General features: G+C 43.2%; 2 protein-coding genes across 2 annotated transcripts; both read left to right on the top strand.

Annotated features, from left to right (window-relative positions):
* The first annotated feature begins 5822 nt into the window (after positions 1-5822).
* Positions 5823-10887, top strand: LOC120990659 (zinc finger protein OZF-like). The gene is made up of 3 exons (XM_040419572.1): positions 5823-6102; positions 9368-10633; positions 10693-10887. The coding sequence occupies exons 1-2, from the start codon at positions 5823-5825 to the stop codon at positions 10585-10587; spliced, it is 1500 nt and encodes a 499-aa protein (XP_040275506.1). The 3' UTR covers positions 10588-10633; positions 10693-10887.
* A 32771-nt stretch (positions 10888-43658) lies between these two features.
* On the top strand, positions 43659-54083 carry LOC120991161 (gastrula zinc finger protein XlCGF17.1-like). Its single transcript, XM_040420072.1, has 2 exons — positions 43659-43773; positions 51195-54083. Exons 1-2 carry the CDS (start codon positions 43710-43712, stop codon positions 52115-52117), a joined length of 987 nt encoding a protein of 328 aa, XP_040276006.1. The 5' UTR covers positions 43659-43709; the 3' UTR covers positions 52118-54083.
* Positions 54084-72089: the final 18006 nt, after the last annotated feature.

Below are 72089 nucleotides of genomic sequence, written 5' to 3' on the forward strand. Positions count from 1 at the left end.
AGTATGTACCGTTAATACCACCCTCTGTTTTCTATCATTGAGCCAGTTACTTACCCACTTACAGACGTTTTCTCCGAGTCCGAGCATTCTCATTTTATATACTAACCTTTTATGTGGTACAGTGTCAAATGCTGTGGAGAAGTCCAGATACACGACATCCATTGATCGCCGCTGTCAAGTCTAGTACTTACCTCCTCATAGAAACTGATTAAATTAGTTTGACATGACCGATCCCTCAGGAAGCCATGCTGATAGGGCGTTATTTGCTTATTTCCCATAAGATGCTCTAACATAGCATCTCTCAGAAAACCTTCAAACAGTTTACCCACAACAGATGTTAAACTTACCGGCCTATAGTTTCCAGGCTCTGTTTTTGGACCCTTTTTGAATATTGGCACCACATTTGCCATGCGCCAATCCTGTGGGACATTCCCTGTCAGTACAGAGTCCGCAAATATCAGAAATAAGGGTCTGGCTATGACATTACTTAATTCCCTTAGGATACGGGGGTGTATGCCATCCGGTCCTGGCGATTTGTCTATTTTGATTTTTTTAAGTCGCTGTTGTACTTCTTCCTGGGTCAGACAGGACACTTTTAATGGGGAATTTATTTCAGCATTCAGCATTTCATCTGACAGTTTATTTTCCTCAGTGAATACATTGGAGAAAAAAATATTTAACAGCTTTGCTTTCTCCTCGTCGCTCTCTGCGACTCCCCCCTCATTACTCTTTAAAGGGCCAACACCTTTAGATTTATACTTTTTAACATTTATATAATTGAAGAACATTTTAGGGTTAGTTTTACTCTGTTTGGCAATTAATCTCTCGGTCTCTAGTTTGGCCGCTTTTATTTGTTTTTTACATGTTCTGTTTTTTTCCTTATAGTTTTTCAGTGCTTCCGTGCTACCCTCCTGTTTAGGGTTTTATATGCTTTCTTTTTGTCATTTATTGCTTTCTTTACAGTTCTGTTTATCCACATTGGTTTCTTTTTGTTCCTTAACCTTTTATTCCCATACGGTATGTACCTCTCACAATGAGATTTTAGGATGTTTTTAAAGATATCCCATTTTTTGGCTGTATTTTTATTTTTGAGGACTTTGTCCCAGTTAGTTAGGCCTATGGCCTCTCTTAGTTGGCTAAATTTAGCTTTTTTGAAGTTTGGTATTTTTGTTTCTCCCTGTAGAAACGCTCTTTTGAATGATAATTGGAAGGTTATTACTTTATGGTCACTATTTCCCAGGTGTCCCCCAACCTGCACGTCTGTTGTTCTGTCAGGTCTATTGGTTAATATTAAGTCCAGTATGGCCATCCCTCTAGTCGGGTCCTGAACCAGTTGGGAGAGATAATGGTCTTTGGTTATTGCCAAGAATCTGTTTCCTTTATGAGATATACAAGTTTCAGTTTCGCAGTCTATATCTGGGTAGTTGAAGTCCCCCATAATAACCACCTCATTATGATTTGCCGCCTTGTCTATCTCGTTTAGTAGTAGATTTTCTGTGGACTCTGGTATATTAGGTGGTTTATAGTAGACTCCTATTAGTAATTTATTGTTGTTTTTAGCTCCATGTATCTCTACCCACAGTGACTCCACATGTTCATGTCCATCACTTAGTATTGGACCTATCACAGTTTAGGGCAGATGTAAATGTATTTTCCGCCTCTGATCGGGTCACCTCTGTCAGACAAACAATCAGAGACAAGCTACTATTGATAAAGAGACAACTTACATAATTAACCCACTCACTGCCCACATCACAAATGTTTACTTCTGACAGAACATTATTTAACCAATCCTAATAATCTATCATAGAACCAGTCCTGATAACAGGTCAATACTGGGCTCTAGTAGTCACACTTAAAACCCTCTTATATAGCTACATAGAAGACCGGTCACTGATATATTGACCAATTGTAATAAGACAAAAAAATCAACAAATACTAAAAACAAAATGTCAAATTGGCGATCTATATACATTTCTTGTATTTATATTAATAAAGTTTCACATCCATAATATCTGATCAGTGGGTCTCATTAGTTTTCAAAATACAAACTGCATGTAGTAAATGTATGGTGTAGACCTGATGAGGCCTTTGTACTTACTTTCAAATTCCATGTCTGAATGGAGCATTTTATGACTCCAGCTAGAGAGTGAGAGTGCTTATAAGTGTAGTATTTATGAACTATACTTCTTCTCGGCCCACCTGTAGCTCAGGTGACAAGCTCCTTTCAGTGCACCTCCTCCTCTGCTGCTGCTATCTCACACATGTTCAGGACAAGCTATAGTAAAAATAAAGCAGCAGATAGAATTAGAAGCTGTAATTCCACAGTAACCCTGCTGCTGGAAGAAGGAGGATCTCTCACTAAATAGTTGGGGCTTTTGGAAGTTAAAAAGGACAAAATGGAAATGCAAAAACAAAGATATACCTAACAATGTAGGATTGGCACACTCAAAACATGCGGAGCCCCACGGAGTTGAAACAATTTATTATAACTACGTTTGATAAAATATGATAAAATACAATAAAATACATAAAATAAATTAAACAATGGTAGTAGTTTTGTAATATTCAAATCAACTTATTGCAGACAAAGTATCCTGGATGTTCTCAATAGTGGATGGGTCTGCAATGACACACAATAGATGCTTAACTGCAGATCCTAACAAGAGGGTGTTGTCTTGCAAATAAAACGCACTCTAGGTCACTACAGTCCATATGTATACAAGTCACAAAATATTCAGAAGGACTGTTTGAATTCCAGGAGGTTGCGTCAAACCTCCGGTTATATTCATATGCAAGAAAAACGCACTGAGAGACTCTACATGCAGAAAAGCGCATACAGTGATTTCCTATGCAGGCACTATATTCCTATCTCTGTATATCTACAGTTTCTGCAATCCATGCATTCCAAGGTTGTTATAGGAGTTTTTCATAAGAATTTTCTGCATGCATTTATATTGTATTTTTCTCAAGAATTCTATTCAGAGGATCCTCAAAGAAGTTATTCCACACAAAGTCCCGATTGCAATATTCACATATGAACGCTATATTGTTGTTTCGTATAAATGTAAGTTTGTAACGATAACCCACATTTGTGGCTTACCTGGCCTTTTTATTCAGCTGTTTTTTTCTGGGTGATTGTCGCTTCCGACTTTAGGCCGGCGTCCCGGTCTTTGCTGTGTCAGCGGCTTAGTATTCCCCAGTGATGACTTTCAGCTGGTTGCAGGCAGGTTATATAGAGCGTCTTGTTTGAATCCTAGATATCCTCTGGTTTTTAACTGTGCACTGTTATTTCGGGGTTCAAATCCTTCAGGGGTGAAACTCTCGCCAGACGCGTTTCGGGGACACTCTCCCTTCCTCAGTGGCATCACCCCTATAAAGTGAATGGTGGGTTTTTATATCCCTCATGGTCTTGTGTGGAAAGGATCATGGGAAAAGAAAGGGATCATGGGAAAATGGTATTCTGGAAAGAAGGAGTATGGATTCTCCCAACATAAGTCTTCCACCATACCATATTATTTTTCAATCTTTTCAATCTTATTCATCCATGATCATTCAAGGATTAATAAATGATATGATTTTCATAATTTTCAAAATATTTTTATGCATGCGTTTTTGCATGCGTTTTTTTGCATGCGTTTTTTGCATGCGTTTTTTTGTATGCGTTTTTTGCATGCGTGTTTTTTTTTTTTTTTTTTTTTTTTTTTTTTTTTAATATTTGTTTACATTCTTTACTCTTGAATCTGCTGTAAACCATATTTTCTCAGAATAACATTCATAGATAGTTCAAAGTTCATAAGTCATACGATATTGTTGCTTTTCATACATGCGGTTTTTGGTTACGGTTATTGTGCCGTTTTTTTAAGATTGCGTTTTTTCACCATTTGTTGCATTTTTTGAGCCATTTGTTGCGTTTTTTGAAAATTGTTGTGTTTTTACTTCGAAATGTACTATACCCCATGTTGCATTAAAATAACATTGATATTTAAAATTGTAGGGCAATTTTTGCAGCTTAAAAATGACCTCGAATTGGGTCGGATGGCGATACATCCGACACGTTCAGGGAAGAGTTAGGGGGCGCAGACGCAGACGATCACAATCACCAGATCACGAAAAACAAACACCAATACCTTACAGACCACCATACAATCTGAGGCACAGAACTCCACCATTGGAACAGAAGAAATCGACATACCAGAGGACACATGCAGAGAAACAGGACTCACGCTCACACAATGTTCAAGACAATTATTTAACAGACAGTCAGAGACACTATCACAGGGAATATCCCATAAAATTAAGAAAACACGACGAGGTAAGAGGAAAACCAGAGCACAAGAGACACTACTAAATACAGACCAGAGTAATATTGTTAATCTGAGTCAAATAATTCTCACACCTGCACAAATCACCTTATTAAATAAGGGATTAAAATTTGCCCCCACAAAAAAACTAAACAAATTTGATACCTACATAGGTATTCAAAAATTTATCCGGAAATTGTGTTTGAAAAAATATTTTTTGAAGAATCCAATTAGCACAGACACGGAGAAGGTAGATCCCTTCACACACACTCACTTAAAGATCAAATCAAAAAAGTTTCCGAGAGCAGAGATCAGTCCAGAGATATCTGCCTTTCAAAAAAACATTGAAATAGGTCTGAATAAGATCAAACCAAAAAGATCTGATAGGAACAATCTAACCAACGCCGAGATTAAGGCCATAAGAGAATTGCAGGAAGAACAGAACATTGTAATTCGCCCGGCCGATAAGGGGGGCGCTATTGTTATTTGGGGTAAAGACAAATATAATGAAGAATGCCTGTCTCAGCTGTCTGACCAATCCACTTATAAAAAAATAAAGAAGGATCCAACAAGCGAATTCAAGTTGGTTTTGACCAATTATTGTGATAAAGGTTTTCAACAAAACATTCTGACTGCACAGGAATATAATTACATTACGGGAACATTAGGTAGACTTCCAATTTTCTACTGCCTGCCGAAGATCCATAAGGATATTGAAAACCCTCCGGGGCGCCCAATTATATCAGGGATAGGGTCCTTAACAGCGAATCTATCGCAATATATCGACATCCTGCTGCAGCCATTGGTAAAAACTACCAAGTCCTATATCAAGGACACAACCCAAATTATTGGGATATTGGAGGGACTGGATGTCCAACCGGAGTGGATTATTAACACACTGGACATACAGTCCCTCTACACGATAATAGACCATACACAGGGGGTTTTGGCCCTAAAGGAACAACTGAATTCCAATGGGACTATGCAGCGGGAACAGATAGATTTATAATAGAGGGTGTGGATCATATCCTTCACCATAATTATTTTTTCTTCAACGATGAATATTATTTACAGTTGAGGGGCACCGCCATGGGTACCAGGTTCGCCCCCAGCTACGCTAATTTATTTTTGGCCCAGTGGGAACATGAGTTTATAGACCCCAAGCTTGGGGGCGACCTGGTCCTATGGCGGCGCTACATCGACGATGTCGTTTTCATTTGGAGAAATGGTGAGGATGGACTACAACAGTTTATGCAAGACTTAAATAAGAATATATACAACTTACGTTTTACGGCAGGCATGAACAAAGAAAAGGTAGACTTCCTAGACATACAAATAGCAAAAAAAGATAATAAATACCTGTGTAACACTTATCACAAATCAACATCTAAAAATGGGTTTATTCTTTTCTCTAGCTGCCATTTGCCAAGATGGCTCACAAATGTCCCCCTCGGGCAGTTCCGCCGTATTAGACGTAACTGTACTGAAAATAAAATTTTTGAGGAAGAAGCCATAACAATGAATTTGCAGTTTAGAGAAAGGAATTACCCGGCTAAAATACTTGAAGAAGCTTTGGGAAAGGTAAGACAGCTGAACAGAGAGTCCTTCTTTGAGACCAAATCCCCACAGAACTTTGATAAAAGTTCTGAGTTCAGAATAATCCTGCCTTACAATGCTCAATCGAAACAAATCTCACAACTGATCAAACAACATTGGCACCATGTGCTATATGATAAAATAATTGGCCCTATTTTACCAGCTCAACCACTCATTACCTATACTAAAGCTCCTAACTTGGGTATACAAATAGCCCCCTCAATAAAAGACAAAAAGAAGAAAACAAACACATCAGGCTGGCTGAATGCTAAAGGTTTCTTTAGATGTGGAACATGCATAGGATGTAGAAAAACTAAATTTCCCAAAAAAATGACAGAAATTTCCTCAACCCAAAATGCCTTCTCGATGACAGTGAAACAACCTCTGACATGCAATTCCTCCAGTGTGGTCTACCTAATCCAGTGCCCTTGTCCCAAACAGTATATTGGCCGCACTAAAAGACAGCTGAAAGTGAGAATATCGGAACATCTCAACAATATCACAAAAGGATGCGAAAATAATCCACTATCTAAACACTTTAAAGAGACACATAACAAAAGCTGTACAGGCCTGACATTTATGGCGCTGGAGAAGATAGACACACACTGGAGGGGGGGCAATCACATAGAGAAAATGTCGAGAGCGGAATCGAGACGTATTTACGACTTTGGGAGCATGATGCCAAGGGGACTAAACTCAGAGCTTGAAATATTTGGCTTTTTATAAGACGGAGGGTCGCCCGCCCGTGAGTCCACAGAGAGTCGCATGTTTGGCTGTTTATCAGCACTGTGACTCTCTCTGGGCCACAGGCGTGCGCCCCCTAACTCTTCCCTGAACGTGTCGGATGTATCGCCATCCGACCCAATTCGAGGTCATTTTTAAGCTGCAAAAATTGCCCTACAATTTTAAATATCAATGTTATTTTAATGCAACATGGGGTATAGTACATTTCGAAGTAAAAACACAACAAATTTTCAAAAAACGCAACAAATGGCTCAAAAAATGCAACAAATGGTGAAAAAACGCAATCTTAAAAAAACGCACAATAACCGTAACCAAAAACCGCATGTATGAAAAGCAACAATATCGTATGACTTATGAACTTTGAACTATCTATGAATGTTATTCTGAGAAAATATGGTTTACAGCAGATTCAAGAGTAAAGAATGTAAACAAATATTAAAAAAAAAAAAAAAAAAAAAAAAAAAAAAAAAAACGCATGCAAAAAACGCATACAAAAAAACGCATGCAAAAAAACGCATGCAAAAACGCATGCATAAAAATATTTTGAAAATTATGAAAATCATATCATTTATTAATCCTTGAATGATCATGGATGAATAAGATTGAAAAAGATTGAAAAATAAATATGGTAGGGGAAGACTTATGTTGGGAGAATCCATACTCCTTCTTTTCCAGAATACCATTTTCCCATGATCCCTTTCTTTTCCCATGATCCTTTTCCACACAAGACCATGAGGGATATAAAAACCCACCATTCACTTATAGGGGTGATGCCACTGAGGAAGGGGAGAGTGTCCCCGAAACGCGTCTGGCGAGAGTTTCACCCCTGAAGGATTTGAACCCCGAAATAACAGTGCACTGTTAAAAACCAGAGGATATCTAGGATTCAAACAAGACGCTCTATATTAACCTGCCTGCAACCAGCTGAAAGTCATCACTGGGGAATACTAAGCCGCTGACACAGCAAAGACCGGGACGCCGGCCTAAAGTCGGAAGCGACAATCACCCAGAAAAAAACAGCTGAATAAAAAGGCCAGGTAAGCCCACAAATGTGGGTTATCGTTACAAACTTACATTTATAACGAAACAACAATATAGCGTTCATATGTGAATATTGCAATCGGGACTTTGTGTGGAATAACTTCTTTGAGGATCCTCTTGAATAGAATTCTTGAGAAAAATACAAATATAAATGCATGCAGAAAATTCTTATGAAAAACTCCTATAACAACCTTGGAATGCATGGATTGCAGAAACTGTAGATATACAGAGATAGGAATATAGTGCCTGCATAGGAAATCACTGTATGCGCTTTTCTGCATGTAGAGTCTCTCAGTGCGTTTTTCTTGCATATGAATATAACCGGAGTTTGATGCAACCTCCTGGAATTCAAACAGTCCTTCTGAATATTTTGTGACTTGTATACATATGGACTGTAGTGACCTAGAGTGCGTTTTATTTGCAAGACAACACCCTCTTGTTAGGATCTGCAGTTAAGCATCTATTGTGTGTCATTGCAGACCCATCCACTATTGAGAACATCCAGGATACTTTGTCTGCAATAAGTTGATTTGAATATTACAAAACTACTACCATTGTTTAATTTATTTTATGTATTTTATTGTATTTTATCATATTTTATCAAACGTAGTTATAATAAATTGTTTCAACTCCGTGGGGCTCCGCATGTTTTGAGTGTGCCAATCCTACATTGACAGTTATACAATTTGAAGGGTGAATTCATCAGATTGTGCACCTCTTATGGTTGTGGGACTAGTGAGCTATTTCCAATATATTTACTAAAAGATATACCTAATCCTCAAGGGGTTAATAATAAATGCAGTTTGTGTTGAGGAATGTGGTGATGGATCCTTTTAAAGGGGTTGTCCGGGTTCAGAGCTGAACCTGGACATACCCATAATATCACCCAGGCAGCCCCCTTCCCCCGACATGAGCATCAGAGCAGTTCATGCTCTGCCTTGCCCTGCCCAGGATCGCGCAGGGCAAGGGCTCTTTTATTTACTATAACACACTGCCAGGCAGAGGCTTCCACAGTGTGTTCAGTGACGTCACCAGCTCTGATGGGCGGGCTTTAGCTCTGCCCTGGCCGTTTTACAGGCGCTAAAGCCCGCTCATCAGTGCCGGTGATGTCACCAGGCTCACTGCTGGGCAGAAGTCTCAGTCTAGCAGCCCGAAGAAGAACCCGGTTCATCACCGGAACTACACAAAATGCAGTAAATAAAAGAGCAGGGCAAGGGAGAGCATCGGAGCATGAACTGCTCCAATGCTCTTGTCAGGGGGGCTGCCTGGGTGAAAATATGGGTATGTCCGGGTTCAGCTCTGAACCCGGACAACCCTTTTAAGTAAACTTGTGTTAAAGTGATGTCCATTTGGTGTTCAAAGGCAAAATGTGTTGACAGAATGCAAGGCTGGTTGGCAGACATAGTCAGGATTTTCACATTTTTGAGTGTTTTACTACTAACCCTATGTAATAAAAGTCATGAGTGGACGTAAATCAGAATTGTACTCTTTGTCAGGAAGTTATTGAATGCGTTATAAGGCTGGACTTAAGTGTGCAGTTTGTTTAGCTTAAGCCAGGAGTGGATTCAGAGTGAAAGGCTTATACTTCTCCTTCCTCCTGGATCCACTTTTAGCCTAATATAGGATTGTCTGCGCTGCAGTTTGGAAAAATAAATCACACATTTCATTTTTTATCCTAACAGAAAATCCCATTAAGAATTCTGAGGAAAACTTCATCTTATCACTGAATTATAAAGGAGGAGAAGAAGATATCCTGCAGCACTCTTCTGGAGAATACCCAATTACTCTTAATGTACATCCAAGACTACACAGTACAGATCTATCATATACTCCCCCTAATCATGACCAATCACAGATTACCACATGTACAGATGAGAAAAGGGGTGAAAGATTTCAGTATGGTAAACAGTTAAAAAAACGATCAAGACTTCCTACACAAAGAAGAATTTGCAAAGAGGAGAAGCCACACTCCTGTCCAGAATGTGGGAAGTGCTTTAGAAATAAATCACATCTTGTTAGGCATAAGAGCATTCACAAAGTAGAGAAGCCGTATTCATGTTCAGAATGTAAGAAGGGCTTTAAACTGAAATCATATCTTGTTATACATGAGAGAATTCACACAGGGGAGAAGCCGTATTCATGTTCAGAATGTGGGAAATGTTTTACACGGAAATCATCTGTTGTTACACATCAGAGATTTCACACAGGAGAGAAGCCGTATTCATGTTCAGAATGTGGGAAATGTTTTAAACGGAAATCAAATCTTGTTACACATCTAAGATGTCACACAGGAGAGAAACCATATTCATGTTCAGACTGTGGGAAATGTTTTGCAGATAAATCAACTTATTTTCAACATGAGCGACGTCACAGAGGAGAGAAGCCATATTCATGTTCAGAATGTGGGAAATGTTTTATACGGAAATCATATCTTGTTACACATCAGAGAAGTCACACAGGAGAAAAACCATATTCATGTTCAGACTGTGGGAAATGTTTTGCAGATAAATCAACTTATTTTAAACATGAACAAAGTCACAGAGGAGAGAAGCAATATTCATGTTCAGAATGTGGGAAATGTTTTAAACTGAAATCATATCTTGTTACACATCAGATATGTCACACAGGAGAGAAGCCATATTCATGTTCAGAATGTGGGAAATGTTTTATACGGAAATCAAATCTTGTTACACATCAGAGATTTCACACAGGAGAGAAGCCGTATTTATGTTCAGAATGTGGGAAATGTTTTATACGGAAATCATATCTTGTTACACATCAGAGATGTCACACAGGAGAGAAGCCATATTCATGTTCAAAATGTGGGAAATGCTTTTCAAATAAAACAAGTCTTCTTTTACATAATAGACGTCACTTGGAAGAGAAAACATTTGGATATTAATTTATTAATGGTTCTTAAAGCTAATACGTTTTATTTTTTGGTTGAAATTGTCCTCGATCTCTCTAACATGCAAACTATATTTCTTTGAGGTCAACTGTGACCGAGATCCACAGAGGAAAAGTATTGTGGATATAAGGAAGAGAAGAAGAGCATTGTTTACTTCCAGAGCAGTGAAGATGAATTGTCCCCATGAACCTTGCTTCTTATCACTGTATTCACACCTCCCCCACACTGCGGGTGAATCCAGAGTGACATCGGGGAGAAATAACTACGCTCCATGTAATAGTTTTAGAATGTATGTGGACATTAGTATTTCATTTTTATTGATATTTAATAGTATGGGCATTTTCTGTAAGACAATAAAACAACTTTGTTTTTTATTGTTGTTTTTAATACGGGGAATGGGGCTGATTTTAATTTTTTGTATTTTTTAAATAGTTTTAAAGCTTTTTTTACTTATTTTAACATAACATGTGATTGTCTGATTGCTTCTCCCTTAGACTGCAATGATTTATATGAGATTCTGTGTTCTTGTAAAGCCCTGCCACAGGCAGGCTTCAAAGTCTTCCAAAGGCCATAGCAACTGAACGTCTCCCTCGATCTCGACATGGGGGATCCATTTGGGCCCTGGAAGCGCATGGCTCCAGGAGAAAGATGCCTCAGATGCTGTGTTTGCAATGGATTGAGCGCTTTGGAGTTTAAGGTAAAATTAAACTTTTATTTACATGATGAAAAGAACTCCATGGTGTCCTCGGGGGCACCATGGAGTTCTTTTAATCATGTAAATAAAAGTTACGTTTTAGCCTAAATTCCAAGACGCTCGATCCATTGACAATTTGTCACTGAAGCCTCTCATGACCCCAGATGCAGGGGATTCATCCGGGCTGCCTTTTCCTTCAAATTACAGGAGTGTCTGGATTAAGCAAATTTAGGGAGAGCTGTGCAAACCTTTTTTTTTTTTTTTTTAAATGTCTGTGATTTACGTAATTGCAGAAGGCAAACAATGCCTCTGGGTGTCTGCTATGTAAAGCAACAGTCACCCAGCGGCTATGGTGCCCGGTCAGCTTCTGAGTGGTCGTCATTTTTAAAGTCTGTACATGTTTTAAGACTGTACATATATGGCGAGGTCAGGAAGGCGTTAATATAAAAGATTTCCCCATATAACTATGGCCTTTGCATTGTAATAGTGCTTGAGAACACCCCTGTGTATCTAAAATATGTATTCAGTTTTTTATTCAAATTGTCACTGCCGGGTCTTAAACTCAGGACCTTCTGTTAGGCAGAAACCTTATAAGCTGAGCCACAGGCTTCACTGTGATGAATGAGAGGAATTTCTCTAAGTCCTTTCCTATTTCTTTTGAATCCATTTCTGACTTTCAACAAAAATCCTGCAGACAGGTCTGCCTCAAAATGTTGTCCAAAAAACTGTGTAGCTGTACCTTAACAGTGTTTGAGGATACCCCCTGGGATAAGGCTACTTTCACACAAGCGTTTTTGCTGGATCTGGCAGGGTTCTGCAAAAACGCTTCTGTTACTGATAATACAACCGTCTGCATCGTTATGAACGGATTATCTTTAATATACCGAAAACGGATACATCATGAACTCCATTGACAGACAATGGAGGATGGATCCATTTTCTATTATGTCAGAGAAAACAGATCTGGTTGTATTATCTCTAACATTGCCAAGACAGAGCCGTCATGAACTCCATTGAAAGTCAATGGGCGATGGATCCATTTTCTATTATGTTAGAAAAAACTGATCCGTCCCCATCGACTTGCATTGTGGGTCATGATCCGTTTTGCTCCGCATCCCAGGACGGAAAGCAAACTGCAGCATGCAGCATATGGTATGAGAACGGAACGGAATGCATTTTGGAGCACTCCGTTCTGTTCAGTTACGTTTTGTCCCCATTGACGATGATTGGGGACAAAACTGAAGCATTTTTTTCCCGGTATTGAGAGCCTATAAAAGTTCTCAATACCAGAAAATGTTAATGCTGGTGTGAAAGTAGCCTAACTCTGTACAGTGGTCTCTCAAGTAACAATATTAATTGGTTCTGGGACAACCATTGTACATTGAGTCCATAAGCTATGGAAAACCAGCAATTAGTTCAAATGTTTTTAAGATGTCATCTTAAAATAAGAAAAGTGAGTTTTTTTTAGAAGAATAGGCAGATAGCCATGATATATAAAGCAAGTCTCTACGTAAAACAGGCAAGAATAGATGTTTGAAGCTGTAAATCACTTTCTGTGGGGAAGGCAGGAGCTTCTTCAGGGTCTTGTATTGTACGTGCATGTACCGGAAAATAAAATGAAGCCGCTTCTCGTCTGGTGTCTAAAGGAGCAGTGCACCCTGGCACAGACAGGGGGCAGTACAGAATATTTAATACCGCAGAGGAGAGACTAGACAACCAGTAAAGGTGTTTTACCAATAAAATGGCCGTATTGACTGCCTGGATTTGAGCCTGAGGCATTGTATGTTGAGTCTAGTTTCAACTTACAATGGCCCAGAACAGACCATAGTATGTTGAAAATATTGTATCCTGAGGCCATTGTATCTTGTGGGATCCCTGTATATGGAAATAACCATGGGACTCTCAGAGCAGTGAAAAACACAGGAAGGACTATAAAAGGAGACGACACATTAAGTATATAAAATGTATAAGAACCTTTATTAGACACCACACCCAAGTTAAAATACTGTATACAATAAAGATCCTATGAGAGATCCAAATCCATCCCTACATAACAATGTGCGTCCTAATTCCAAATGGGGAAACTCACATGTGCCCAGACAGTGAAGTGAGAACATAGCAGGGGCAATGGAAATCTATAAAGCATAAAATGTACAGCATATAAAGACAATACACATGGTGTCGGGGTTTAGGATGCACACAGAACCTGCCGCCAGCACTACGTGCATTGTCTTTATGTGCTGTATTGTCTGCTTTATAGCAGGGGTGCATTTCAAGTGGCCAGAAAAAATATCGATCTGTGCTCCTTTACATCGGCCTTCTACAAAAGACAATGCAAAGTGAATGACGAGCAATGATCGCTCCCACAGTCATTCCTCACTCAGTTCTGTTGATTATCGGCAGCACACCCCTGATTACACAGAGAGATGAGCTGCCAATAATCGTACATCATTCATCCTGATAAAATATGCAAATTGCCTTGTCTAATAGAGGAAGAGGCGTGGTGTCTTCTAGGGCTGAAACGATTAATCGATGTGATCGAGGCAAAAAAATCCTCGATGCAGTTTCCCCTTTCGTTTAAATCGCATGAGCTCGGAGCATGAGTGAAGAGAAGCCTCCCGACTCGGCACCGCAATGCACTGAACAGCGGGTCCTATAACTACTTCAGAGGCCGCTGAGGTAAACCAAAATGGCCGCCGCTGTCCCGCCAAACCTGACTGAACAGCAGACTATGGGTAGAGCCAGTGCGTCACATGACCCTTACGAGTCGCCATGGAGCCCAGCTCATACACTTACGGTAGTTCCTATAGAAATCAGTAACGCTTTTTCTGGTTTCCGGTCCAGAGCCTGGTGGAGAGGTGAGTGACGGTTTCATCCTGCGGGACCGGAACTCAGCATGGCCACTATGTGCTAGGCACCACATGTACTTCTGTCCCAGCGTCCTCTGCCACTTACTGTATGGGCTCCATATGGTGGTCTGACCTAATACCCCACCCATGTCTCTGATATAGGTATCAGAGCTCTCCACTCTAATGGGGTCTCCCTCTCTGTGACATCCATGTCTTCTTATGGACAGAGGCTGATCTGAGAGGAGGACCCCTTTAATAGGGGTTTCTGGTAAGAAGTTATTCCCTATCCACAGGACAGGGCAATACTATGAGATCAGAGTGGGTCTGACTGCTGGGGACCCCACTGATCACAAGAATGGGGGCCCCCATACCCTAGAATGAATGGAGGGCTGGTCAAGCAAGCACACCGTCACGCCATTCATTTTCTATGGGACTGTCAGAGATTGCTGAGTACCGCGACCGGCCTATATCCGATACATCTGTCACATAAAGATGAATGGAGCTGCAGTGTGCATGCTTGACCAGCCCTATATTCATTTTGGGGGTATGGACCCCCCATTCTTGTGATCAGAGGAGCTGAAGGGGCTGCAACAATGATTCATACTGCACCCTTCACAGTGTTTCCCTGCATAGTGGTGCCCCAGCCATCCGCCATGCAGGGAACTGCAGCACATCTCCATTTAAGTGAACGGGGCAGGCTGCAATACGTGGCAGTGTTGCTGGGCAGTGGAACACTGTCAGGGTATATTCACACGGGATTCATACTTACCTGCAGTCTTATGCGCTGCCTCCATTTTCTGGTCCCTGCACTGTTTACACCGGGCTGTGCATGGACTTGGTCAAAAATGAAATTAGTCATAAATGAGTCCTTATCAGACTGGAATGGATTACATGGAGTCCAGGAGAAATGGGACTACTTAAAAGGTGCATTATTGAAGGCAACAGAAAATTGCATTAGACTTGTCAGTAAAAGCAAAAAAAGGAGGAGACCAATGTGGTACTCAGCAGAAGTGGCCCAAATCATTAAAAATAAAAAGCTAGCATTTTGTAATTATAAAAAAAACCAGAGCAATGAAGATAAGGAAATCTACAAGATTAGGCAGAGAGAGGCCAAGCAAGTTATAAGAACTTCTAAAGCGCAGGCAGAAGAAAAACTAGCTCAGTCTATGAAAAAAGGGGATAAGACATTCTTCAGATATATAAATGAAAAAAGGAAATTAAAACAAGGAATAACTAAATTAAAAACAAAGGACGGAAGGTATGTAGAAGAGAATAAAGGGCTAGCCGACTGCCTTAATGAATACTTCTGTTCCGTTTTTACAAAAGAAAAAGGAGAAGGACCTCCACTAGAAAGAATGACTATTAAATCGTTTGATGCATGTATCTTTACAGAGGAAGATGTTCTAAGTTTGCTGTCTAAGGTGAAGACAGATAAGTCACAGGGGCCTGATGAGATACACCCAAAATTATTAAAAGAGCTTAGTGGTGAGCTGGCAAAACCGTTAACAGATTTATTTAACCAATCATTAGTAACAGGAGTCGCCCCGGAAGATTGGAAATTGGCAAATGTCGTGCCCATTCACAAGAAAGGTAGTAGGGAGGAATCGAGCAACTATAGACCAGTGAGTCTGACATCAATAGTAGGCAAATTAATGGAAACCCTATTAAAGGATAGGATTGTGGAACATCTAAAATCCCATGGATTGCAAGATGAAAAACAACATGGGTTTACTTCAGGGAGATCATGTCAAACAAATCTTATAGATTTTTTTGACTGGGTGAATAAAATAATAGACGGTGGAGGTGCAGTAGACATCGCATATCTAGATTTTAGTAAGGCTTTTGACACTGTCCCACATAGAAGACTTATCAATAAACTGCAGTCATTGAGCATGGACTCCCATATTGTTGAGTGGATTAGGCAGTGGCTGAGTGACAGACAACAGAGGGTTGTAGTCAATGGAGAACATTCAAAACAAGGTCATGTTACCAGTGGGGTTCCACAGGGATCTGTACTGGGACCGATTTTGTTTAATATCTTCATAAGTGATATTGCAAAAGGCCTCGCTGGTAAGGTTTGTCTTTTTGCTGATGACACAAAGATATGTAACAGGGTTGATGTTCCTGGAGGGAAACGCCAAATGGAAAAGGATTTAGGAAAACTAGAAGAATGGTCAGAACTCTGGAAACTGAAATATAATGTGGATAAGTGCAAGATAATGCACCTGGGGCGTAAAAACCCAAGGGCAGAATATAGAATATTTGACACAGTCCTGACCTCAGTATCTGAGGAAAGGGATTTAGGAGTAATTATTTCAGAAGACTTAAAGGTGGGAAGACAATGTAATAGAGCAGCACGAAATGCCAGCAGAATGCTTGGATGTATAGGGAGAGGTATAAGCAGTAGAAAGAGTGAAGTGCTTATGCCGCTGTACAGAACACTGGTGAGACCTCACTTGGAGTATTGTGCGCAGTACTGGAGGCCATATCTCCAGAAGGATATAGATACTCTAGAGAGAGTTCAGAGAAGAGCTACTAAACTAGTACATGGATTGCAGGATAAAACTTACCAGGAAAGGTTAAAGGACCTTAATATGTATAGCTTGGAAGAAAGAAGAGACAGAGGGGATATGATAGAAACTTTTAAATACATAAAGGGAATCAACTCGGTAAAGGAAGAGAGAATATTTAAAAGAAGAAAAACTACCACAAGAGGACACAGTTTTAAATTAGAGGGGCAAAGGTTTAAAAGTAATATAAGGAAGTATTACTTTACTGAGAGAGTAGTGGATGCATGGAATAGCCTTCCTGCAGAAGTGGTAGCTGCAAATACAGTGAAGGGGTTTAAGCATGCATGGGATAGGCATAAGGCCATCCTTCATATAAGATAGGGCCGGGGGCTATCCATAGTATTCAGTATATTGGGCAGACTAGATGGGCCAAATGGTTCTTATCTGCCGACACATTCTATGTTTCTATGTTTCTATGCAGTGACTGGCTTCCGCGGTGATGTGGTGTCACTACCAGAGCTTTGGGACGTTCTCACAGCTCTGTTTCTCCACCCCTGTGATGATGTCACTACTAGAGCTGGGAGGAGTTCTCACTACTCTGTTTACTTTTGGTTTCTTTCACCACAGCTGTTCTTCATGTGTTTGATTTCCCTCCCTTTATATCACCCCTCCTCCTATGATAGGATGTGGATTATAGTTCTCACTTCAGTTGTAGCTCTTGCTTTAGTTTCTTCACTTGTAGCTATCAGTTCACTGGACCTGTGTTCTGCTGCAGCTAGCACTCCGGATATTGCCAGCCTGTCCTTGGATCCGTCTTCTCTGCGGCTGCAACACCTTCAGCTAAGTGTGCAGACATTGTTGTGTTCCTGTTTATTTTCTGACTGGATCTGAGGTGGCCACGGTTCCCTCCATATACTGAGTAGGGCACTGGTCGCCGTGCCCCTTCCACTATTGTAGGGGTTACAGTGGTCATTAGTCTTAGGCACGTGGGCATGCCTCGTTCCGCCATTTGGATCCGGGCATGTTATTTAGCAGAATAGGGAGAGCGTTGAGGGTCGGACAGGGGTCACCCTTTATCCTCCCTAGTTCTGGGTCCAGTCAGTAGCTCTGTACTGTGTATTACTATTGTTGCTCACATACAGCCGTGACATTATAATCCACCAAAACCGTCCTTTTTTGACATGGATCCGCTTTCTGACCTGGTTGACCGCATGCAGGGTCTTTCTTTGGAAGTAGCGGATCTCCGTCAATCTATGACCCAGCTTCAAGCATTGGGCCCTGCTCCGGCTCATGGAGTCTGTTGCGAGCCAAAGGTCTCACTTCCGGAGACGTTCTCCGGGGGCAGTGAGAATTTTGTTCGTTTCAGAGAGGCATGCAAACTCCATTTTTGCTTGCGTTCTCACTCTTCTGGTAATCAGGAGCAGAGGGTGAGGATTGTCATCTCCCTGCTCAGGGGTAATGCTCAGACTTGGGCTTTTTCGCTGCCATCAGGGGATCCCTCCCTTCGATCCGTGGAGGGATTTTTTGTGGCCCTGGGGCAGATTTATGATGACCCGGATCGTGTTACTCTGGCCGAATCTAACCTACGTGTTTTATGCCAGAACAAACGGTCTGCGGAGCTTTATTGTTCTGAATTTCGGAGATGGGCAGCTGATTCGGGTTGGAATGATGCTGCACTCCGGAGTCAGTTCTGTCATGGTCTCTCGGAGAGATTAAAAGATGCGTTTGCTTTCCATGAGAGACCAACGTCCTTAGAGTCTGCCATGTCATTGGCGGTATGCCTTGACAGGCGTCTAAGAGAAAGAAACGAGACCTCTCTGTCCAGCCATTGTCAGTCTAGGGGCAGTGGTGCGGACTCATTCAGTGTGCAGGGGCCTCATCCTGTCTCGCTCCCCTCTGAGGAGGAGCCCATGCAGCTAGCTCGACTTGCCCCTGATAAAAGAGGATTTAGTCCTCAGAGTATGGTCTGTTTTTGTTGTGGGGGCATAGGTCATTTGGCAAATGTTTGTCCGTCTAGGAGATTCTTGAACCGTACTAAGAGCGATAATAAGAGAAAAATCTCAAAAGGTAAATCATCAGGTTCTGCTTCATCTGCTACTTTGGGCAAAGTTGATGTAGGATTTGATGCTTTTCCTCTGACCTGCAGTTCCCGTTTTCTCCTGTCTGCCAGGGTGGCGCTAGAGAGCAAAGTCATTTCTTGTGAGATTTTTGTCGATAGTGGAGCGGCCGTCAATCTTATTGACACTCAATTTGTAGCCATGCATGGTTTTCAGGTTTGCACATTAGATAAAGATATACCTGTTTTTGCTATTGACTCTGCTCCACTCTCACAGAGATCTCTGAAGGGCATTGTTCACAATATCCAGCTAGCTGTAGGTGACACTCATGTGAAGGATATATCTTGTTTTGTCCTTAACGGATTGCCCTCTCCTCTAGTTTTGGGGTTACCCTGGCTCACTAGACATAACCCCACTATTGATTGGCAAGGAAGGCAAATAAATGAGTGGAGTGATTTTTGTAGAGAGAATTGTCTCACAGCGACTTTTGCAGAGGTGTCTACTAAAACGGTGCCATCATTTCTCTCTGATTTCTCGGACGTGTTTTCCGAGAGCGGTGTTCAGGAGCTACCTCCTCACCGGGAGTTTGACTGTCCCATTAACCTCATTCCCGGCGCCAAGCTGCCAAAAGCACGCCTCTTCAATCTCTCACAACCGGAAAGAATCGCTAAGCGAACTTACATCTCCGAGAGTCTCGAAAAGGGGCATATTCGTCCCTCAAAGTCACCTGTGGCCGCGGGTTTTTTTTTTTGTTAAAAAGAAAGATGGCTCTCTGAGACCTTGCCTAGATTTTAGGGAGCTGAACCGTATCACGATTCGCGATCCCTATCCCCTTCCTCTGATCCCGGACCTCTTCAATCAAATTGTTGGGGCCAAGGTATTTTCCAAATTGGATTTGAGAGGCGCGTACAACCTGGTCAGGGTCAGAGAGGGGGATGAATGGAAAACGGCCTTTAATACCCCTGACGGGCATTTCGAGAATCTCGTTATGCCTTTCGGCCTGATGAATGCTCCGGCCGTCTTTCAGCATTTTGTTAATAGTATTTTCTATCATTTAATGGGGAAATTTGTATTGGTGTATCTTGATGATATTTAGATTTTTTCCCCTGATGTTCAGACCCATCAGGATCATCTTTTTCAGGTTCTGCAGATTCTGCGGGAAAATAAATTGTACGCCAAGCTGGAGAAATGTCTTTTTATGGTATCGGAAATTCAATTTCTGGGTTTTCTCCTCTCTGCTTCTGGTTTTCGCATGGATCCAGAGAAGGTCCGTGCTGTACTTGAGTGGGAGCTTCCTGAGAATCAGAAGGCATTGATGCGCTTTCTGGGTTTTGTGAACTATTACAGAAAGTTCATTTTGAATTATTCCTCTGTTGTCAAACCCCTCACTGACATGACAAAAAAGGGGGCGGATTTTTCCTCTTGGTCGGAGGAGGCGCTTACAGCCTTTTCTAAGATTAAAGAGAATTTTGCGTCTGCTCCCGTCTTGGTGCATCCCGATGTTTCCTTACCTTTTATTGTTGAGGTGGATCCTTCCGAGGTGGGTGTGGGTGCGGTTTTGTCCCAGGACCCTTCCCCTGCCAAGTGGCGACCCTATGTCTTTTTCTCTAAAAAACTCTCCCCGGCAGAGAGAAACTATGATGTGGGAGATAGGGAGTTGTTGGCTTTCGAGGAATGGCGCCATTGGTTGGAGGGGGCCAGGCACCCTATCACCGTTTTTACCGACCATAAGAATCTGGCATACTTGGAGTCGGCCAGGCGTATGAATCCGAGACAGGCCAGATGGTCTCTGTTCTTCTCCAGATTCAATTTTGTTGTTACATTCCGACCTGGGATAAAAAATGTGAAGGCTGATGCTCTCTCTCGCTGTTTTCCGGGAGGAGGAAACCCCGAGGACCCGGGTCCCATTTTGGCGGAGGGGGTAGTTGTTTCTGCTCTATATTCCGATTTGGAGGCCGAGGTCCAGGCTGCCCAGACTGAGACACCTGCCCGTTGTCCTTCTGGGAAGTTGTTCGTGCCTCCTGAGCTACGTCACAAACTCTTTAAGGAGTATCATGATACGGTTCTTGCTGGTCACCCCGGGAGTAGAGCCACGGTAGATCTCATTGCTCGGAGATTTTGGTGGCCGGCTCTTCGTAAGTCGGTGGAGGGTTTTGTGGCTGCTTGTGAGACGTGCGCTCGCGCTAAGGTCCCTCGTTCACGGCCTTCAGGTTCCCTTCTCCCGTTACCCATTCCTTCCCGTCCTTGGACACACCTGTCCATGGACTTTATCACGGATCTTCCTCGTTCCTCGGGGAAGTCGGTGATCCTGGTGGTGGAGGACCGTTTTAGCAAGATGGCTCATTTCGTACCTTTCCCTGGTTTACCCAATGCTAAAACGTTGGCGCAAGCTTTTGTCGACCATATTGTTAAATTGCACGGCATTCCCTCTGATATTGTTTCCGATAGAGGCACGCAGTTTGTGTCCAGGTTCTGGAAGGCTTTCTGTTCTCGCCTGGGGGTTCGGCTGTCCTTCTCTTCTGCTTTTCATCCGCAGTCGAATGGTCAGACTGAGCGCCTCAATCAGAATCTGGAGACATATTTGCGCTGTTTTGTGGCAGAGAACCAGGAGGATTGGTGTTCATTTCTCCCTCTTGCTGAGTTTGCTCTGAACAACCGTCGTCAGGAATCTTCTGATAAGTTACCATTTTTTGGTGCATATGGGTTCCATCCGCAGTTTGGGACATTCTCGGGAGGGGCTCTTTCTGGTTTACCTGAGGAGGAGAGATTTTCCTCGTCTTTGTCTACCATTTGGCAAAAGATTCAGAGTAACCTTAAAAAGATGAGTGAGAGGTATAGGCGTGTGGCTGATAAGAGACGTGTGCCTGGTCCGGACCTGAATGTGGGTGATCTGGTGTGGTTGTCTACTAGAAACATTAAGTTGAAGGTTCCCTCCTGGAAATTGGGTCCCAAGTTTATTGGGCCTTATAAAATCTTGTCAGTCATCAATCCTGTTGCCTTCCGTCTTGATCTTCCACGGGTTTGGAAGATACATAATGTATTTCACAGATCTCTCTTAAAACCATATGTCCAGCCCACGGTACCCTCCTCTTTGCCTCCTCCTCCGATTTTGGTTGATGGCAATCTGGAGTTTGAGGTTTCCAGAATTGTGGACTCTCGCATTGTCCGCGGTTCTCTTCAGTACCTCGTTCATTGGAAGGGTTATGGTCCTGAGGAGAGGATGTGGGTTCCGGTGTCGGACATTAAAGCCACTCGCCTCATCAGGGCATTTCATTGGGCTCATCCTGAGAAGGTGGGTCCTGGGTGTCCGGAGTCCACCCGTAGAGGGGGGGGGGGGTACTGTCACTACCAGAGCTTTGGGACGCTCTCACAGCTCTGTTTCTCCACCCCTGTGATGATGTCACTACTAGAGCTGGGAGGAGTTCTCACTACTCTGTTTACTTTTGGTTTCTTTCACCACAGCTGTTCTTCATGTGTTTGATTTCCCTCCCTTTATATCACCCCTCCTCCTATGATAGGATGTGGATTATAGTTCTCACTTCAGTTGTAGCTCTTGCTTTAGTTTCTTCACTTGTAGCTATCAGTTCACTGGACCTGTGTTCTGCTGCAGCTAGCACTCCGGATATTGCCAGCCTGTCCTTGAATCCGTCTTCTCTGCGGCTGCAACACCTTCAGCTAAGTGTGCAGACATTGTTGTGTTCCTGTTTATTTTCTGACTGGATCTGAGGTGGCCACGGTTCCCTCCATATACTGAGTAGGGCACTGGTGGCCGTGCCCCTTCCACTATTGTAGGGGTTACAGTGGTCATTAGTCTTAGGCACGTGGGCATGCCTCGTTCTGCCATTTGGATCCGGGCATGTGCTTTAGCAGAATAGGGAGAGCGTTGAGGGTCGGACAGGGGTCACCCTTTATCCTCCCTAGTTCTGGGTCCAGTCAGTAGCTCTGTACTGTGTATTACTATTGTTGCTCACATACAGCCGTGACATTTGGTCACAAGCAGCGGGTCAGCACTGAAGCTACTCATTGGCAGGAGCGGCGCATGTGACCAGGCCCACGCACAGCCGGCTTTAGGCAGGCAAGTATGACTCTTCTGTTTCAGTAGGCGGACTGCAAGCACTTCCTAAAAAAATGGTAAGCAGTGGTGCAGCAGGGAGTCGTCGGCCCCCTGCCATTGGTAGTTGAGCACAGGTAGGCGAGATACAATGACGTAATCACGCCTGCTTTGCTGAGCCCAGACTGGAGCAGACGTGCTCCGCTCTGTTCATTGGGTGGGAGTAAGGGGCATCACCATTACAGTCAATGGGCATCCAGCTATGACAGATGCAGCCAGTGAACTCCGGCAGTCTGATCCTCCACCGGAACAGACTGACAGAGTTCACAACATAGCCTTAGATACACATTCTGGGAGAAGAATAGCCTGCTGGAGTATACCATATTGGGTATAGCCGGATACAACCAGCTATATGCTCTCATTGACTATAATGTGGTCCAAGGCCATCTGAGGGGTTAATTGTGCGGATCTCAGCCCCCTGTAAGAGATCGGGTGCTGCCAGGCAGCAGGGGCCAGACCCCCCTCCCTCCCCAGTATTAAAATCATTGGTGGCCAGTGCAGCCCCACCCCCCCTATTAAAATCATTGGTGGTTAGTGCGGCCCCCCCTATTAAAATCATTGGTGTCCAGTGCGCCCGCCCACCCCTAATTAAAATCATTGGTGGCTAGTGCGGACCCCCCCCCCACCCCCATCCTATTAAAATCATTGGTGTCCAGTGCGGCCTCCCCTCTCCCCCCCTAATTAATATCATTGGTTAACAACCCCCCTCCCTCCCTCCATCATTGGTGGCAGTGGAGCGGCAGTTCCGATCGGAGTCCCAGTTTAATCGCTGGGGCTCCAATCGGTTACCATGGCAGCCAGGACGCTACTGCAGTCCTGGCTGCCATGGTTACTTAGCACTTTTAGCAGCATTATACTTACATGCGCTGTCTGTGGCCGGCCGGCGCTCCTCCTACTGGTAAGTGAAAGGTCTGTGTGACCTGTCACTTACCAGTAGGAGGAGCGCCCGGCCGGCCACAGACAGTGCACGTAAGTATAATGCTGCTAAAAGTGCTAAGTAACCATGGCAGCCAGGACTGCAGTAGCGTCCTGGCTGCCATGGTAACCGATCGGAGCCCCAGCGATTAAACTGGGACTCCGATTGGAACTGCCGCTCCGCTGCCACCAATGATGGGGGGGAGGGGGGTTGTTAACCTGTAGCCACTGCCACCAATGATTTTAATTAGGGGTGGGGGGGAGAGGGGAGGCCGCACTAAACACCAATGATTTTCCATAGGGGGGGGGCGCACTAACCAACAATTATTTTAATGGGGGGGTGGGGGGGCGGGGGGGCCTCACTGGCCACCAATGATTTTAATACTGGGGAGGGAGGGAGGGGGCCGCACTGGCCACCAATGATTTTAATACTGGGGAGGGAGGGGGGTCTGGTCCCTGCTGCCTGGCAGCACCCAATCTCTTACAGGGGGCTGAGATCCACACAATTAACCCCTCAGGTGCGGCATTGCATTGCTTTACTTTGCATAGTGGGGGATGGGCAGACAAAGCCGTCCTTTGGTAGATAGGTGCAGGGAAACAAAAGCTAATTTGTGGAGGGGTGGAACAACATACTGTAGTATAGAAACAAATATTCAAAAGGAATTACACAGTAAAGGAAATAAAAATAATACAGACAATCATTGAAATAATTCCATTGTTCAAATTAGTTTTATTATTTAGCACTCAGCAAAGTAAAGGACATTTAATGACATATCTGCAATTAAATATAATCTATTAAATTCGTATAAAGCAATAATATTTCTTCATGAATAATTTTATATATATATATATAAAAAAGAAAAAAGGAAATGGCAGCACCGTCACAGATAAAAATAGAATGGAGGGTGCAAAAAGCCCAGTTTGGATATAAGCCAATCCAGTAATGCAAACGATGAAAAAAGGACAGCACTCCAATAGATAAAAGACAAAATGTAAAGACAAAATGTGAACATAAATGCACAGGCATTGGAGAGGTGGCAACAGGATTAGCCTTTTAAAAAAGAGAGAGCTAAAATGGATTTACACGTTAGACTCCCTTCAACCGCATGGTCTAAATGTGGATTACAAGGTTGGGGTTGGTTAGTTGCGTGTCTTGCCCTCTGTTCATGCATTTTAATGTTGATTGCCCCAGTGTAAATTATGTCACTTGTGTGTATTAAACATAAATCTCCGTTTACTGTAAAAGTCCCTTTTTTTAAAAAAATGTTTGTTTTGGATTCACTTCTGTGCATTTATGTTCACATTTTGTCTTTACAGATGGTATGCTGCCGAGTCTGGGGTGAGGATAAGCGGTGTGGCATTCATGTGGGCCTTGCGATCACGGTGTTTGGATACCATTGTCCATGCAGAATACGGCCTATGTACTTCTGTGTTCTCTTAAAAAATTGCTTTTGTTCTTTTTATTGTCCGTTACATGTGTGGCGGGGTGTTATGAGGAGAGCCCTCTGATTGGGGTGGTGATAGGTGGGTTTTGATCATTGCGGCGGTGCGACCCTGTATTCGCATGCAGATGCGCAGCCGCGCTGTGGTCACGGCTGGCAGTTCCACTTTCATCTGTAGGTGTAGCCCTCAACCGAGCCCACTTGGCCACTGTGACACTGGCATTTTCCTATGCCAGTGTCATCCTGATTCCACACTGTACCGGACCTAGTTGTCATTATGAGCGTCAGTGCAATATAATGGGCTGTTTGCCCTTATCTAAAATGGTCGTCTCAGTGCTGTGACGTAAGAGCGCATGCGTCATGTGATGAGGTTGATACTGGCCGGGAACACGCATTATACGTCATAGGGACATGCGCCGTGGGGATCTAGGCACGCCGGATCGCACATGTCAGCATGGATCACAGCCGTCCTTCATCCTGCATTCTTTGCACACATCACCTGTACGAGTAAGCACTTATCACTTTATGTAATTACCTACAGTTGGCACTGATAATACTATTAATTATGTATCTGTATAGATATTTTACTATACCTTATATTCACAGAAATAATTTTTATGCAATTAGGTGTATCACGATTGGATTATGCTGTATTGTTGGTTTTATCTGTTTCTACATTTATGATGTATTATGTACTTGGATTTTTTATTAATTATGTTCACTTGACATGTAATTGGTTATGGTTAGCTGTAACACTATATATGTTCAGAGCTTGGTTTGTACACACTGCTTGAGGAAGGCTCCTGTGTAAGAGCCGAAACGTCGCTACAGCCTTATGGGTAAAAAAAGTTTTTTTCATTTTTATCTATTGGAGTGCTGCCCTTTTTTCATCGTATATATATATATATATACAGGTCCTTCTAAAAAAATTAGCATATTGTGATAAAGTTCATTATTTTCTGTAATGTACTGATAAACATTAGACTTTCATATATTTTAGATTCATTACACACAACTGAAGTAGTTCAAGCCTTTTCTTGTTTTAATATTGATGATTTTGGCATACAGCTCATGAAAACCCAAAATTCCTATCTCAAAAAATTAGCATATTTCATCCGACCAATAAAAGAAAAGTGTTTTTAATACAAAAAAAGTCAACCTTCAAATAATTAAGTTCAGTTATGCACTCAATACTTGGTCGGGATTCCTTTTGCAGAAATGACTGCTTCAATGCGGCGTGGCATGGAGGCAATCAGCCTGTGGTACTGCTGAGGTGTTCTGGAGGCCCAGGATGCTTCGATAGCGGCCTTAAGCTCATCCAGAGTGTTGGGTCTTGCGTCTCTCAACTTTCTCTTCCCAATATCCCACAGATTCTCTATGGGGTTCAGGTCAGGAGAGTTGGCAGGCCAATTGAGCACAGTAATACCATGGTCAGTAAACCATTTACCAGTGGTTTTGGCACTGTGAGCGGGTGCCAGGTCGTGCTGAAAAATGAAATCTTCATCTCCATAAAGCTTTTCAGCAGATGGAAGCATGAAGTGCTCCAAAATCTCCTGATAGCTAGCTGTATTGACCCTGCCCTTGATAAAACACAGTGGTCCAACACCAACAGCTGACATGGCACCCCAGACCATCACTGACTGTGGGTACTTGACACTGGACTTCAGGCATTTTGGCATTTCCCTTTCCACAGTCTTTCTCCAGACTCTGGAACCTTGATTTCCGAATGACATGCAAAATTTCATCCGAAAAAAGCTTCTCTGTAGCCCAGGTCAGGCGCTTCTGCCGCTGTTTCTGGTTCAAAAGTGGCTTGACCTGGGGAATGCGGCACCTGTAGCCCATTTCCTGCACACGCCTGTACACGGTGGCTCTGCATGTTTCTACTCCAGACTCAGTCCACTGCTTCCGCAGGTCCCCCAAGGTCTGGAATCGGTCCTTCTCCACAATCTTCCTCAGGGTCCGGTCACCTCTTCTCGTTGTGCAGCGTTTTCTGCCACACTTTTTCCTTCCCACAGACTTCCCACTGAGGTGCCTTGATACAGCACTCTGGGAACAGCCTATTCGTTCAGAAATTTCTTTCTGTGTCTTACCCTCTTGCTTGAGGGTGTCAATGATGGCCTTCTGGACAGCAGTCAGGTCGGCAGTCTTACCCATGATTGTGGTTTTGAGTAATGAACCAGGCTGGGAGTTTTTAAAAGCCTCAGGAATCTTTTGCAGGTGTTTAGAGTTAATTAGTTGATTCAGATGATTAGGTTAATAGCTCGTTTAGAGAACCTTTTCATGATATGCTAATTTTTTGAGATAGGAATTTTGGGTTTTCATGAGCTGTATGCCAAAATCATCAATATTAAAACAAGAAAACTACTTGAACTACTTCAGTTGTGTGTAATGAATCTAAAATATATGAAAGTCTAATGTTTATCAGTACATTACAGAAAATAATGAACTTTATCACAATATGCTAATTTTTTTAGAAGGACCTGTATATATACAGTACAGACCAAAAGTTTGGACACACCTTCTCATTCAAAGAGTTTTCTTTATTTTCATGACTATGAAGGCATCAAAACTATGAATTAACACATGTGGAATTATATACATAACAAACAAGTGTGAAACAACTGAAAATATGTCATATTCTAGGTTCTTCAAAGTAGCCACCTTTTGCTTTGATTACTGCTTTGCACACTCTTGGAATTCTCTTGATGAGCTTCAAGAGGTATTCCCCTGAAATGGTCTTCCAACAGTCTTGAAGGAGTTCCCAGAGATGCTTAGCACTTATTGGCCCTTTTGCCTTCACTCTGCGGTCCAGCTCACCCCAAACCATCTCGATTGGGTTCAGGTCCGGTGACTGTGGAGGCCAGGTCATCTGGCGCAGCACCCCATCACTCTCCTTCATGGTCAAATAGCCCTTACTTTCAAAGTTTTCCCAATTTTTTCGGCTGACTGACTGACCTTCATTTCTTAAAGTAATGATGGCCACTCGTTTTTCTTTACTTAGCTGCTTTTTTCTTGCCATAATACCAATTCTAACAGTCTATTCAGTAGGACTATCAGCTGTGTATCCACCTGACTTCTCCTCAACGCCACTGATGGTCCCAACCCCATTTATAAGGCAAGAAATCCCACTTATTAAAGCTGACAGGGCACACCTGTGAAGTGAAGACCATTTCAGAGGACTACCTCTTGAAGCTCATCAAGAGAATGCCAAGAGTGTGCAAAGCAGTAATCAAAGCAAAAGGTGGCTACTTTGAAGAACCTAGAATATGACATATTTTCAGTTGTTTCACACCTGTTTGTTAGGAATATAATTCCACATGTGTTAGGCCTCTTTCACACTTGCGTTGTTGGGATCCGGCATGCACTTCCGTTGCCGGAGGTGCCTGCCGGATCCGGAAAAACGCAAGTGTACTGAAAGCATTTGAAGACGGAACCGTCTTCCAAATGCTTTCAGTGTTACTATGGCACCCAGGACGCTATTAAAGTCCTGGTTGCCATAGTAGGAGCGGGGAGCGGGGGAGTGGTATACTTACAGTCCGTGCGGCTCCCGGGGCGCTCCAGAATGACGTCAGAGCGCCCCATGCGCATGGATGACGTGATCCATGCGATCACGTGATCCATGCGCTTGGGGCGCCCTGACGTCACTCTGGAGCTCCCGGGGAGCCGCACGGACGGTAAGTACACTGCTCCCCCGCTCCCCACTACACTTACCATGGCTGTCAGGACTTTAGCGTCCCGGCAGCCATGGTAACCACTCTGAAAAAGCTAAATGTCGGCTCCGGCAATGCGCCGAAACGACGTTTAGCTTAAGGCCGGATCCGGATCAATGCCTTCCAATGGGCATTAATTCCGGATCCGGCCTTGCGGCAAGTGTTCCGGATTTTTGGCCGGAGCAAAAAGCGCAGCATGCTGCGGTATTTTCTCCGGCCAACAAACGTTCCGTACCGGAACTGAAGACATCCTGATGCATCCTGAACGGATTACTCTCCATTCAGAATGCATTAGGATAATCCTGATCAGGATTCTTCCGGCATAGAGCCCCGACGACGGAACTCTATGCCGGAAGACAATAACGCAGGTGTGAAAGAGCCCTTAATTCATAGTTTTGATGCCTTCAGTGTGAATATACAATTTTCATAGTCATGAAAATAAAGAAAACTCTTTGAATGAGGTGTGTCCAAACTTTTGGTCTCTACTGTATATGTGTGTGTATATATATATATATATATACTGTATATATTTCCATTATAAATTTTGTTGCAAACAGCAGCCCACAATAATAGTGCGGCATGCTGTACCGTCTACAGCACTATGCTTGTCACCATTCAGAATCAACAAATTAGCGAGACGCCTGTACAGTCCCTGACAAAAGTCTTGTCGCTTGTGTACAAATTGACCTGAAGTGCCGCTAAAATATATTTCTAATCAAGATTTTGTTACAAGAAATGGGTCATTTTAATCCCAACAGCTTTTGTAATAATGTTTCAGTGCAAAACGAAACTGACAAAAAGTATTCTAAGATTCACAGCTTGGTAAAGCCCAATGAGTCAATTTTTGCCAAGACATAAGTGTTGTCGCCTTGTCATATGAGCTTCACCTGTGACTAATAATGGATCAATTAGGTCTCAAGAGATTTACCCAGAAAACAGTGAAGTTTGGTGGAGGCAAAATCATGGTCTGGGGTTACATCCAGTATGGGGGTGTGCGAGGGATCTGCAGGGTGGAAGGCAACATCAATAGTCTAAAATACCAAGAAATCTTAGCTACCTCTTATATTCCCAACCATAAAAAAGGCCAAATTCTGCAGCAGGATGGTGCTCCATTGCATAATTCCATCTCCACATCAAAGTTCCTTAAGGCGAAGAAGATCAAGATGCTCCAGAATTGGCCAGCCCAGTCACCAGACATGAACATCATTGAGCATATGTGGTGTAGGATGAAAGAGGAAGCATGGAAGACGAAACCAAAGAATATTGATGAACTCTGGGAGGCATGCAAGACTGTTTTCTTTGCTATTCCTGATGACTTCATCAATAAATTGTATGAATCCTTGCCAAACCACATGGATGCTGTCCTTCGAGCTCATGGAAGTCATACAAGATATTAAATTTGGATCTCACAGCACCACTACTTAATTTGCTGACATATTTTTGGATTTGCAGTAAAGTTGTTCAATTTCTGTATAGGCGACAAAACTTTTGTCTTACCAAAATTTGACCTTTCTGTCTTGATTAAATGATAAATCTTTTTTCAGTGAAACTAATTTATTTCAGTGCATTAAACATCATTTGGGAGGGCTTTAGCTTTTCATATGAGCTATTTCTAACACCAATTGATTAATTAAAAGTCAGGTTAATAGCAGGAGTTTCTACAAAATAGAGAAGCAACAAGACTTTTGTCAGGGACTGTACAGTAGTTTGAAAAAACAGCTTTTGTTGCCCTGCATGTCTGAACCACAGTACAGTACAACTAAATGAAGAATGAAAAAACAGGATCGATGAGGAGAACCATCCCATACCTCTTCTAATGTACAGTATAGTACATCATCACGTCAACCAGTGAGCCGATAAAGCAGTAATAGAGGAAAAGTTAATGGACAGGAGGTCAGTGGGGCGTTCTCACAAAAACCTTTGTTCAATTCTATTTAATAAATATCAAAAAATGGCAGCATACCGGTATGATAACTCATTATAAAATTTGCTCCAATCACCGTCAAGTTCCCACGCTATTAAGGTTAATTGGTTATGACAGGTCGTCAAAAAAGAACTAATTAACCTTAATAGCGTGGGAACTTGACGGTGATTGGTTCACATGACCGTGGAAACTCTCATATCATTGGCTGAATCTTCCATATTTATTGAATGGAGCAAATTTTCATATGAGTTATCATACCGGTATGCTGCCATTATTTTATATTTATTAAATAGAATTGAACAAAGGTTTTTGTGAGAACTGTCCTCCTGTCCTCTGTTACTATTTTATTGGCTTACTGGCTGAAGTGTTGATGCACTGTAGAAGATGCAGTGGGGCACAGGACAGTACAGTCGGGTGCAGTGGGGTACAGGACAGTACAGTCGGGTGCAGTAGGGTACAGTACCGTACCTGCGGCTCCCCACCCCGATGTACTGTAGGTCTGTGTGGTTCCGCTCACCCATTTCTTTTATTTTATTTAATGATTGACTGTTCAGGTGCCATCCCCTATAGTGCCCGGCTCCTGTACAGTGTCGGGATGACTACGGTCTGTATCAGGAGCCGGATAGCGATATTAATACACAGCAAAATACCAATATCCACAGTAGTTTCACGTGCCACCTGGTGTGTACTAACCAAAATTGCACCCTTAGTTTTCTCTAAAATCTATTACACGCTTTGGGTTAACAAAGGAAATTAGATATCGTTACGCGCTGCCGCGAGTCTGCTAGGAGCGCTAACGATGATACTACTGTAGATCTGGCTGGATGTTGAGGGTTGTTGTCCTGGTGGAAGGTGAACTGCCGCCCCAGTCTCAAGTCTTTGCAGCCTCTACCAGGTTTTCCTCCAGGATTGCCTTGTATTTAGCTCCATCCATCTTCCCATCAACTCTGACGAGCTTCCCTGTCCCTGCTAAAGAAAAGCCTCCCCCCAGCATGATGCTGCCACCACCATGTTTCACGGTGGGGATGGTGTGTTCAGGGTGATGTTCAGGGTTAGTTTTCTGTCACATAGCGTTTTGTATTCAGGCTAAAAAGTTAAACTTTGGTCTCATCTCACCAAAGCACCTTCTTCCTTCTTGTTTGCGGTGTCTCTTACATGGCTTGTGTCAAACTGCAAACAGGACTTGTAATGGCTTGCTTTCAAAAATGACTTCTTGCCACTCTTCCATAAAGGTCGATTTGTGGAAGACATGACTAATAGTTGTCCTGTGGACAGATTCTCCCACCTGAGCTGTGAATCTCTGCAGTTCCTCCACAGTGACCATGGGCCCATTGGCTGCTTTTCTAATTAGTGTTCTCCTTGCCTGGGCTGTCGATTTAGATGGACGGCCATGTCTTGGAAGGTTTGCAGTTGTGCCCTGCTACTTCCATTTTCAGATGATGGATAGAGCAGTGCTCCCTGAGATCTTCGCAGCTTGGGAATTTTTTTTATAACCTAACCCTGCTTAACACTTCTTCATAACTTTATCCCTAACCTGTCTGGTGTGTTCCTTAGTTTTCGTGATGCTGTTTGATCACTAATGTTCGTTAACAACCCTCCGAGGCTTCAAAGAACAGCTGGAGTTATACTGAGAATACATTACACACAGGTGGACTTCTGAAGGCAATTGGTCACACTTTTATTACGTATTATTGTCTTTTCACTTCATATATACTTGCTACTTTTTGTTAGTCTATCCCAATAAAATAGATTTCATTTTGTGGATGTAGTGTGAAAAAGTGTTATTATTGTCAGGTTATCAAAGACAGTAGCAGGATGTAGGAATGGTAACACCACTCTGGAGCGTGTCGCTCCTGATGCCCGCATGCCCCGGGAACGAGCCTCCTTAGCGTCACCTGCGATGCTAGGGAGGCTCGTTCCCATCGCGGCCTGCTGTTGGCTGCTAATGCCCCCCTCCCTTCCCCCATCTACTGCCAAGCGATGCAACAGGAAGATGCAGTGGCAGCCGTGCGGGGATCAAGAGTGACACAGGTGCTGGGGAGCAGGTAAGTATAACCTATATGAGGTGTCTGGGCATTTTGGTGGGCATTATAGGAGTTGGATAACTCCTTTAAAAAAAAAGCCTTATACCTCAGCTTCTGAGGCCTGTAAAACAGCCATGACCTCTATTTCTAGGACAAGGGTACGGCAAATCTGGCTGACTCATTTGTGTTAAGATGTGTAAAAGAAGTGTCTAGGGGAGAGATGCATTGATTTCTAATGCTAATCTTGTTTCCCTTAGTCCTGTGTTGTAAGGTTATTTTACATACATAATGAAGTACTGATTGCTTCTTTCCCATCCTATATTCTTTGTAAAGTAGTGAGTTTGGGATATTTTTTATTTTTTTAAAGAAATGTTTATTCAAAGAAATTAACCAGCTCAGGACCGCCGTACGCAGGATTGCGTCCTGGCGGCGGCCCTGTTATTCCTCCTGGACACAGGCGCGCGTTCACAGGAACTGGAGGTAAACGAGTGGATCTGCAGCCTGCCAGCGGCGATCGTTCGCTGGCAGGCTGTAGATGCGATTTTTTTAACCCCAAAAAGGTATATTAGACGCTGTTTTGATAACAGCGTCTAATATACCTGCTACCTGGTCCTCTGGTGGTCCCTTTTGCTTGGATCGACCACCAGAGGACACAGGCAGCTCTGTAAAGTAGCACCAAACACCACTACACTACACCCCCCTGTCACTTATTAACCCCTTATTAACCCCTGATCACCCCATATAGACTCCCTGATCACCCCCCTGTCATTTATCACCCCCCTGTAAGGCTCCATTCAGACGTCCGTATGTGTTTTGCGGATCTGCGGAATACCTTGGGGTGTCTTCTTTCCAAAATGGGGTCACTTGTTGGGTATTTATACTGCCCTGGCATTTTAGGGGACCTAAAGCGTGAGAAGTAATTTGGAATCCAAATGCGTAAAAAATGCCCTGTGAAATCCTAAAGGTGCTCTTTCGAATTTGGGCCCCTTTGCGCACCTAGGCTGCAAAAAAGTGTCACACGTGGTATCGCCGTACTCAGGAGAAGTTGGGCAATGTGTTTTGGGGTGTCTTTTTACATATACCCATGCTGGGTGAGAGAAATATCTCTCTAAAATGACAACTTTGTATAAAAAAAATGGGAAAAGTTGACTTTTAGAGAGATATTTCTCTCACCCAGCATGGGTATATGTAAAAATACACCCCAAAACACATTGCCCTACTTCTTCTGAGTACGGAGATACCATATGTGTGACACTTTTTTGCAGCCTAGGTGCCCAAAGGGGCCCAAATTCTAAAGAGCACCTTTAGTATTTCACAGGTCATTTTTTAGGCATTTGGATTCCAGACTTCTCACGCTTTAGGCCCCCTAAAATGCCAGGGCAGTATAAATACCCCACAAGTAACCCCATTTTGGATAGAAGACACCCCAAGGTATTTCATGATGGGCATAGTGAGTTCATGGAAGTTTTTATTTTTTGTCACAAGTTAGTGGAATATGAGACTTTGGAAGAAAAATAAATAAATAAAAAATAAAAAATCATCATTTTCCGCTAACTTGTGACAAAAAATAAAAACTTCTATGAACTCACTATGCCCATCAGCGAATACCTTAGGGTGTGTACTTTCCGAAATGGGGTCATTTGTGGGGTGTTTGTACTGTCTGGCCATTGTAGAACCTCAGGAAACATGACAGGTGCTCAGAAAGTCAGAGCTGCTTCAAAAAGCGGAAATTCACATTTTGTACTATAGTTTGTAAACGCTATAACTTTTACCCAAACCAATAAATATACACTTATTGCATTTTTTTTTATCAAAGACATGTAGAACAATAAATTTATAGAAAAATTTATATAGAAATGTATTTTTATTTGAAAAATTTTACAACCGAAAGTGAAAAATTTCATTTTTTTGCAAAAATTTTGGTCAATTTCGATTAAAGGGGTTATCCGAGTTAACTTAATTTCTCTCTATGGCTTTATTTCCCCTATACATTAGTTTTCCTAAATAACTTGCAGTACCTATCTTGTGCCGGTTCTCTGCTACACTAAACAGTCATGTGACCGCCCACGTCATCAGCTGTGACGTTCCGTTTACATGGAGCTCTCTGCTTGTCGGAGTGACTAAGCCATGTAAACGGAACGTCATCAGCCTTGGCCACGCCCCCACCTCTCTGGATTACAGTCCGTGCGGCTGTGAGTTGATCGCGCATGCGCGATCCTCACTTGTGCCGCGGCTACCTCAAAGTTCCTCCCTTCGGCTAATAGGTGATCGCATATGCGCGATCATCAGGCCAGGCAAAACCAGCAATAGCTTGGGGCCCCGAACTGGTTGTGGCCCCGAGCTGGCCAAGCAGAGTAACAGTCAGAAGATCCATCCAATGGTATAAAATATTCTAACCCCCAGGCGTTCCCATGGTGACGGGGACGCTTGCCTGGTTAGAATATACCATCGGATCTGAGTTTTTCGAGCTCAGTGAGATCGTAAAAAACTCAAATCCGATGGTATATTCTAACCCCCAAGCGTTCCCATGGTGACAGGGACGCTTGCCTGGGGGTTAGAATATACAGGGCGCTGTAGTGAGCTCTTTACTTGCATTCTTGGCTCTGTACTCCGGTAAAAGCAGAGCAGGCAGTTCGGGGGGCGGCGCTCACTCACTGTCACTGACGTCACGCGCCTGCTCCTCCTACTAGGCGGAGCAGGCGCGTGACGTCAGTGAATGAACGCTGCCTGCACTGCCTGCTGTTGTTACCGGAGCTCAGCCAAAGTAAGAGTCAGAGACTCATAGATTTCAAAATAATAATAAAATAGCTCTGCATAGAAAAATGAAGTGAACGATTAGTACTGCTGCTGTGAGCGTCGGGGAGGGGGATCTGTGGATGGCACTGTAGGGGGGTCTGTGGATGGCAGGCAGTGCCATCCACAGATCCCCCTACAGTGCCATCCACAGATCCCCCCTCCCCTAAACAGTGCCATCCACACAGATCTCCCCCCTAAACAGTGCCATCCACAGATCCCCCTACAGTGCCATCCACAGATCCCCCCTCCCCTAAACAGTGCCATCCACACAGATCTCCCCCCTAAACAGTGCCATCCACAGATCCCCCTACAGTGCCATCCACAGATCCCCCTACAGTGCCATCCACAGACCACAGATCCCCCTCCCCTAAACAGTGTCATCCACACAGATCTCCCCCCTAAACAGTGCCATCCACAGATCCCCCCTCCCCTAAACAGTGCCATGATCATCATGATGGCACTGTTTAGGGGAGGGGGGATCTGTGGATGGCACTGTAGGGGGATCTGTGGATGGCACTGCCATACACAGATCCCCCCTAAACAGTGCCATCCGCAGATCTCCCCCATAAACAGTGCCATCTACAGATCCCCCGTAAACAGTGCCATCCACTGATCCCCCCTCCCCTAAACAGTGCCATCCACAGATCTCCCCGATAAACAGTGCCATCCACTGATCCCCCCTCCCCTAAACAGTGCCATCCACAGATCTCCCCCATAAACAGTGCCATCCACTGATCCCCCCTCCCCTAAACAGTGCCATGATCATCATGATGGCACTGTTTAGGGGGGATCTGTGGATGGCACTGTTTAGGGGGGGGATCTGTGGATGGCACTGCCATACACAGATCCCCCCTAAACAGTGCCATCCGCAGATCTCCCCCATAAACAGTGCCATCTACAGATCCCCCGTAAACAGTGCCATCCACTGATCCCCCCTCCCCTAAACAGTGCCATGATCATCATGATGGCACTGTTTAGGGGGGATCTGTGGATGGCACTGTTTAGGGGGGAGATCTGTGGATGGCACTGTTTAGGGGGGATCTGTGTATGGCAGTGCCATCCACAGATCCCCCTACAGTGCCATCCACAGATCCCCCCTCCCCTAAACAGTGCCATCCACAGATCTCCCCCATAATCTTTTGCCTGTGTGAGATATAAGATGTTGACGTTTATGCAAGGTCAGTATGTGCAGAGCAGGGTGAGGAGAAGGTCAGATCAACCCCTCCCACAAATATTCATGAGGGAGAGATGAGTCATTGTTGTTACTGCTGCATGTAAACACAGCAATAACAGAACCTAGAAAAGGTGTAAAGATCTTTTTTTTTTTCCAAAAATCAAGCTTGACTAATGTATATGTATATCCTGATTAATTTTGTTAGGTTTTATTTTTTTTCCCATAACTCGGATAACCCCTTTAATAACAAAAAAAGTAAAAATGTCAGCAGCAATGAAATACCACCAAATGAAAGCTCTATTAGTGAGAAGAAAAGGAGGGACAATTCATTTGGGTGGTAAGTTGCATGACCGAGCAATAAACAGTGAAAGTAGTGTAGGTCAGAAGTGTAAAAAGTGGTCTGGTCATTAGGGGGGTATAAGCTAGGGGAGCTGAGGTGGTTAAGTATGAAATACATACTGTACATAAGATGAGCACAAATTACAGACATGTCAAATATACAGTCACAGGTAGTATAACCACGGTTTCTTCAACTTTTTTTTCCCCCTCAGCCCAAACATAGAAAGAATAACCAAATACTGCGTATCCGGACCCAAGGCAATGTCAGGTAGAGAAGGTTACATCCATAAGATCAGTACCAACAGTCATATAGAAAGGCTGAGCAACGACTAAAGCAGGGTTTCTCAACTCTGGTCCTCGTGACCCACCTACCGGACAGGATTTAAGAATATCCTACAGAATGAATACCTGTGGTAAGTACTGATGCATGGACACTAATTATATCACCTGCTCAATACTAAGAAAATCCTGAAAACATGACCGGCAGGTGGGTCCCAAGGACCGGAGTTGAGAAACCCTGGACTAATGAGAAAGAGAAGGGGGAGGGAGCGAGACCCTCTATGAGAAAAGAAATCAGGGAGCCACAGGTCCCAGGCCGGTGGGAGAGACCCTCAACCAAGGTCCCCAAACCTTCTCAAATTTACCCAGACAACCTCTGGACAAATAAGTAAGAATCTCCAGAGGTGACATGTCTGAGCTCTCCACCACACTGTCTCCTCACAGCTCATCTTACCTGCAGGCTGGAGGAATGGCTGATACCAGAGAGAACAAGAGCCCTGACTACCGACCAGGACCTGCCCAGTATCTGCTGCACTGCAAGAGCTGAAGGACCTGGGGTGACGTCACTGTCATGTGATCAGTGCAGGGGGCGGAGCAGTTAGTCACTGATCATATGACAGTGACGTCATCGCAGGTCCTTCACCAACTCTTTATTGCTGAGCTCCATCTCCTCCAGTTCTCTCCTCTTCTCCTGAATGAACCACCAAGGATGGACAGGAAGGAGATCAGCAGAAGAATATTAGACCTCACCTTGGAGATCATCTCCCTGCTGAGCGGAGAGGTAAACTTTTCTAGATTTCTCTCCTCTTTATTGTATTCTGTAACAAGTCAGACATCGGGAAGGAGAATCCATCATAGGAAGTGATAGGAAGAGTCCAGGGTCCTGGAGAACGGCCTCCAGACCTTCCAAGTGACGGAGAACCTGAAGATCAGACCCCAGTATGGTGAGTGATGTGTCATGTGACCAGTGACCAATAGTCATGTTGTAGGAGCCATGAGAAGGTAAGTAGGCACGTTGTACCCAGGAGGAGAGGGCCGGAGGAGAGCACATGGCCCCTGAAGGGTTTATTCCCTAAGTATCTCTCTCCATCCACAGGAGTACACAATAGTGAAGAAGACATCGGGGGACTGTGTGACTCCCATCATCCATCTCCAGGAGTCAGGAGGGCGGAGCAGGACCCCTCCCCCCATCACAGAGCCTCCCCCTCACCCCCTGATACATGAGCAGAAGATCCTAGAACTCACCCACAAGATGATGGAGCTGTTGACTGGAGAGGTGACACTGCTGGGAATGCTGGGAAATTCTCCAGTAACAGCACTGGAGGGGTCTGGGTGATGACGGTGTCATTGTGTTGTCAGGTTCCTATAAGGTGTCAGGATGTCACTGTCTATTTCTCCATGGAGGAGTGGGAGTATATAGAAGGACACAAGGACCTGTACAAGGAGGCCATGATGGAGGAGCACCAGCCTCTTATATCACAGGGTAAGAGCCGTCATGTGCAGTGTATACACGTGTGTGCAGTGACATGTAATGGAGGAGCACCAGCCTCTTATATCACAGGGTAAGACCCGTCATGTGCAGTGTATACACGTGTGTGCAGTGACATGTAATGGAGGAGCACCAGCCTCTTATATCACAAGGTAAGAGCCGTCATGTGCAGTGTATACACGTGTGTGCAGTGACATGTAATGGAGGAGCACCAGCCTCTTATATCACAAGGTAAGAGCCGTCATGTGCAGTGTATACACGTGTGTGCAGTGACATGTAATGGAGGAGCACCAGCCTCTTATATCACAAGGTAAGAGCCGTCATGTGCAGTGTGTACACGTGTGTGCAGTGACCTGTAATGGAGGAGCACCAGCCTCTTATATCACAAGGTAAGAGCCGTCATGTGCAGTGTATACACGTGTGTGCAGTGACATGTAATGGAGGAGCACCAGCCTCTTATATCACAAGGTAAGACCCGTCATGTGCAGTGTATACACGTGTGTGCAGTGACATGTAATGGAGGAGCACCAGCCTCTTGTATCACAGGGTAAGACCCGTCATGTGCAGTGTATACACGTGTGTGCAGTGACATGTAATGGAGGAGCACCAACCTCTTATATCACAGGGTAAGAGCCGTCATGTGCAGTGTATACACGTGTGTGCAGTGACATGTAATGGAGGAGCACCAGCCTCCTATATCACAAGGTAAGAGCCGTCATGTGCAGTGTATACACGTGTGTGCAGTGACATGTAATGGAGGAGCACCAGCCTCTTATATCACAAGGTAAGAGCCGTCATGTGCAGTGTATACACGTGTGTGCAGTGACATGTAATGGAGGAGCACCAGCCTCTTATATCACAAGGTAAGAGCCGTCATGTGCAGTGTATACACGTGTGTGCAGTGACATGTAATGGAGGAGCACCAGCCTCTTATATCACAAGGTAAGACCCGTCATGTGCAGTGTATACACGTGTGTGCAGTGACATGTAATGGAGGAGCACCAGCCTCTTATATCACAAGGTAAGAGCCGTCATGTGCAGTGTATACACGTGTGTGCAGTGACATGTAATGGAGGAGCACCAGCCTCTTATATCACAAGGTAAGAGCCGTCATGTGCAGTGTATACACGTGTGTGCAGTGACATGTAATGGAGGAGCACCAGCCTCTTATATCACAAGGTAAGAGCCGTCATGTGCAGTGTGTACACGTGTGTGCAGAGAAGATACAACCTGCAACATGTGACTGGAGGAGGTCGGATCCCCCCTTATTACAGCCACATTCAGAGGAGCCGGACAGTCACAGAAATGTCTGCAGCAAAACGGCCCCAAACCATGAAGTCCCCTCCTCCAGCCGAAACCAAGGGTTAGAATGTTACTGGGAACATAACCAGTCCTGGGGGGCATTATAAGTGTATTGTCCACTAGTGGAGATATCTATTCTCCATAAACCAGGAGGAAGAAGGAGGAATAAATGGGGGGAAAAGGTGACACTGGAGATCTGAGATCACAGGAGCAGTGGGGGCCGTCCGTCTGTCTGCAGTTTCAGAGAAAGGGAGATTAATATCACCTTAAAGGGGTTTTCATGTTTAATATTGATGACCTCTGTTCAATATAGGTCATCATTATCTGATGTGTGGGGGCCCGACACCTCCGCTGATCAGCTGTTTGGTATTACACTTCATCCACAGGACATTGAGCTCTGCCTAGGCCATGTCACCAATAAATGTGACATGCTTGTCCTAGGAAGAGGCCTCAGCGCTCACCGGAGTGCCACAGTCTCTTCACACAGCTGATCGGTGGGGGTGCCAGGCTTTGGACTCTCACCCATCTAATATTGATGAGCTACCCTGAGGATAGGCTATCAGTGCCAAAATCTTGGACAACCCATTTAATGGAGACGAAAAGGAGAGAAAAGAAGAAAAGAGAATAAAACATGTAATCTAATTCCAGTAATGATTGTAGAAATCCCCAAATGGGCAGTAAAGATCGGAACGTCGCCTCAAAAAGAGGGAAAGTATTCAACCCCCATGCTGAGGAGGAAAGCAGAGGAAATGACAGATGAAATAACACCGCACCGAGGAGAGACACCGGGTCACCGGCCATATCCTGAGCTCCGGCTGCTTGGAAGGAGGAAGAAAGATAATAGAAAATGGGAGCAAAACATCAGCAAATCTTATACCCGCTATAGAGAGAAACAACAGGGGGACCGCGGGGCCCTGGTCGGCACCAAAAGAGGAAATGAAGCAGAGCTGTGCCCGGCACAGAGGACGTGTGACCCCATATAATATAAACCAAACTGTGACATAACAGCAACAGAGAAATAGCAATGAAGTATTAATAATCCATAAAGATCCACAGTCACCGGCCAATCAGGGGAGAAGGATTCCAACAGCATCCGAATCCAGGATCCAGACTGAACCTCTCTAGAAGATCAAGTAGGAGAATGGCAGGAGATGGTCTGCTCCTGCAGGACTGATGGGTTGTCCATGCAGATGGTGGTGGTGGAGGAGTAAGCTGTTCCCACAAGAGAGGGAACAGTAATTTGAAATATAGCTGAAAATTTAGGGAGATCTTCAGATGTTTGGAAAATTGTGGCATGACACTCCTTAGAACACTTAGACTGAAGGGAAGTCCTTGTTGATAAGTGATGTTATTGTCTAACGAAATGTCCCTCGGGGGCGTAAGAATTTACTTTGTTGACGAGTAATGGTAGAGATCCAGAAATAATTGAACTTTAGTTCCCTGGAATTTAATCCTGCATAAGGAAGGTGATTTGCTTCTGATACTTTCTTCTGCAATATCTTCAGTTTGACAGGTTCTTCCCTGAGGTGCCACAACCCTGGAGCTTGGTCTATTCTGACTGGTGGATCAGGTGGTAAATCAAGGATTTGATTGAATGAAGCCTGAAGGGTATCGTGGACATTTTTAGATTCAGTTGGTTCATGGAGAACTCTAACCACTAAGTTATAGCGATGGCCTCTGTTATCTGTGTCCTCTTGGTGTCTTCTCAGTTCACACAAGGCCTGAGTTTGGGCATCTGAGTTATTGTTGATTTGATTGCTAAAAAAATAATATGGTCATCGTTGTTCAGTACGGCCTGTGATAGCTTTCAGATTTTCCCTGACCTCAGTGATTTCAGATCAGAAGATATCTCTGACCTCTGAGATAAGGGACTGAAAATCCCATTGGAAGAGATTTCGATTGTTGTACCCAAGATGTATGATCTGGGTCTCTAGGGATCACTTTACTAGAATTATGGGAGCATGGAGATGACCAAGATTTCTGCAGGGTATGAAATAAAGTGACGTTGAGCAGTCTCTTGATCGAGTAGGCAGAGCTTGAGGACCATCAGGAGTGATGTGGTGATCATACACCTTGTCCTGGGCTGCAGCGAACAGTCTGTCTCTGGGTGCCTGTTGACAGCTATAGGGCTGCTGAAGGAGGGACGATCTGGCTGTAAGCTCAAGACAGCAGCGGTAAGGAACATCCATGGGGTCTCTTGGAGGGGAAATGTCAGTGGGAAGAGATGAGGGGGATAATGGTTCCTCAGTCTGTCTCTCTAAGGAACCTGTGGTAGTCGCAGCACCAGGAGGGAGATCTGAATCAGGTGCCATCTTGCCAACATGGAGCTGTGAAGTAAAGAGCGCAGGAGACGAGGACTGCTTCAGAGCATTCAGTGAAGTTGGGGGTTGAGAGGCAGTAATGGCTTTAGGAGGCTTCTGATGCTTCTTGTTGTCCATCACAGTTGGGTTTAAGGATGATGGTTGGTCTTTTCAGTGCTGGAGCCTGGGAGCAGAAGGGAGACATGAGTGGCAAAACCATGAACCCCTCCTCCTTCTAATGAATCTTCCTACAGAGGAGAATGGTAGTTTCAGAGATCTCAGAAGTTCCTGTTCCTGTCCAGCAGGGCGGCAGTCTCTCTCATGGAGCTGTCATGGGCTCACAGAAAATATACAGTAAATGTCATCAGATATTTTTCCTTTTCCTCCATTTACCATAAAAGCTCCTTAGGAGAAAGGAATTGTCTTCCCAGGGAAACGAGCCTTGGAGGGGATATAGATGTAGAGCTTTCTCTAACACCTTGGAGCCTGGTGGAGAGGAGACTGGGAGTAGTTGTTTCTTCCTCCATGTACGTTGACTGATAAAAGTCTTCACTGTGAGTTCTCACTAGACAATTACCTCATAAACTGGGTGTCATTGTGTCAGGACGATGCTTTGACACCTTCCTGTTTGGTAGGGTGCTGCAGGGCCCTGACACTTATAACTGTATCCTCATCATGTACTATTGCGGAGAAGGAGCTGTCGTCCACTACCCGCTATTCACTATCATAGACCAGAGGTTACTCCGGTCTTGTGGTCTGCTAGGTGCTGGGACCTCAGCCTAGGTGGTGAGGAGCAGAATATTCTTTCCCCCTGATAACTAAACCTAGAAGTGAAGGAGCTGAGAGAAGAGTCTGATCTATAGACAGATCTACAGGAGGCCATGTATTCAGTCACTGTGTGCTTGTGTCTCTACAGATGGATCCAGGAGGAGAAATCCCCCAGAGAGATGTCCCCGTCCACTGTATTCCCAGGACTGTCCAGAGGAGAAGGTCCCAGAGAACCCTCAGGTAGATGGAGCTGAGCCCTATACACATCTATATAGGGGGGTCCTGCAGTCATAGAGGGGTCATAGATTGTGGGGGTCTCTTCTGTGGATCTGTTAGATTTCCCACCTGTCTGCTGTATTGTCCTGAATTGTTACAGATGACAAATCAGGGGGAAGATCTGACTGATATTAAAGTGGAGCATGAAGAAGAGAGGATGATGGGCGATCCCCCGTGTAAGAGTGAGGAGGAGGAGGACATTCCAGGAGATGTCACCACAGGTATGGAATCATGAATGGAGAAAGTGACTTCAGATTCTGTCCTTGGTGCCTTCAGGGCCGGAGGAGAATCTGATCACCGGCTGCTGCTCTGCTCTTTGATTGGAGATGTCCCCATCACATCATGAAGTGTTCCCCTTATCCAGCTGACGGCGATCTCTGATCAGATTCTTCTCTGATCCTGGCTGTTCCTGCAGAACAGAAAAATAAGTGCATCGAGTGCTTTTATTTATTTATTTTAGTTCACCATATGGGGTAAATATTTTTAGATTTTAATGGCTTTGAATTTTTATATATTTCTAAAGTCTTTATAATGGGATTTAAAGGGGTTTTCTCATCTCAGACCATGGGGGCATATCGCTAGGATATTCCCCCATTGTCTTATAGGTGCGGGTCCCACCACAGGATTTTAAGAATTGTTTATTGTTTAATCCGGACGACACTATATTATAGGAACAAATCCAAAAAATAGAAGTTCAAGTAACCTTGGTGGCAAAGAAGACCACCATTCTGTTTGAAGATTCCTCTCAATTGAAAGATCCTATGGAACGGAAAACTGACGAGTTACAAAAAAAGCATAGGAATCCACATTGGCTCTAATCATCACAAACATAGCAGCCACTTCAGCCACTTTTGGGTCGGCAGCCCAAGGCCCAATGTCAATGAGTGGCCTATCGCATCCCAAAACGCCCAAGTGCCATTATATGTTGATAATTTCAGTTGTCACTAAGCTCAGCACTAACAACAGCAGGCGGAAGGAGGGAGAGTTAGGATAGTGAGGAGGAACTCAACAGCAATACCTCCTCCAATCAGCTAGCAGCTGAGTGCCTGGTGTGCCCGCCCCTCTCTGATGTCCAGCGCTAGCTAGGGGTAACATGCTGCTGGCGGTAAACTACTGGGCTGCCCTGTAATTACTATATAATAATTGTGGGTAACCCACGTGCTTACTCTCATTTCTAGCTAGTGAGGGCCTCTTACACAGTATAATGACCCCAGTGCCCCCTCCATACAGTATAACCCACAGTGTGGGGGTCATTATTTTGAATGGAGGGCAACTGAGGGTCATTATTCTGAATGGAGGGCCAATGTGGGGTCATTATACTGTGTGAGGGACCACTGGGGGTTATTATACTGTGTGTGGGAGCATTGGGGGGGGGCATTATACTGTTTGAAGGGCCACTAGTGGTCATTATACTGTGTGGGAGCCACAGGGGTACATGTAAATGTAAGAAAATGCCAAAAGGGGGCCCACTGAGATTTATTGCCCAAGTGTCCACATGAACCTGGAGCCGGACCTGGCTAAAGAAATGGGGTTATGGTTGAATCAGTTGGAAAATCATCTCAAACTGAAAACATCTAGAGAAGAAATTTTAGAGTCTCTCCCTCTGTTAAAGATAGCAATGGCTTTAATGGCAGATGCTTTGGCAGAATCCATCTGGTTCGCAGCCAGAAATGGAACTCTTACCAACACATCCAGAAGAGCATTGTGGCTACAGACCTGGTTGGTGATATTGCATCTAAGAACAAATTATGTTCAATGGCCTTTTTAGTTTCCTCCTGTGTTAGATACCATCTTGAAAAGAGCAGTAGATTAAAAAGAAGGGGTTCCCTGAAGAAAAACCTAGAAAAATCCAGACCTTTTGGATGCCGGCCAGACAATTCCAGAATATATCAGAGGGAAAGGAAAATACAATAGATGGAGCTACCCCAAAGTATAGAGAGGAAGAGGGTTCCTTTTCAACCCAAATAATGCCAGTAATTCGGGAAAACAATGACGCCAGAGCAGTGGAGGGAGTGGATGTCGATCACACAGAATCCCTGGGTATTACATACAAGGAGGGTTACAAGCTGGATTTCAGGTCTCCTTCCCCACAAAAATTTCAGATAACCAGCCTTCAATCAAAGTTCCTGCAATCCCAGCTCCTGGAAGATGTACAGAAACTATGCAAACTGGAAGCCATTATCCCGGTTCCCCGTCGACAGCAGTTCAGAAGTCACTACTCAAAGCTTGTCCTTGTAAAGAAATCATAAACTTAAAGTATCCAAAAAATGGATCAGTTATTACAGGTTCAAGATGGAATCAATTCGGTCAGCAACTCCACTCATTTTTCCAGGGGCATTCATGTGCACAATAGATTTAATGGATGCATATTACCATATTCCAACACATCCAGACTGCCAAAAATTCCTGAGGCTTGCCAGAAAGATAGATGGAGAGATATATCACTATCAATTCCAGTGACCATCAATCAAAATATCTTCGGCATCTCGAGTCTTCACAAAACGGGTAGTGGAGATAATTGCATATCTAAGGACTGTGCAAGATAATTATTGTACCGTATCTGGACGATTTTCTGCTAACAGCGGAATCACCTTCAGATAACCCTGCAGATGTTAACAAGACTGGGCTGGATTATCAACTTCAAAAAATCAGACCTACAGATAGATGCCAGGAAGATTTTTCTAGGAACTCTTCTGGATTCAGGAAGTCGAAAATCTTTCCTTCCTGTTCCCAAACAGCAGACATTCATATCAAAAATATCTCTTTTCAGGAAGAAGAAAAATTGCACCTTGAGAGAAGCTATGCAGATATTGGGTATAATGACATCATGCATAAGCTACCTATGGTTCCTTGGGCTCAATTTCATTTAAGACCTAAAAAGATTATTGTCATCCATATGGGACAGAAACAAAAGCTTTTTAAACAAGAAAATTATTCTACCAACAAGGGTGAAGAATTCTCTAGTTTGGTGGATGGATCCAGACAACTTACAGAGAGGTGTTCTGTGGTATGCAACCCTTTACATGGTATTAAACACCGATGCCAGCAAACTAGGCTGGGGATCCCAAGTAGAGAACCATTTTTTTCAGGGGAATGGTCTCCTCAGGAAAGAGAGGCATCTTCTAACACAAAAGAGTTAAGAGCAGATCTGCTGAGAAGGAAACACCTAAAAGTCCTATCAGACAACGTGACCACAGTTTGTTACCTCAAACATCAGGGAGGAACAAAGAGTCCTCTCCTCCAGGAGATTGTGTATCAGATATTCTGTTGGGCCCAGATCAATGTACAGTCAATCTCAGCACCATACCTGAAAAGTACAGGCAACGTCACAGCAGACTTCCTAAGCAGGAAAACATTTGATCCAGGGGAGTGGATGTTAAACAGAGAAGTATTTCTGGAATTGCGTCTCAAGTGGGGCCATCCACAGCTACTCAAACTACATATTCAAACAACATATTTTTACTCGTTCCTGGAATGGAACATGGATTTACCCTATGCTTTTCCCCCCCATCCCTCTTATTCCAGCAGTACTAAGAAAGATTGTCGAGGGCACAAAAATTCTGCTAATCACTCCAGCCTGACCGAAGAGGAGTTGGTATCCACTTCTCAGGTCAATGTCTCTGGGAGAACCAATAACCCTTCGCAAGAGACAGGATCTTCTTCTCCAGGGACCTCTAAAACACCTAGCTATTGGGAAATTGAATTTGATGGCCTGGATCCTGAAAGAAAGATGTTAAGAAGGCAAGGCCTTTCAGACAAAATGATTTCCACCTTACAGAATAGTCGAAAACCTGTTACTTAAGCCATATATAATAAGATGGTTCCTATTTTACATCTAATCACCCTGATTGTACTTCTCCTTCTGTAGCTCAGATTCTAGAGTTTCTACAGAAGGGGTTTGATTTAGGGTTAAGGCCTAGTACTTTAAAAGTACAGATTTCTGCATTATCTCCCTATTTGGGAACATAGGTGGATCAAGAGTTTTATAATGGCTGTGTCCAGATTAAGACCAACTGTAAAACAGACAATACCAGCCTAGGATCTTACCTTGGTTCTGAACTCCCTATGTAATTCACCTTTCGAGCCTTTAAAGAATATTCCACTAAAATATTTATCTCTGAAAACCGCCTTTCTAGTTGCCATTACTTAAGATCGCAGGATAGGGGTGATCAAGGCCTTAGTTATAAAAGAACCCTACCTAGATGATAGGATAATCTTGAAGCTAGATCCAGCTTTTCTACCAGAAGTGGTCTCCAATTTTCACAAAGAACAAAATATAATATTGCAAAACCCAAATGTAATAGCACTCTGCAACCAGCATTAGTATAAAACTGAGTCTGCTTATATGGCGCCTACCAGTAGCCATTTGGCTCCAGGAGAAGTATATAGTGGGCTCAGCATGCATGTTGGTACTTGCATCCCTGGATCCGATGAAAGCTGTAATGGCACCGGACGGGGTTAAAGGCAGAGTGTGCTTGGCGTGCATGCTGCACCTGCATTCCCTGGACTTTGTGTGGCTGTCATGGCCCATAAACAGGTAGGAACTAGTGTTAGGGACCACTCCATAGAGGTGACCTTGACGTGGCTTATTACGCTTTGGCCAAAATGTACACCAATGCCTCATCCAGCATAGAGGCAGGGAAGAATGCTGGTTGCAGAGTGCTATTACATTTGTGTTTTGCGTTTGTATATGTATTTCGCCATAGTGATGTGCACCTACATATAGGGTTGTGTGACTCAATCACCCACAAAATATAATATTGCCCTCTTTTTGTGATTCTCCTAGAAATCCTCAAGAGAAGCGATTCCATTGTTTGGATGTCAAAAGAATGGTATTAAAATACCTTTAGTCTACAGAATCCTGGAGACAGGATCCAAACCTCTTTGTGGAGGCAAAAATAAGGGTAGAAGAGTCACGAGACAGAAACTAACTAGATGGATTAAAGAAACCATCAAGGGAGCATATGGACTTTCAAAATAAAGACTGTCCACTATTCGTTAAAGCTCATTTGACCAGAGCCATGACGGCATGTGCCACAATCAACTTAATTTGCAAAGCTATAGCACTTTCTGTAAACATTATAGACTGGACTTACCAACCAAAATATGGCTTTTGGACGAAAAGTCTTACAAGCAGTAGTCCCCACCTAACATATTAATTAATTTGGAACTGTTAAAGGGGATGTCCTGGAAATCTTAAATTAGTCTTACCGGTAATTTGTTTTCCAGGAGTCCAACATGACAGCCCCCCTATTAGCCTCCCTATAATCTGAAGAATAACAGTGTGATGTAAACTTTGTGAATTCATAATAAATAAGTTTCATCTATCTGGTGTAGTAATTCGGAAAAACACTGGAGAGGGAAGCGAGTAGGAGCCTTTTAATCTCTCTCGCTTCCGGCCCCTACAGAGATCTTAAGGACAACCTCCTGTGGTGCTATCATGTTGGATTCCTGGAAAAACAATTTACGGTAATTTAAGATTTTTATCAGTCTTAACCCTTTCTATAACCACAGTAACCCCTTCCTGCATTCTAACATTCTTGTACATCAGGGAATGTCGTGTGTTGCTGCCTCCTGACATACATGTAGGGGATGCGGTTAAATTCTCACCGCACCAGAAGATGCCATGACAGTTCAATGAGCAATGAGCTGTGACAGCTAGACAAATAGTGATGCCTGCCGGAAATCAATCAGCGTTCCCTGGTCAGCGATCGCTGTGATAGGTCCAATAGTGCAGATGGACCAATCACAATTCAGGGCCGCAGTTTAGGGCAGATGTAAATGTATTTTACGCCTCTGATTGTGTCACCTCTGTCAGGGAAACAATCAGAGACAAGCTACTATTGAGATAGATTATCGTCCACCTGTGTTCTCCAGTGTTTACCTGCTCCACCTGTGCATTCCTGCACCTCCCAGTTTCAGATTCAATTCCTGTTTACCCAGTTCATCTGTCTAAGTGCCTTTCCACATATACCTATGGTTTTAGAGCTTCCAGTGTTTGCACTAGTGTTCCCGGTAAGCTGCCAACCAAACCAGGACTATTCCAGTAGGTAGCTGTCTGGTTACTCCCCTGCAGCGAAGTCCAGATCCCTGTACAGGGGTTAAAGTGTGAATACCAGTGGATCGCTGGAATAATGCCATTAGGGTTTAGCCCAAAGACAAACCAGTTGGTTGCGACAGTGGTTCTACAGTTGCTGATCTGTAACATTCTGTCACTCTAGCCTGTCTGTCCATCTAGACACCTGTCAATCCAGCAATCCAGCCTGTCCATCTGTCCAGATACCTGTCATTTAATGCCAAGTGACTGTATCTTAGTAATCAAACGTATAAATGTCGTATAATTTAAAAATCACAAATGTTTACTTTTGATCTAACATTAATGTATACATGTGGGTGATATTGTATTTAGCGTTTTTGCGTTTATTAATGTATATAACCAATCCTAATAATCTATCATAGAACCAGTCCTGATAGTGAGTCAATACTGGGCCCTAGTAGTCACACTTAAAACCCTCTTATATATTGTAGTTACGTAGAAGTCACTGATATATTGACCAATTGTTATGAAACAAAAAAATCAACAAATACTAAAAACAAAATGGCAAATTGGCGATCTATATAAATTTCTTGTATTTATATTAATAAAGTTTCACATCCATAATATCTGATCGGTCGGGTCTGAGCACTTGTAAATACACTCTGCCGCCACTGCAAGCGAGACGATGTGCAGTGTAATCTTGAAGAGGAAGCACCGCCACCTCTTCAGCTGATCATAGGGGTGCCGGAAGTTGAACTCCCACAATCATATGTTGATGGTCTATCCTGAGGGTAGGTCATCAATATGTACTGGCTGCACAACCCCTTAAAGCAGGATCTCATTAGCTTTCGCAATACAAACTGCATGTAGTAAATGTATGGTGTAGACCTGATGAGGCCTTTGTACTTACTTTGAAATTCTGTGTCTGAATGGAGCATTTTATGACTCCAGCTAGAGAGTGAGAGTGTTTATAAGTGTAGTATTCATGAACTAAACTTCTTCTCGGCCCACCTGTAGCTCAGGTGACAAGCTCCTTTCAGTGCACCTCCTCCCCTGCTGCTGCTGCTATCTCACACATGTTCAGGACAAGCTGTAGTAAAATAAAGCAGCAGATAGAATTAGAAGCTGTAATTACACAGTGACTGCTGCTGGAAGAAGGAGGATCTCTCACTAAATAGTTGTGGCTTTTGAAAGTTTAAAAAGGAAAAAATGGAAATGCAAAAACAAAAATTTACCAAGTCCTGAGGAATGTGATAATTGATCATTTTAAGTGAACTTGTGTTAAAATGATGTCCGTTTGGTGTTCAAAGGCAAAATGTGTTGACAAAGTACAATGCTGGTTGGCAGGTGTATTCAGGATTTTTTAATTTTTTTAGTGTTTGAGGCGTTAATCAGAATTCTAATCTTTGTCAGGAAATTATTGAATGCTTTATAAGGCTGGAATCAAGCATACAGTTTTTTTTTAGCCAAAGCCAGGAGTGAATTCAGAGTCAATATACTATCATACTTCTCCTTCCTCCTGGATCCACTTTTAGTCTAATATAGGATTGTCTGCTCTGCAGTTTGGAAAAAAAAAATCACACATTTTATTTTTTATCTTAACAGAAAATCCAATTAGGAATTCTGAGGGAAACTTCATCTTATCACTGAATTATAAAGTGGAAGATGAAGATATCATGCAGCACTGTTCTGGAGAAAACCACATTACCCTTAATGTACATCAAGGACTACACAGTACAGATCAGTCATATACTCCCCCTAATTATGAAGAACCTTCTCCTGACCAATCACAGATTACCACATGTACAGCTCAGAAAGGGGATGAAAGATTTCAGTGTGGTAAACAGTTCAAAAAACAATCAAGACTTCCTACACACAGAAGAATTTGCACAGAGGAGAAGCCAAACTCCTGTTCAGAATGTGGGAAGTGCTTAACATATAAATCACATCTTGTTATACATGAGAGAATTCACACAGGAGAGAAGCTGTATTCATGTTTAGAATGCCGGAAGGGATTTATGATGAAATCAAACCTTGTTTTACATGAGAGAAGTCGCACAGGAAAGAAGCCATATTTATGTTCACAATGTGGGAAATGTTTTACACAAAAATCACATCTTGTTAGACATGAGAGAAGTCACACAGGAGAGAAGCCATATTCATGTTCAGAATGTGGGAAATGTTTTACACGGAAATCATCTCTTGTAACACATCAGAGATTTCACACAGGAGAGAAGCCATATTCGTGTTCAGAATGTGGGAAATGTTTTACACGGAAATCATCTCTTGTAACACATCAGAGATTTCACACAGGAGAGAAGCCATATTCATGTTCAGAATGTGGGAAGTGTTTTACACAACTGTCACATCGTATTACACATGAAAGAAGTCACAGAGGAGAGAAGCCATATTCCTGTTCAGAATGTGAGAAATGCTTCTCAAGTAAAACAAATCTTCTTTTACATAAGAAACGTCACTTGGAAGAGCAGACATATGAATATCAATTTATTAATCTTTCTTCAAGCTAATTCGTTTTATTGTTTGGTTGATATTATCCTGGATCTCCCTAACATGCAAATTGGGAAATGTGATATGGGGAAAAGTAACGACGCTCCATGTAATTGTTTTATAACTTATGTTGACATATTAATATTTAATCTTCACTCAAATAGTTTATATTTAATAGTAAGGGCATTTTATGCACAAGAATGACAATGATCTTTGTTTTTTTTATTGTTTTCTTTCATTTTTAATGTTTTAAAACTATCATTGCAGCATATAGGAGATTTACTGTGTTCCTGTAAAGCCCTGCCACAGACAGGCCTTAGAGTTTTCCAAAGGCCCAGCACTGGCACAGCAACTGTATGGCTCCCTCAATCTCGGCATGGGGGATACATTTGGGCCCTGGAAGCGAATGGCTCCAGGAGAAAGATGTCTCAGATGATGTGTTTGCAATTGACCACAGTATGTGAGGGGTTAAATGTCCGTGGTCTGCGTTATTGCAGATGGAAAACAATGCCTCTGGGTGTCTGCTATGTAAAGCAGCTGCCATCCAGCGGCTCAGCTTCTGAGCGGGCGCCATGTATAAAGTCTGTACATGTTTTAGGTTCTGGAAGGGGTTAATGTAAAAGAGATTTCCCCATATAGCTATGGCCTTTTGCATTATAATAGTGCTTGAGAACACCCCGGCGTATTTAAAATTTGTATTCCCCTTTTATCCAATTTGTCACTGCCAGGTCTTAAAGTCAGGACCTTCTGTATGAGTAGCAGAAACCTTAGAAGCTGAGCCACAGGCTTCACTGTGATGAATGAGAGTCCTTTCTTATTTCTTTCAAATCCACTTCTGACTTTGGCAAAAAATCCTGCAGGCAGGTCTGCCTCAAAATGTTGTCCAAAAAAACTGTGTGGCTGTACCCCAACAGTGTTTGAGGATACCCCCAGGGATAACTCTATACAGTGGTCCCTCAAGTAACAATATTAATTGGTTCTGGGATGACCATTGTGTGTTGAAACCATTGTACCTTGAGTCCATAACTCTATAGGAAACCAGTAATTATTTCCAAAGTCCAAAAATGTAATCCCAAAATAAGAAAAAGGGACATTTTAAGAAGAATAGGCATATAACCAAGATATATAAAGTAAGTCCCTCCATAAAACAGACGAGAATAGATGTTGGAAGCTGTAAATCACTTTTTATAGTGAGGACAGGAGCTTCTTCAGGGTCTTGTATTGTATGTACATGTACCGGAAAATAAAATTAAGCCGCTTCTCACCTGGTGTCTAAAGGAGCAGTGCACCTTGGCACAGACAGGGGGCAGTACAGAACACCTAATAACGTAGAGGGGAGACTAGACAACCAGTTTTACCAATAAAATGTCCATATTGACTGGTTGGATCTGAGCCTGAGGCATTGTTTGTTGAGTCTAGTCTCAATTTACGATGACCCAGAACAGACCATAAAAAAAATTGTATCCTGAGACCATTGTATCTTGTGGGATCCCCATTTATGGAAATACCCATGGGACTCTCAGAGCAGTGACTCCATTGGGAGTTGTCAGAAAAACACAGGAAGGACTATAAAAGCAGACGACACATCAAGTATATAAAATGTATAAGAACCTTTATTAGACACCACAAAGTTAAAATACTGTATACAATAAAGATCCTATGAGAGATCCAAATCCATCCCTACATAACAATGTGCGTCCTAATTCCAAATGGGGAAACTCACATGTGCCCAGACAGTGAAGTGACAACATAGCAGGGGCACTGAAAATCTATAAAGCATAAAATGTACAGCATATAAAGACAATACACATGGTGTCGGGGTTTAGGATGCACACAGAACCTGCCGCCAGCACTACGTGCATTGTCTTTATGTGCTGTATTGTATGCTTTATAGCAGGGGTGCACAACCTTTTCTGCTCTGAGGGCCGTATTATCTATTTCAAGGGGCCACAAAAAATGGATCAGCGCTCGTTTACATCGGCCTATTACACAAGCCGACGCAAAGTGAATGAGGAACACGCGTTTCTATGAGCACTTGTTCCCAGTGATTGGCCGAATATCATGCAGTGCAATAGGGGCTTAAAGGGATTTCCCGATAAAAAAATATTTTTTTAACAAGTGCCTGCAGCAAAGCCCTGAAACAGAAGATTGATACTTACCTGCTCCCTGCCGCTCTGGTCCTCCGCGCCAGTACATCTGGCTGGCTGTGGTCACATGCTCTGCTCCAACCAATGACTGGCTTCCGCGGCTATGTGGCCACGAGCAGCATTTCACCACTGAAGCCAGTCATTAGCTCTAAGACCCCGGGGAACACGGACTCTTATTTTGCCCATTTTCCTTTTTTTCTTCTTTATTTTGTATTTTATTATATTTTTTTATACCTTTTTTTTTATATTTTTTTTTATATGTTTTTGCTACATAATACACTGCTCAAAAAAATAAAGGGAACACTTAAACAACACAATGTAACTCCAAGTCAATCACACTTCTGTGAAATCAAACTGTCCACTTAGGAAGCAACACTGAGTGATAATCAATTTCACATGCTGTTGTGCAACTGGGATAGACAACAGGTGGAAATTATAGGCAATTAGCAAGACACCCCCAATAAAGGAATGGTTCTGCAGGTGGTGAGCACAGACCACTTTTCAGTTCCTATGCTTCCTGGCTGATGTTTTGGTCACTTTTGAATGCTGGCGGTGCTTTCACTCTAGTGGTAGCATGAGACGGAGTCTACAACCCACACAAGTGGTCAAGTAGTGCAGCTTATCCAGGATGGCACATCAATGCGAGCTGTGGCAAGAAGGTTTGCTGTGTCTGTCAGCGTAGTGTCCAGAGCATGGAGGCGCTACCAGGAGACAGGCCAGTACATCAGGAGACGTGGAGGAGGCCATAGGAGGGCAACAACCCAGCAGCAGGACCGCTACCTCCGCCTTTGTACAAGGAGGAACAGGAGGAGCACTGCCAGAGGCCTGCAAAATGACCTCCAGCAGGCCACAAATGTGCATGTGTCTGCTCAAACGGTCAGAAACAGACTCCATGAGGGTGATATGAGGGCCCGACGTCCACAGGTGGGGGTTGTGCTTACAGCCCAACACCGTGCAGGACGTTTGGCATTTGCCAGAGAACACCAAGATTGGCAAATTCGCCACTGGCGCCCTGTGCTCTTCACAGATGAAAGCAGGTTCACACTGAGCACATGTGACAGATGTGACAGAGTCTGGAGACGCCGTGGAGAACGTTCTGCTGCCTGCAACATCCTCCAGCATGACCGGTTTGGCATTGGGTCAGTAATGGTGTGGGGTGGCATTTCTTTGGAGGGCCGCACAGCCCTCCATGTGCTCGCCAGAGGTAGCCTGACTGCCATTAGGTACCGAGATGAGATCCTCAGACCCCTTGTGAGACCATATGCTGGTGCGGTTGGCCCTGGGTTCCTCCTAATGCAAGACAATGCTAGACCTCATGTGGCTGGAGTGTGTCAGCAGTTCCTGCAAGACGAAGGCATTGATGCTATGGACTGGCCCGCCCGTTCCCCAGACCTGAATCCAATTGAGCACATCTGGGACATCATGTCTCGCTCTATCCACCCACGTCACGTTGCACCACAGACTGTCCAGGAGTTGGCAGATGCTTTAGTCCAGGTCTGGGAGGAGATCCCTCAGGAGACCGTCCGCCACCTCATCAGGAGCATGCACAGGCGTTGTATGGAGGTCATACAGGCACGTGGAGGCCACACACACTACTGAGCCTCATTTTGACTTGTTTTAAGGACATTACATCAAAGTTGGATCATCCTGTAGTGTGTTTTTCCACTTTCATTTTGAGTGTGACTCCAAATCCAGACCTACAAGGGTTAAAAAATTAGATTTCCATTTTTTTTATTTTTGTGTGATTTTGTTGTCAGCACATTCAACTATGTAAAGAACAAAGTATTTCAGAAGAATATTTAATTAATTCAGATCTAGGATGTGTTATTTTTGTGTTCCCTTTATTTTTTTGAGCAGTGTATATATATATCAGCGTGGTTATTATGCTCTCCCCCACCTTGAATCTTTGTACAGATCCTGAGCTGACCTCAGGGGGCCGATTGGTAGTTATCTGTTACAGTCTGAGTGCATGTATTCCGCCACACGCTCAAGATGATGTCATATCCCTGCAGCTTAGGTTGAGGAGGTAGGAGGTTGGCTGCTATGGGCTTATATTAGCCCAAGCCAGGACAAAGGCTCGCTCTTTCTCTCTCGGGCTAACGACTTCACACATGGAAGAGTGGACATTAGTTGAGCCGAGCAGCCCCTCCAGAAACAGAGACTATGAACATTGGCTGAGTATCATGAACCCCTGTACCCATGTATTGCTCTAACCCTATCATTCCCTAAATCCCACTGCCAATTAACCATTTCCCTATATACCCCTGCCCTGACATATTACCCTGACAATCCCTCTACCAACACCATATCTCTTTAACTCCTGCATTAACCTTTGCATTGCCTGGATTGTATTTAACCCTTTCTGCCCTGTAGGTACAGCGTGTAGTTAGCTCTGGGAGGGTGCAGCTAGTATGTGTGTGTGTGAGTGTATAATTAGATTTGGGAGGGTGCTGTGGTTATGTGGATGTGTGGGGTGGAATTGTAGTTGGGATTGTGTGATGTTAGCGTAGATAGGTGTGCAGTTATTAGAGTGCTTTTAGTGTTGTACCGTGTGCGTCTATATGTATATATATTTATATAACCATTGATATACAGTGGATATAAAAAGTCTACACACCCCTGTTGAAATGTCAGGTTTCTGTGATGTAAAAAAATGAGACAAAGATAAATCATTTCAGAACTTTTTCCACCTTTAATGTGACCTGTAAACTGTACAACTCAATTGGAAAACAAACTGAAATCTTTTAGGTGGAGGGAAGAAAAAATATAAAAATAAAATAACATGGTTGCATAAGTGTGCACATCTTTAAACTAATACTTTGTTGAAGCACCTTTTGATTTTATTACAGCACTCAGTCTATTTGGGTATGAGTCTATCAGCATGGCACATTTTGACTTGGCAAGATTTGCCCACTCTTCTTTGCAAAAACATCCAAATCTGTCAGATTGCGAGGGCATCTCCTGTGCACAGCCCTCTTCAGATCACCCCACAGATTTTCAATCGGATTCAGGTCTGGGCTCTGGCTGGGCCATTCCAAAACTTTAATCTTCTTCTGGTGAAGCCATTCCTTTGTTGATTTGGATTTATGCTTTGGGTCGCTGTCATGCTGAAAGATGAAGTTCCTCTTCATGTTCAGCTTTCTAGCAGAAGCCTGAAGGTTTTGTGCCAATATTGACTGGTATTTGGAACTGTTCATAATTCCCTCTAGCTTAACTAAGGCCCCAGTCCCAGCTGAAGAAAAACAGCCCCTTGGCATGATGCTGCCACCACCATGCTTCACTGTGGGCATGGTGTTCTTTTGGTGATGTGCAGTGTTGTTTTTGCGCCAAACATATCTTTTGGAATTATGGCCAAAATGTTCAACCTTGGTTTCATCAGACCATAACACCTTTTCCCACATGCTTTTGGGAGACTTCAGATGTGTTTTTGCAAAATGTAGCCTGGCTTAGATGTTTTTGTTCGTAAGAAAAGGCTTTCGTCTTGCCACTCTACCCCATAGCCCAGACATATGAAGAATACAGGAGATTGTTGTCACATGTACCACACAGCCAGAACTTGCCAGATATTCCTGCAGCTCCTTTAATGTTGCTGTAGGCCTCTTGGTAGCCTCCCAGATCAGTTTTCTTCTCGTCTTTTCATCAATTTTGGAGGGATGTCCTGTTCTTGGTAATGTCACTGTTGTGCCATATTTCCTCCAGTTGATGATGACTGTCTTCACTGTGTTCAATGGTATATCTAATGCCTTGGAAATTATTTTGGACCCTTCTCCTGACTGATACCTCTTAACAATGAGATCCCTCTGATGCTTTGGAAGCTCTCTGTGGACCATGGCTTTTGCTGTGGGATGCGACTAAGAAAATTTCAGGAAAGACCAACTAGAGCAGCTGAACTTTATTTGGGGTTAATCAAATGCACTTTAAATGATGGCAGGTGTATGCTGACTTCTATTTAACATGATTTTGAATGTGATTGCTTAGTTCTGAACACAGCTACATCCCCAGTTACAAGAGGGTGTGCACACTTATGCAACCACATTATTTTAGTTTTCAGTTTGTTTTGCAATTGAGTTGTACAGTTTATAGGTCACATTAAAGGTGGAAAAAGTTCTGAAATGATTTATCTTTGTCTCATTTTTTTACAGCTCAGAAGCCTGACATTTTAACAGGGGTGTGTAGACTTTTTGTATCCACTGTATATATAGATATAGCGTAAATAATTGACTATAAACGTGTTATTGGTTTAATAAATACTTTATTGTTATAATACAGTTTATAGTCTTTTGTCGCCGCCGCAATCCAACGCACGTAGTTCAGGAAAGAGGTAAAGCAACAGGGTAGAATAAAGGAATAAATAGGCGGAGTCAACGATAGATGATTTTACATCTATTTATTAATATTAATTATTAATATTAACCAAAAATATTAATAATTCATGTTCCTTTTACAAGGCAGAAGAAATAAACGCTTTCTTCAGGGACAGCAAGTTAAAATCCTGTAAGTTATCCTGCAAGTTGATCCAGAGGAAGACAAAAACACCAAGAGGTTTTTTAAGGGAAAAAATTCCTTCACAACTCCACTCAGGCAATCAGAATAACTCCCTGGATCAATATATTCCACAATATTAGTTTGAATTGTAAATCAGCCATTTGGAAGAGAGAATACTGCCACACCCACAGGCCTGAGAAGGATGGTCACGATAGGAAAAAAGAGACAAAATAATGAAACAAAGAACAAATAAAACAAGTACCTTAGAATATTTTATAAGTTTACAACCCAATTCCACCTCGCCCATCCCACCCAATCTGAGTGAGGTTTATGTCCCATAACCAGTGATGGTCAGTTCGCAGTGTTCGCCAGCAAACACATGCGGGCTGCCATCTTTAGTAAGGTAGACTCACCCGTCCGGCGATGCACAGGTAAGCCCTTACCTATGCCTGTGCCGGGAGCCGGTCTGAAATCAAATGCAGTCACCGGGAGCAGGCAGTTCCGAGAACAGCCCGAAGGCCCCCGGCGGCTGGCAAACACTGCGAACTGACCATCACTGCCCATGACCAGAATGTTGAACTCTCACAGGGGAACAGAAGAACACCTCACCTCACACAAACTGGAAGAGGATTAAATAGGAATATGAAAACACCCCCACTGCAAGAAAAGGAAAGGAAACAGAAGTAACTCCCCTATAGATTAGCGGCGGCATTCCAATTATAACCATTAAAACAGAATTTAAAAAACATAAGATAATTGAAGACTGAAAAAGAATAGAAATACACAGCATCCCTTGTGCAGCCCCTAGAAAAGCACCTGACATCGTCGTCAGTACACTAGCAGAATCCTCCGGGAATAAAATCCAGTGGAGGGGGTAGCCCGAGGAACGTCAAGCAAAGCATACAGTATAATAAGAAACTAAGGTGCCTGGACATCACAGGACCAAGTACGCACCAGCCAGGAAATAACTTCTTCAGGCATTTCAAAGAAGTGTGAGCAGTTGTCCATGAAAACCCAAAGCTTGGCAGGGTACAGCATAGCATATTTAAGGTTTTTGGCCCTCAGCAAACTTCTGACTCCTCTTCTGCACATCCAGAGAAAAATGAGGGAAAACCTTGACTTCCTGGCGCCCCACTAGAATGTGACAATGAAGTTCCAAGAGTTTGTCATGGTCCCTATAGTTTAGCAGTTTAGCTAGGTGGCGGGTCTCTGCAAGGAATTCTGTGGGCATGCTCCTCTTGCAGAAGTGGAGAAAAGGAATCTGCTCCAAAGGTAGGTTTAGAGCGATCCTCCAGGACTGAGCAGGAATCAGGACCTTCTGCCCCCTCAGGTAGACCCACCAAGCAAACATTGCAACCCTCAAACGGTTTTCCATATCGTCAATCTTTCTCTGTTGGGCAGCTGAAGCGTTGTCTAATGCCTGCAATTGGGTCCTAAAGGTAGTCACTGTATCTTCTAAGTCAGAAGTGGGGGACTCTGTGCCCATAGTATGTTCCCATAAGGCCTGTACATCAGTTCTAAGGAGGCTAAAGTCCAACTGTAGAGCATCATTTTTCCCGGTAAGGATAGAACGGGTTTCCGTGACTGCTTTCAGCACATCCACAAGAGTAGAGCCACTCTCCTGTTCAGTATGTTGCTCTGAGGTCGTAGGAGCAGGAGAGTAAGTATGAGCAAGTCAGAAGATATGTCAAATAGTTTCAGGCAGATGGGAAGTTCGGCTGGAGCAGGGGAAGTATCACAGGGGAGTTGTCACAGATGTTAAAACGCCATATGGGGGGTGGGGGTATAGCACACTCCACTCAGAACATCATGAGGTGACAAGAGAATCTCCTGAGAGAGGGCTCTCCAGAGCCTGCATTAGCCTCCTTAAGGAAATATGTAGCAGTTACAGGACACGTGCAGCACTGCGTTCAGTCACTACATAATAGTCCACAAATAGAGGCAGGATGGAGTCCAGAGTACAGAAAAGAATAATAATAATTTGCAAATTGTTTAAAACAGGGGTGCTGGAGCCTATTGATGATAGGGGAATCCAATCAAGCACGGCTAGGTTCCAATTTGTACAATATGCCCCCTTTATGTGGAGATGGGGGCACCAGCACCACCTGCAGAAGCCCAAGCAGCCAAACAATCAGGGAACCAGTTCTGGCCTCACTCCTCCTCCACTACCCCCTGCAAGCCACCAGCCAGTCCCTGCAGCACTCACTGCCCATCTCTTGTCCTCCGGTCCACCGTAGCTATCCTCCTATGGTGCCGGGAAGGGATGCAGTCATTAGGGCCACAGCACACATCGGGTGGTGGGCGGCCATGGAGAACAGGAAGTTCAGGCCGCGGCTTAAAGCCAACAGCGGGCTGCACCTCCAGATGGTACCCAAGCAGCCCGGAACTGCTTCAATCCAGTGTCGCTCAATCCAGTTAAACCAGTGGAGCCCCAAAGCAGAGCACAGCTGGAAGATGGCTTCGGATTCTACCAGGTGAGAAAGAGATCCCGGCGTTCACCTCTTGCTCGATCGGCGGTTAGCTCCACTCCCCGCCATCTCTCCCTCAGTTAATTATAGTTAGAGAAGGCTCCATTCCTGAGTGATTATATCAGAGACATGTGTACTGCACACTGGACATCCTTGGGACAAGGAGCTGAAAGGTATAAACTTTTCTGCACAAAGACAAATAACTAGAACTCCACTGAGAACATCATCCAGGTAGTATGTTGTATATCAATCAGCTGTTTTCACACAGAACGTATATCCTTCCTTTATTCACTAGGTGATGTGTAAAATACATTCACCATAAATAAGAAAAGAGACCTTACATTGGTAGAATGATTGAAGACCATATGGATCGTCAAACTTTTTGCTTCGCCATGCATTCAGGTTATTGTATAGGTTGAGTAATTCACGAGCATTCAGAGCAGAATACCGCCGTCACTGTCTGCCACGTTTCAAGAGACATGAACATTATGCCCTCATCAAGTAGCTGAGTTAAACACCCTATCGTATGCTCTCCTACAAAATACATATTTTATTAACTCTTAGGGTACTGGAATGTTTTTGTATTTTCATTTTTCCTACCTATCTTCCTTGAGCCATAACTTTTTTATATTTGCGTTCACATAGTCTTATGGGGGCTTATTTTTTGCGGGACAAGTTGTACTTTCTAAGGCCATCATTAATTATGGCATGCAATGTATTGGGAAGCGGTAAAAAAATTCCAAATGGGGTGAAATTGGAAACCGTTTTACGTGTTTTGTTCCCACAGTGTTCTGTTTGTCGCAAAACTGACCCATGCCCTTCATTCTCTATAGGTTTTTTTTTATGTCTAAATAGTGTAAAAATAAATTAAAACTTTGAAAAAATCCCCCATAACTTTTTTTTATAGTTATATATCTACGTAGCTTTATGGGGGCTCATTTTTTGTGGGACAATCTGTATTTTTTATTGATACCATTTTGGAGTGTGTGTATGCTGTTTGAAACAGTGGAGATCCACAGGCCATAACGCCCAGATGTCTGTGGCTGGGCCTTTGTTGCCTAGCATGTATTTTTGTTCAAAAGAGGCTATTTTATCCTCTTTGTGCGTAGAAGGATGAGAACATTCTAGTTATTTTTTCAGTCAGTAAGAAAAGGTTTAAAGGCTATGCACACCTTTGGGGACAATTTTTTTATGATTGCATTTTACTCATTTGGGGCTAAAAATAATCTTTTTCAATTGGTCTTTATTAAAAATATTGAGCAGAGCAGTTCTACAGTACATTCTAGTTCTAATGGGTTTAAGGCTTCAAAACCTACTTTGAGTAGATGGATCAGGGAGACAATTTCTGTGCCTTTTTCTTCTAAGGGGTTAAAACCTCCTAATTTTGTTCAGGCTCATTTTACTCATTCCGTTTCTACCACTTGGGCAGCGAGGAATCTTATTCCATTGGACCAGATTTGTAGTGAAGCTTCTGGAGATCACTACTGACATTCTTTAATCATTATAGGATGTAATGCCAGATTTCTGAGTCTATGGGCCTTTAGTCATTCGATTCTGAAATGCTCTCCCTATGCGGATACTTCTTGTTAATTCCCCATTATTGTGCTGGTGGTAAGGGAAATGTTGATTTCTAACGCTAATCTTGTTTCTATTAGTCCTAACAGCCACACAGGTGTCCCTCCCTAGTTAGTTATTTGTCCTTTATAATAACACAAGGGATACTGGGAGCCCTGGGGATTTATAGGGGGAAGGAAGTGCCAGTTACAATACTTTCTTCATTAAAACTTCCATCTGTCCTACAAGTATACAGGGACATAAATACTCCACTATTGTGCTGCTGTTAGGACTGTTTTAACATGAATTCTAAATATTTGAGAATAAATAAGCTTACACAGGCTAAGTGAATAAATATATTTACTAAATGTGATAAAAAATACAAAACAGACAAATCATATAGAGAGAAGCAACGGTAAATAACAGACCTGCAACACAATTGGGGGAAGGGGGGGCTCCTGTTGCAATGTCATAAAACATGGCATACAGCCCATGGTGTTAAGAGAGAGACATACTGACCTTTCAGCATACTACCTGGATGTTTTTCACGGAGTTCTAGTTATTTGTATTTTTGCAGAACAGTTTATACCTTTCAGCCCCTTCTTCTAAGTATGTCCAGTGTGCAGTACACATGTCTTTGAGATAAAAAAAATTTAAAACTTTAGTCGGAAGGAGAAAATGAAAAAAATATAGTATAATGCCGCCTGATTATGACAGACACTATATTCCAAAATCTTATGTGTAAATACACATTACAAAGTTGGGGGTAGCGCTCACTTGGGTGAGGGTCTATAGATTAGAAAGGATGACGAATGTCTTGATAATGGATAGAAGATGTTGGCTAGGCCGAACATGGAGAAAGAATGCGTGGTCTATGCATGGATATTTCCAATGGGGTGGCAGAGAGAGTTTATAAGGATAAGACATGTATGTACGGTTTAGGATGGTTATGTGTATAAGACGAGTGGCGGCCTCTCCCCCTTTGAGCATTTTCCTTTGTGCGATTGAAGCTGTTAATGTTCCCGGCTAGCCTCAATAAACCTTATTCTTCCTGAAGACTGCTTTTTCTGAGTCGCATTCCACAACATTTCTTGGTGACCCTGACGTGATCCCAGATACTCAAACCCTGCATCCTGGCAGTGTGACCATCAGGAAAATCTCAGCAGTGCAGGCCTGCGCACATTACAGGTAAGCAGACACCTTGCTTTAAAGGCTGTCTGCACAGTTTTTTCCAGTGGCCACCATAGTCCAGTAAGTGACGGGTTAGTTCGGGTGAAGACACCATTTTTAAAAAAGCTTTTTTATTTTTACCATTCTGAGGAAGAATAATGTTTATTATTAGAATATTTAATATTTATGAGTAAAGAGTAACATAAAGGCTGCATCACTGCTGTCCAAATCTGAAATTGGATTAGATATATTTTTAATTAATCAATTAATTAATGATTCATTGATTAAATAATTTATGGCCCAATTTCGATTAGATTTAGTTCTAAATCCCTAAAGAGAAGAAGACAGATAGGGTGATCCACTACTGTCCAGGCCTGGTTCTAAACCCCGTGTGAGAGAAAGAGATACCCTATTGGTTACGGACCAAAATCTTGGTTTCGGACCAAAGTAGGAAGAGGTCAGTTAAGGCTAGCAGCACGGCTTATTGGTTACATAAACCAGTGCAAAAGACCTTCTGTGTGACAGAAAGAGATACCCTATTGGTTACGGACCAAAAACTCGGTTTTGGGCCAAAGTAGGAAGGGGTCAGTTACGGTTAACGGCACGGCTCATTGGTTACTTAAAAAAGTGCAAAAGACCCAGAAAGCACGCAAAAATCTCTTAGGTGATGTATTCTTTTGTATATGTCATTGTAATTGTGTTGTTATTGTTGTGTTAGAAACAATTTCCATTTAAAATCATCTTTTGGCCATGATGGGATAACAATAAGGGAGGATGAATGTGATGGGGCTTTATTTAATCCTTATTGATCTATTATTAGGAAAGCATTGAGGGAAATGTATCCAGATAGAAGGGATTTTGGGAAGATTACAGCTAGTTCTATGGGAAAAGAGGAAGACCCTATTAAATATATGGAGAAAATGCAGAAAAAATATAGAGAGGAGGTGGGACAAGAGTGGGATGAAACTGGTAATGGACACGTGTTATTTTATCAGTCAATTCTTAAAGTTTCCCTGTAGAATTGCAGCGGAAGTTGAATCAGGTAGTTGTATTGGAAAGTAAACCATGGACAGAAATCCAGACTCGCATAGTGCATTATTGGAGGCAGACAGAGTAAGGAGAGGAAGATAGGCAGAGAAATAAGCAGAAACAGATGACACAGTTGCCTGTTGTGGAAGCGGCAGTGGTGACCTCCACACAAACTAATAATAATCTTACTAACAACAATCCCATTGTAAACACATCTCAACCTGTTGAACCAAGATATTGGGGTAATCACAGAGGTCAGGTTCCCCCAAGAGGATGTGGGATACCGGGCCCCCCAAGAGGAACGGGGATACCGGGCCCAACTGGAATACAGTGTTGGAACTGTGGTGGTATGAGTCACATATCTAGAAATTGTAAGACTTTTCCTCAGGTCTCTCCCCAACAGAATTATGGGACAAATTTTATGAGACATTATCAACAGGAGTTTTAGGGTTGCCCCAAGAGGATATCTCTACCTCTACTAGATCGCCCAGACAGGAACCTATGGTTACGCTACTAGTGAAAGGTAAACCAGTTCGATTTCATATAGACACAGAAGCAACCTTTACCTGTATTGTAAGGATGCTCCGGTAGTCTCATTATCAGCTCACAAAATGGGAAATACTGACTACACCTTTTACACAACCTGCTCCACATACCCCAATAAATCTTTTGGGCAGAGATTTGCTAACAAAATTGAATATAACAATATCATGTACAGAAAAGGGTCTCATGTGTGAGACTAGACCTGGAGCAGGGCAATATTTAACAATGACTCTGGACACTGAACCTCGTTTGCGCCCTATCTGTTTTACAACTGTTGGGCAGGTATTGGACATATGGCTTACAGACAATAAACATTGTGCATCACGAGCAAAGGATCAGAGGCCTGTACAAGAAATTTTGTTCAGGCCTCTGAACTAGGAAACGATATCTGATCCCTATCAGTCGATTAAGGTAACAGAAATGTATGTATTGAGGGATCATACAAATATTATAGCTAAAGAGCAAAATGAGAATAGATGGGTAGCAGTTATATTGAAACAACATGACAAGCCTTTGTTCAGTGAACTGGCTGAGATTCCCTCAGGTCCTTGGTCTCCCATGGACTGTACTAGTCAGATACATCAAGATCTTAAAGGCAATATTAGAGTATCATTAAATCTTCCTTTGGCTGCATTTTGTGAAAAAACACAATGTAAAAACCAGAATCTTTTACAATGGCACAAGTGCCCATACATGAAGAGATCCTACAACTGGTTCCAGAAAACCTGTGGACAGTTGATGTTGGTCTTGTAAAATCCATAGGCCCGGTGCGAGTCAAACTCGAAACCAGGAGCTATTCTTCCTCAAATTAAACAATACCCCTTGTCCAAGGAAGCTGAGGAGGGTATAGCTCAAGTGATAGACAATTTCTTTATCAAACTAGTAGTCCTTGTAACACCCCTATACTTCCTGTGAAGAAAGGTATGTTAGGAAAATGGCGCATGGTCTAGGACCTACGGCCAATTAATCAGATAGTGGATGCTGAGTTTCCAGTGGCCCCAAATCCAGCCACTATTTTATCTAACATCCCACCTTCAGCTAAATATTTTTCTGTAATAGATCTCACTGCAGCATTCTTTAGTATCCCTTAGCATCCAGATTCCCAATATCTGTTTGCATTTATTTTTCGGGGGAAGCAGTACACTTATACCAGACTTCCCATGGGATTTTGTGAGTTGAAATACCTTCTTACTCCCCAGCGACGGTCGGGATATGAGGTTCTGCTGTCCTCACCTTCCTTGAATATTGTACAATGCCATACAGTAAATCCAGCAGCATTTCTTGCACATCTAGTACATCCAGGGGATACAGTTCACGAGTGTCCTCAACCCCTCCAAGAAATTGCACTGATAGTAGTCATGTGTACATTGAGGGGTCCTCATATTTGGATCCTGAAACTGGTGTACGGTTTACTGGCTGTGCTGTTGTGGCTCTCCAGCATGATGAGCCAGTGGTAATGGGTACAATGGGCCTTGCCATCTACCTACTCTGCCCAGGCGGGCGAATTGATAGCTGAATTGATAGCCCTACATATGTATCTAATTCAGGACCAAACTTTGTACACTGACTCAGCTTATGTTGCAACCTCTCTACCCAAATGGGAACGCTGTGGTTTTATAAAATCTGATGGTTCCCCTGTCCTGAATGCCCCTTTCATTAAACAATTGGTTCAAGCCGTCCACTTACCAAGTGCCTTAGCAGTGGTTAAGTGTGCTGCACATACAGGGGGAGAGATATTGTATCTAGAAGCAATATGTTGGCTGATGAAGCCATCAAGGAGGCAGCATATATGGTAACACCATATCCCTCTGTACTTCAAATGTCGGTAAGAACAGATTCTTTAAATATAGATACAGATTTGTCTATCCAGATGTTAATAGAGGCCCAAGAAGCAGTATCTGTTGCCAAAATGTCTTATTATCTTCATCATTGTAGTGTCTGCCAAACATATTTATACCAACCTACATAAAGGGTTATAAGGGCCCAAATTCATAAACCCAGTGGACCCTTTCAACATTTGCATATGGATTTTATAGACATGGGAGAAAGAATACAAGCTTATCGATATATACTTGTGGTAGGGGTCCATATTCTAGGTGGGTTGAGGCATATCCATGTGTGAAAGCAGACAAAACTTGTAGCTAAACATTTAATGAGACAGGTGTTTTCTCGTTTTGGAATATGCTCAACTCTAAGGTCGGATAATGGGCCACATTTTTCGAATGAAATAATGACAGAGGTGTGCAAGCAATTAGGTATAACACAGAAATTAACGAGTGCTTACCATCCCCAATCCAATGGGCTGGTGGAAAGAATGAATGGGTTACTTAAGGTAAAATTAGGCAAACTATGTAAGACCACCGGGAGAAATTGGTTATATTGCTTGCCTTTGGCCCTCTTTAAGAAACATAAGGGGCAGGGTTCATCATCTTACCCCCTATGAGATAGTGACAGGAAGGCCTATGATGTCTCCTCAGTTGACATGGATTAAAGGGAGGGGGGATGATAATTGTTAGCAGATGAAATTCAAATATATCTGAAAAAATTAACCAAAGCTACTAGATTTTGTTTCCAGCAGGTGACCGGTAAACAGTCATCTCAGCAAGAATAACCTCCCCCAGTGAACCCAGGAGATAAAGTTTATATTCGAAACCAGAAAAGTGGGTGGAAGCAGCCAAAGTTCCTCGGCCATTTTGAAGTAGTTCTTGCAACGCCAGCATCTGTGAAAATGAAAGATAGATCAGCATGGATCCATCTAACTCACTGCAGAAGAGCTCCAGAAGATGGAGCGGGCGCATCCTCTCATACTGTTGTATAATGGACAATAAGCACACTTGTAAATTTAGTTTACTTTTTATAATTGTGTTAGCCTTATTAGTGCTGTTCATTTACAATGATGTTTATATAACTTGTGTATTTTCAGGTTTAGATATATGTAGATTTAGGAACCTTTCTAGGTATCATAGAAGTATTGTGAACCCTGATAGTATTATAGTTGAGTTGAGTAATAGTAATCATTTTGAAGAGAATTTATGGTATAGACATATGAAACAAGTCGTTAGCAGTGTAATGAATCATGTTATGTTTGTGCGTTATTGCCTCATGCAGCAGGAAGACAACAACTAATGTGGTCAGAAGAGGTAAGTCACATGGACTCTCAATGCTTATTGCATATGGCTGTTTGTAAAGCTAGGAGGGCGAATTCAACCATATGATATTGCAGTGGAAGAACTTTGGGTGAATTCCACTAAGTATCAAGAAGGGAGTGAAATATCTTATGTTAAGATTCCTGCATTTGGAGCTTCACAGACTCCGATTTATAGGTGTACGGATGACAGTGATAGTGAGAACTGTGGGTAAAGAACTATATTAGTTCTAGGTAATCATTCCTTACGCTCGAGGTTTGGCTTGTGGAGGCCAGACTGTGAGGCCTCTTTCACACGGGCGTTGCGGGAAAATGTGCGGGTGCGTTGCGGGAACACCCGCGATTTTTCCGTGTGAGTGCAAAACATTGTAATGCGTTTTGCACGCGTGTGAGAAAAATCACGCATGTTTGGTACCCAAACCCGAACTTCTTCACAGAAGTTCGGGCTTGGGATCGGTGTTCTGTAAACGAGTTTTACTCCCCAAACATGGCGCCCGCTCGCACGTGCAGCGGGCGCCATAGCCGACGGGTTTCTGCTATTTTAAATAGCGGAGACCCGCAGCACATGTATGCGTTCAGCTATAAGGCTGATCGCATACATTTTCCCTTTCAGATGCCATGGTCAAATGTGACCACGGCATCTGCGCAGTCCGGAAGCAGAAGTTGCGCACTTCCGCTCTGGTAACATCATTCCCCGACTGAGATCGGGGAACCTGTAATATTGATCTAATAGGCTGAAGCCTCAAGCAGGCTTCGGTGCCTATTAGATGACTATACCAATACAGGCCACTAGGTGGCAGCATTGTATTGGTATAGTGCAAATGAAGTGTTCAATGGTGTCTATATAGACATCAATGAACACAATAGGCAATCTAATGATTGCCAGTTATTGTCACCCAAGGTGACTTGAAAAAAGTTTGAAAAAAAGTTTTTGCAAATATAAAAAATAAATAAAAGTTCAAATCACCCCCCTTTCCTTAAAATAAAAATACTTAAACAATAAAAAAATAATTAGGAAGAATCTGCGACTCTGTCAGAAAGTCTCGAAATTTTTACCTTTGTGGGGGCATCCGGAATTTGAGCAGGGAATGAAGAATGCTGTTTAAGGAATGGAAGCAGAAAGGAATACTGACGGCCCAGCAATTGTTGCATAAGACTGAGAATAGATGGCTATCATGTCAGGAGGTTAGGGACGTTTATCACCTGAGTCCTTTTCAAACTATTCAATACTCCCAGGTTAATAAATTCTTAACTGATAGGTTGAGGGATGTCTCTAAGGAAACGATGACGAATGATTTTGACAAGATAGTAATGAAGGGTACAGGCCCACAATCCATTTCTTTATTATACTCCCAATTACGGGATATTTTGGGGGACAGCCTGCCACACCTGGCTTTTCGCCCATGGGCTCATATATTAGAGGACAACGAGGCAGGAGAGAAGATTCTAAAGGGATGGTGGGCTATGAGGAACTCAGTCATAAATGAAACTTGGAGGGACACACATTTCAGGATAATGCATAATGCCATTTATGCTTTGAATCTCCCGGCAGGTCCCAATAGGTCAGACAGGATCACTAGTTGCCCAAAATGTAAGGAAATGCACACTGACCTATTCCATGGTCTTTGGTCCTGCCCTCACATACAAGATCTATGGAACCAGGTGGCCCAGATATCAAAGGATAGTTGGAATCTGACAGCCCCGTTGAGCCCTGTGACCTTTCTTTTTCATTATTGGGAGGAGCTGAAGGATGGGGTCCTTCTGGAACGTAGGCTACCGACCCTCTTCCATGCACTCTGTATGGTAACTAAAAGGAGCATTTTACAACACTGGCTCCGGCCCTCGGTTCCCTCCAGGGATGACATTTTAGCTTGTCTTAGAGAGTTACTGACTTTGGAGCGAGGGGATGTTATAAAGCATAAGGAAGGGAAGGGAGGCAAATTTCTAAAGAAATGGAGAGGCTTTCTGACGCAGTTTTTCTCTGATTCCGAAATTGAGCATGTCATGAGACCCTTCACATTAACAAAGTGGTACCTGGAGGAGCAGTTGAAAGGGACGCTAGGCTGCTTGGCACAATAACAGTTTTTTTATAACCGCCCGTAATGTTACTAGTATGTTGATATCATACTTCTAGCCCATGTCTGTCGAAAGGTATGGCGAATGTTCTGGCAGGACGACAGTTAGTTTTGGATTGGGGTTGGGAGGAGGGGGGGAGGGCGATTGGGTTTTCTCAAATCTGGGGAGGGGGGGGGGGGGCTTTTAATTGAAGGGTTTTGAGAATAATTAAAGTAGAGGACAAATTGTTTTGAGTCTTTACTGTATACATAGACATCAATGTCTGTTTCCTGAAAATGATTTGTAACAAACATACAATGCTTTGGAATTGTACTTTATGTATGTCCTTTCTTTGGAAAAAAAAAAATTTCTTGAAAAAAATAAAAATAAATAAACATCGCCGCGTGCAAAAATGCCCATACTATTAAAATATAACAATATTAATGGCATACGGCAAATGGCGTAATGGGAAAAAAAATAAAAACAGCCAATTTGCCATTTTTTGTCACTTCAACTACCTAATAATGTTTTTTTATAAAAAGTGATCAAAAAGTCGCACACACTTCAAATTGGTATCACTGCAAAGAACAGATCACTTTTTTTTTTTTCAGTATTAAAATGCAAGAAAAATTATACAAGTGTGGTATCATTGTAACCGTACTGACCTTGAAAATGAAGATAACAGGTCAATTTTAGCGCATAGTGTAAAAAAATTAATAAAAACCTTTATCAGAATTGTGTTTTTTCCCAATTCTACCCCATTTGGAATTTTTTCCCCGCTTCCTACTACATGGTATGCAACCGTAAATGGTGCCATTAGAAAGTAAAACTTGTCCCTTGGCCCTAAGTTGATAACTAAAATCATATAGGGGGCGAAGGCACGGAGCGGAGGCTGAAAGGCGAAGTGAGGAGCGGCTTCAGTTCAGGAAGAGGAGTGACTTGAGCAGCTGATGTGTGCTGACCGCCGATTTGTTTGCGAACTTGCAACTGCGAGTGACTCCTGCGAGGCACTGTTGATACTGAGGTGAGCGCGCTCAGTGCGGCGCCGGCTGCGTGATAAACTGGACCGGGGTCCAGCCTCCAGGTCCGGTCAAGTGTGAGTGAGTGACTGTCCCTGACCCGCCAGGTGGCTGACCCAGAGCGCCGGTGAGATAGCGTTCACTGGTGGCAAACTGCCCCCCCCCCCCCCTTAGGCAAGTGACAAACTGCCCCCCTCAGTCTTAGGCAAGTGACAAACTCAGCTCTGCTACATCTACAATGAGCAACTACAGCAAATGTAATGGCAAACTGCAGTTCCTCTATGTGATGCCTTGGATAGCTTCCACTGGACCCACAGCAGAAGTATATGCCAATCGTCCACCAGCAAGGCAGCTGGCACTGGGATCTCCATGTTATT

Source organism: Bufo bufo, chromosome 2, assembly GCF_905171765.1.
Source record: "Bufo bufo chromosome 2, aBufBuf1.1, whole genome shotgun sequence".
Classification (NCBI taxonomy): domain Eukaryota; kingdom Metazoa; phylum Chordata; class Amphibia; order Anura; family Bufonidae; genus Bufo; species Bufo bufo.

Excerpts from the sequence above, each read along its gene's own strand:
- LOC120991161 (XM_040420072.1), top strand. The coding sequence starts at position 43,710 with ATGATGGGCGATCCCCCGTGTAAGAGTGAGGAGGAGGAGGACATTCCA. Across the intron at positions 43,774-51,194 it reads TCCAGGAGATGTCACCACAG|AAAATCCAATTAGGAATTCT; the intron begins GTATGGAATCAT and ends TTATCTTAACAG.
- LOC120990659 (XM_040419572.1), top strand. The coding sequence starts at position 5,823 with ATGAATTTGCAGTTTAGAGAAAGGAATTACCCGGCTAAAATACTTGAA. Across the intron at positions 6,103-9,367 it reads TACTAAAGCTCCTAACTTGG|AAAATCCCATTAAGAATTCT; the intron begins GTATACAAATAG and ends TTATCCTAACAG.